Source organism: Callorhinus ursinus, unplaced genomic scaffold (genome assembly GCF_003265705.2).
Source record: "Callorhinus ursinus isolate GAN/ISIS: 27379988/994484 unplaced genomic scaffold, GSC_fseal_2.0 scaffold51, whole genome shotgun sequence".
NCBI classification, from domain to species: domain Eukaryota; kingdom Metazoa; phylum Chordata; class Mammalia; order Carnivora; family Otariidae; genus Callorhinus; species Callorhinus ursinus.
In genome coordinates, this window is record NW_027397113.1 from 9,997,103 (window position 1) to 10,069,191 (window position 72,089).

The window sequence follows — 72,089 nt, forward strand, 5'->3', positions numbered from 1 at the left end:
TAGTGGGGATTGAGAAGGTGAGAGAGAATTGCAGAACAGAAAGAGATGTTCTTCCTTTCTGGAGCTTTCTCTACTTGACCATTTCTGTATCAGAAGTTTCCCAAAGGTACCTCTGGAAACATGTCTTCCTTCTTTAAGGCATAGGTGGCTTCACACATAATCTAGGGCTGAAGCACTACTAGTGAGTGTGTCTTAGCCTCTGAATCTCTGGATTTGTCTCTGACTTCAATATTTATTGTCTTTTTCTCTCTCTTCCTGTCTTTTGGACATCATTTATATGGCTCTCTGCAGCAGATGGGCTCAGAGACTGGACAGGAAGAATGCTCTGAGCCACTCCTGATAGAGTGTGGGAGCTAAGTGTTCACACAAAAGACTCCCTGGACTGCTAAACATTACACAGACTCTCTGCTGCTTTGATTTTTGTGATGGCAAGGATGTGGCCATGAAGCACCGAGGGGCGTGAACTTGATAACAAATCCTATGAGTAGATCTAAGCAGCATTGGACGGAGCCCTGTATCTAAATTAGGGTCAGAGCTTAACTGACGTGTTCATCTTAATAGCATAACTAGCTAAAAAAAAAAAAAAAAAAGAATACATGGCAAAATTAATACACAGGTGAGATTCACAGATTTGGGATTATTTTATTTCAGTTTAATTATAGACATACCCCTGAGTGGCTCTTCCTTCAACTGTAAGATACTCCAAATTGCCCCTCTAGTCACCTGTATTGTCTCTCTGGGATGTGATGAAACTTCTCCTCATTCTCCAGGAAACTAAGGTATGTGTGTGAACAGAGCACATTAAAAGATATATGAGCGTACCTTTCAAGACAAAAATGTATTAAGCCATGTGCCATCTTCCCACTGTGTCTTTGGGAACTTGTGGACTGAACCAATGTGTTATCGAAATTAAGGAATAAAACTTCTTTATGTACACATTCATCCAAAAAGGACTTCGGTCTCTAGGTCAGGCACTTCTCTGTCACTGAGCATGCAGAGGTGGATACCATGGTACCAGCCCTTGTCCTGCTCACTCTCACAAGCTAGAAGACTAGGTCAGAGATAAATGAAGTCACGTTACTAATATTTCAGACGCTCCTGGAACACACAGGAAGATGTAACAATTCTACCTGCTAAAGGGTGTGCAGAATTCAAGGAAGAGATTCCCTGAGAAAGTATCATGTAAGCCAGGACTTAAAATCATGCCGTCAAGGGTTTTCATCTGCAGAATGAGACCACATCTGCTGGCAAAAGTCCTGAGGAAATGCCCGTTGGTGGTGTTTTCTGGGAGCATGTAATAGTGCATTGTGTGTGCAGCAAATTAAGAAATTAAGCTTGAGGTTTAGACAGAAAACAAAGGGAGGATGGTCTTTGGCGTTTGGACATGTTACTGTTTTGTGAGAATTTTCAATAGGAACTTGCAAAATGCAAACCAGAAACTCAGACATACCTTATGGCCCCTAACTTGCTTCATACCCTGGTTTCACCAGCACCTCCTTCTGCCCCTCTTGAGATGCTTACCCAATCCTGTACCCACATTTGAGCCCTTAGAACATGTGGTGTTGTCTTTCACAATTGTGAACATTGAAAGATATGCCAATATGACTTTTTTTTTTTTTGGTGGAGGCAAGATTATCAAGATGAGTTTTAATCATGCTTCTGTCAGAAAGAAAGAGATAATAGAGTGATCATTTCCTGCACCACAGGGCGTGTATATCCATCCAGCAGTGCATTTGCACATGCTTTCCATCAGCACACCTTCGTTCCACAAGCAGTTTCTTCTCTCAGTACACACTGGACTTATTCTTCCAAACTCAGATTTGCTTTCAGATCCCATCTGAACAATTGTTTTCTCCGACTGAATGCTCAATTTGCTTAAAATAAATATGCACCAATTTTCATGTTACAAATGGAAAGATGTTAGCTCTTAGGGGGTATTTTCTGATACTCCCAAAGGAATCATTACACCCTCGTTTTCTCTCTCTGTGTCCCTTTGTCTCTCTCTTTAAGAGGCCCAGAAAGGCTGAAACTGACACCAAACACCAAGGGTTCCATGGGAAGTTGGGTTATAAAAAGGAAGGAAGTAAGAAAATATTGTTCACAAAACCGGACAGGTGGAACTAAAAGCGAAAGCCTCTTTGTCTCTTCATTTAATGACTTCAGAAATGCAAAGAAAAAGATTTACACGGACAACCCAGGGACTTAAAATCGCTTTGAACCCTTCCTGAGATTGAAGCTGATCTGCCATTGCTCCTTCCGGGCCATTCAACTGTGAAGGTCCTGCACGTGTTTGTTATCTATCTGCTTACACTCCTTCTAGTTCCCCAAATGGCACTTTAACAGGGAAAATTATAAGTGTGTATATATATATATTTGTTCTCTTGTGACCAAAAACATCTGCTCAGTGGGGAGAATAAGAGACACCTAGAATCATAGGCAAAGGGCAGACATTAACTCCTATTTCTATTATGAATGATGAGCTTTCCTAAACCCTTCTGCCTTTCCCCCTGCCCTCCTACTATAACCATATTGGAATATTTGGTCAAAATCATTTTTTACTGTTTTCAGTATTATTCCAAAACTTTGCATAATTTCCTATTCTTTATCAGCTTATTTTTGAAAATGTAATTTTATCCTCCAATACCTACTGAGTGTTGTATACATCGCCTGTCAGCCCTCTTTTTCCCATTGCTAACCCTGGAGAATGAGGTAGCACAGATTTTTCCTGGATCACCTGTCTGCCCTTGTTCCAGTCTGAACTGGTTGCCCCTAAGCATGCCACACTGTTGTCATTGTAGGACTTCCCATTATCCTGTCTTATATTGGATTCTTTATTTCCTTGATCCCACTTTTTTCTCTTGCTTCGTGTACTCTTGCACATTGGAAATGTTAACCAGAAAAATAAAATGGCCAGTTATTTTACCAGCAAAATGAGTTCATTCAGGAATAGCAGAAGAATCACAATTTGGAACACGCAAAGTATGGCAAACTGTAGGTGAGTCCGAAAAACAAGGGGAGGTCAGCTTTTAATAGGTTTTAGAAGGAAACTGGGGAGGGTCGTTTTGAACAAAAGTTCATTGGAGAAGAACAAGGATTTGAGGTTGTGGCGATTTTTCACTGGCTGCAAGCTGTGGTTAGTGCGTTGTTGCAGGGGCTGGGAGAGATCTTTATTCTTTTTCTTACAAGCAGGAGATAAAATTCTTATGTGAAAACATCCTCCCTTAATAAACTAATCATCTTCCTTCTTCCCGCGGGCAATGCAGGCTGCGGGGAGTGGTATGTGGGCAAGAGCGCCCCCTTTCGGGCTCCCTAGCTCCATTTCTATTTTCTCGTGGTCCCAGTAGAACACAATCTCCAGTTACATGCTGAGAAAGGGTATCTGGAAGATAAGAGTTTTTGAGGTTTTGCTGGCCTGATATTTCCTTTTTTACACCCCCGTACTTGATTGAAGTCTAGAGAAGTATAGTGTTTGAATGGAAAATATTCTTTTACTCAGAATCATTCACTCCATTTTCTTCTAGCATCTAGAGTTCATTTTGGCAATTCCAATGTGATTTTACAATTATTTACAAAATTACAAATATTTGTATGTGTCATGTAGTTTTTCTCTGGAAAGTTTTATAATTTCTCTTAATCCATAAAGGTAAAAATACATGATTTTTAGATTTAATGTAAATTTTATGCATTAATGCTACTGGATATTCAGTAGCATTTTCAAACTAGAGACCCACCCATGTACTCTGTTCTAAAAAAAAAATGCTACCATTCAAAGTTCCTTTCAGCTGGTCCAAGAATTAAATTGACACGAGACAGATTAACAGGAGAAAATCAAATTTAATTTCATATGTACGAGAGTTCCACATATATGAGAGGTGCAAAGACAAAAAGGTAAAATGAGGTATATAAGCCATCTTGAGCCAAGGAATGGGATAAGGACCTGGGGCTTCAAAGAGGGGGAAGGAAAATCACAGGGCAATAAGAAGGGTAGATGTTTAGTAATTAGATATTTGCCCTGCCATACAGATGGGTCACTCACATAAAATTTATCTTTGGTGGAATGCCTGGGTGGCTCAGTCAGTTGAACATCTGACTCTTGATTTCAGCTCCGGTCCTGATCTCAGGGTCATGAGATCGAGCCCTGTGTCGGGCTTCACACTCAGCGGGGAGTCTGCTTGAGATTCTCTCTCTAGGGGCGCCTGGGTGGCTCAATCAGTTAAGTGGCTGCCTTTGGCTCAGGTCATAATCCCAGAGTCCTGAGATCGAGCCCCATGTCGGGCTCCTTCCTCAGCGGGGAGCCTGCTTCTCCCTCTCCCTCTGCTTGCCCCTCCACCTGCTTGTGCTCTCCCTCTCTCTATCTCTATCAAATAAATAAATAAAATCTTAAAATAAAAAGATATTCTCCTCTCTCCATCTCTTTCTGCCCCTTCCCCTGCTCGCGCATGCTCTCTCTCTCTCAGATAGATAAATCTTTAAAAAATAATTTTATCTCTGTCAATAACCCTTATTCTGGGAAAGATCTCCAATTTAGATCCCTCTAGGTAGTTAAGGGAGAGACAAAAGTTTCTCTTGAGCCCACAGGGTCTTGATTGCCTTCAGCTCAAAACAGTCTACAAGCTAAAGAGGCACATCTTGGGGAGACTTTGTTCCGAACCCCTTCACAGACACCACCTTAACTAAGTAATCATGGTTAATTACATTAATGATGCCATGTTGATATGAATATACTGGGTGTCCTTACATGATGTGATGAGAACGGTACTTCAACTGTATGAAAGTCTTCCCCCAAAACCATAAATCTAGTTGAATCAGGGCATAATATCAGACTGACCCACACTGAGAAGACATTCTACAAAATACCAGAACAGTGTTTTCAAAAATGTCAAAGTTATGAAAAACAAGGGTAGTCTGAGAAAGTGTCTCAGATGAGAAGAGACTAAGGATATATATTGATCTTTTAAAAAGAAAGAAATTTGCCCCCATTTGTAGGTGTAAATATAATAAAAGATGAGCAAGATCCTGAAAGGAAAAATCCCATAATTAAAGAGAATAACTGAAAACCGTAAGACATTAATGTAAGAAATTGAAGATGACACAAATAAATAGAAATATATTCCATGCTCATGGATTGGAAAAATTGATACTGTTAAATGTCCATACTACCAAAAAGTAATTATGTTGTACAACTAAAACAATGTGGTATTTTCACAACAACAAAGTCTCTGAAATAGGAGGCTCTGGGTAGATGCATGCATGTATGTCAACGTCAGTATGGCAAATAAGGAGATATTCAACCGAAAATTTCTAGAATTATTAGCTTTCCAAAAGGAGGATGATGGTGATGATGATGATGATGTTACTCTCTATAGAAAAAGTAAATTACAGATGTATTAAAGATCATAATATAAAAAGAAAATCTCCATGGACTTGAGGTAAGGAAGGGTTTCTTGCACAAAACACAAAATGCATAAATCATGATGAAAAGTGAGTAAATATAACTACAACAACAATTTGGGGTGGAAGCAAAACAAGAGGTAACAAAAACACCAAAATAAAACAAAACACAATCAGAATGGGAGAATATATTTGCAACAAATGTTTAACAATAAAAACAAAATGTGTTCATGAAACTTTAATTCCAGATACAGGTTAAATTTCAGGTGTGGCTAGGTTAGGGTTTGATTTCTATTTTCTGAAATTCTCTTACATTGCCTTCAGGTTAGTTTTTTGCCATGGCCACTAATAGCTACTAGTTCTAGCTGTAGCTTAATTCACAAATATGATGAAAGGGAAGGTTGTATTTTACATTTGTAAAAACCCTCCAACTTAATGTTGATGGTTCCACAACTGAATCAAGCCCTGGTCCAGGGACATTTCATGGGCTGATACAATCAAGAATGGAAGTGTTCTGATGGGTTCAGATTTCCCGTGGTGAGCCCTGCAGCCCAGGGTGAGGTTAACCCTACCAAAATCTTGAGTTTACCATCAAGCTGGGGACAGCTAGAATGGCTGCCAGAAAGACAATCACAATGTCCACTATAGGATGTCAATATGTTTTGATCAAAATTTGTTAGCAGATTATCTGTGCGAAAATACAAAGAAATTACTTATTTAATTATAACATCTTAGAGGAGAAAAGTAGAAAGAATTAAAAATGATAATACAAATGTTACTCTAAATAACTTTTTTCTTCTGCTGACGTCTATATGTACCCATCATTTGCTTTGTGTACTGTATCCGACTCCTAATCAACCTCTTCTCCACTAACTCCTTCCCATACACTCTACATTGCAACTAAAAGGATATCTCTAAATTTCAAGTAAGTGCATGCCCTGTCCATATTTATCCAGTGGTGTGCTGTAAATATTCAACTGGCCTTCCAGAGTTGGAAGATGGGGGTGGGAATGTGATTTGCGGCTTACCAATCTCTGAGGTATAAATACTACCACCACAGCCAACTTCAATCCACCAAAAATATATGAACTTGTGATCCCTGAAAATTTTTTTAAAGATTTTATTTATTTATTTGAGAGAGAGAAAGAGAGAGCACAAGAGGGGGGAGGGTCAGCGGGAGAAGCAGACTCCCCGCCGAGCAGGGAGCCCGATGCGGGACTCGATCCCGGGACTCCAGGATCATGACCTGAGCCGAAGGCAGTTGCTCAACCAACTGAGCCACCCAGGCGCCCTGATCCCTGAAAATTTTAAAACAGCTCTCACAAGTCTACATAAGCCAGCTCAACACCACTACAGACAATTTTCAATTGCTTCTAAAGACTCAAAGAGCTGCTCTGTCTTATGGAAACCTGTGATGTGTGTACTTTTTCCCTCTCCAAAGTTTTATCTTGCCATCTGCCCCTCACACAGCATAGATACACTAAACTCTCTTGTTAGTTCCCTAAAGATCCCCAATTCTCCCCAGGTTAAAGACTTTTGCGTGTATCCCCCTTCATCATGCCAATTCTAGTCATCTTTAAGACCTCAGTTTAGAAGAAAGGTTTTCTAAAAAAAAAAAGTGTTATCTCCTCTAACCTAAGATTGAAACTCTTCCTATATCTTCCCAGATTCCTATACTCTTCCTATCAATGCCCTTATTACTCCATGTTGTAATTACATATTTCCATGGGTCTATATATCCCACTATGAGCAACTTGAGAGCAGAAACTATCCATCATTCTCTATTGTATCCTAAACTTGTAGCACAGAACATGCACATAGTAGACGCTCCCTAGATATTGTTGAATGGATTAAAAAGCAGATAAAAATATATATATATGTATTTATTTATGTGTATGTGTGTGTGTGTGCTCTGAAGAAGAGAGGCAACTAGTTGAGAAGAGGGTGAAAGAATTTTTGCACATATGGTAAACAAGGAGCTAAGAGTAGCCCATGGGTATGAACTTACGGACATTATGAATGACTCATCTTAGTATCAAGAGAAGGGAATTCATTTATAAATGTGAAACATAAGCACTTCAGCAGTAGATAAATCAGGAACCAGATATATCAGAAGGAGCTTTAACATCAAACTGCCACCTTGAAAAGATAGCCATTAATATCACTGGGGGATAGGAGGAGCCACAACAGAAGTGAGGGTTTCTGCCATCTTCCCTGCACATCTGACCACCATCCCACCTCGGCGTTAACAGCAGCAGCGGCAGCACCAATAACAGCATTATTTAGTACTTGTGGGTCTATTTCGCCTTTGCCATACTTTGTTCAACCCTCATAACAACTGACACGGTCGTTGATTTTTTTTAAGATTTTTTGTATGTATGTATGCAGGTATGGATGTATGTATTTAGAGGGAAACACAAGAGGTGGGAGGGGCAAAGGGAGAGGGAGAGAGAGAATCTCAAGCGGACTCTGAACTAAGCATGGAGCCCGATGTGGGGCTTGATCTCAGGACCCTGAGATCTTGACCTGAGCTGAAATCAAGAGTAGGTTACTTAACTGAGTGAGCCACCCAGGTGCCTGGAGGTCACTGATATTATCACACCTATTTCATAGATGAGGGAAAACAGGTCAGGGAGATTAAGTAACTTGCTCAAGTTCACATGGGTAATAAGTGATAGTATCAAAATTTAAAGCCAGATCTGTGAGATTCCAAAGCCTTATTTTTTACTTCTCTGTTTTATAGTTTCTCACCATCCTTTGAAGAACAAATGTTGATATTGCTCTCAAAGTCCCCAGTCTACACCATCATTTCTGTATCAGGGCATGTTGGAATCTCAGAAGCTGACTGAAATAAAATCTCTGAGGCTTGACCCTCCCACATCAAATGTAGTAAAAATATATTTTGATGATAATGATGGATTTTTGAGTTTTTACAATGCTGATGTCAGCTGAAGTCAGGAAGTGTTTTTCTGCAGTGGAAAAAAAAATCTGACTCATTTTCTTTTTCAGTGGATGGTTGGGAGTTAGGTTTAGAGAGAATACATAAAACAGGAATTCTTCTACTTGGCTTCTTTAAACCTTATAAAGCAGTGGAGTAGGTGGGTAAGAAGAAAGAGCACTGATTCTGGGAACAACTTTGGAGTGGTGATCACAGAAGTTATGAAACCAAGAATGTCTAAAGAAGTATTTTTCCTTCCATATCCAAACATACTAATGGAGTTTATAATTAGGACAGAAAAAACTGAGTCAAATATTCAAGTTTCTCATGATTGGTACCCTAAGAGAGTAGGATTACATTTTGCAGGCTCCCATCCTCCTGAGTTCTTGGATGAAGCTCTGACTCACTGGAGATTTAAGCTTGAATTTCCTTGCTCTCAGACTTATTTTCATCAGGAGGCATTCCTGCTTACACAGAATTGGAAGGAAAGGAAATCACCTGGAAAATAAAACATCAATGTCCAAGAATAGGATATCCCCTCCCTCTCCTTCCATCCCTTCCTTAATCATCATGATCATCACCAATAACATGTGATTGCTGATTATTACTGTGCTGAAGTTTTACGTACATGGTCCTCACAACAAACACCAGAAGAGAATGAAAATGTTTTCATCTTACAGTTGAGTTACCTAAAATCTGGAAAGAATTAATAATTTTTTCCTGGCTAGACAACTAGAAACTGACAAGTTACAAGGAAATAATTGAACTTAATTATATCTGTATAAAAATACATTAAATGTTATTATAATATTCATTATATTGTTGTAGTTGTATTATTATTGATATTTTAATTTATTATTATACTAATTATATTACTCTAACATTATACTATGGTGTTATACATGTATTGAATATTACATTAAATACACTGTTTCCTCATATTCCAGCCTTCATTCCATCCCTCACATTCATACCATCTCCAACTCCAGGAACCCCACAAATCATTACTGCATAAATGTGTCTTTCTAATTCTGGGACTCAGAGAGAACCTCAAGCCTTAGCAGACTATGTGAATTATTAGTTATGGAAAAAAACCCAACTTAATCAAATTACGTGAGCTTTCTATGCATCACATGGCTGAGACAGAGATGCTTATGCATAATTCCAGCAAGGTAAGGATCAGCATTAGGGACATCAGGCCCTAGGGGATATGATTCCTCATATCAAACCCAGTACAAACATTCAGAGGGAAAAAAATATCATCAGGAAACCAAATATAATGTCTCCCGCCCTTAAAACAGAACAAAGTGAACCATAGATTAGATTTAAGACATAGACACACACCAACACTCTATAAGAGACACTTTGTCACCCTAAAAACATGGAAATATTTTCCCTGGAGAGAGAGACACATTGCATTTCTTTATCAACCCACGTGAAGTAGTCATGGGTGAAGAAACCATAGAGGTAAAATGCTGATATTCTCACTAACATTTACTAATTTGAGTCATAGCAAACTAGGAAGATGAGTAGGAAGTTCAGGAAAATAGACAAAAATGACCCCTCCACCATTTCATTAATGGAACTTCATTAGAGGGTTTGTGCATTTACATCATTGCTAGAAACTAAACACTAAGCTGAAATATTAAACACAAAATTACTAGATTAGCGATTCTTCTATAATCACTGAGGCACCTTGAAGAAGCAAATACAAAATTGCTCCAGAGGGAAAATACTATGAAACCCACAGGAAAAAAAAAAAATCAGACCCATATAAATATAAACTTAGAAAATTAAAAATACAATTTAGAAAAAAATGAGGCACAAACTTCTATGCCAGCACACAGGAGGACTGGGAGTCAGTCAGTAAAAATAGGTCATCATGGAGAAAATAGGCAAATTTGAAGGAAAACCTTAATTCTAAGTGGACCTCAGAAGAGAGAGATTATCTCACACAAACAACAAAATCATTTGAAAAGGTTCTTAAGGAACTTCCCTTTAAAAATAAAATACCCCCCACAATTCAAAAGTGAGTCATGATTTGAAGATCCCAGACCACAGAGAACACTGTAAATCTTCCAAGTCAGTTTTATTAAGGAAGATGTGAAAGAATTTTTTTTTCAATTTAATCTCTCTGGAGAGTATAATAGTAGTAGTAATAAATATTAATAATATAACACAATGTGCACTGTTTTAACTGTTCATTAAATATTAACTTGTTTAATCCTTACACCAACTCTGTGAGACTGACACTATTATCATCCTCATTTGAAAGGTGAGCAAACTGAAGCACAGAAAGATTGTCTAACTTGACTTTCATTACGGAGCTAATGAGTGGCAAAGCCCAGATTCAAATCAAGGTCGCAGGATAGCTGATATATTATTCTTCCGAACATTTTAGATTGTTTGAAATATTTTCTAATTAAACACAACTTTTGAAAACATACGTTTGAAAAGATGCCCACGAAAATGCCTAAGTCCTGTGACTGTGAAGACTCACAACTCTTGAAAGACTGCTTATTAACTGCCAAATTTACTGAGAGGAAAACAAACCCAACTAGATCCAGAGCAGTGCTGGCAATACTCATTCCAAAAGTGATTTGCACCTAAAAAAAGAATAGGAATTTTCAGTTAATACAGGAAGCACATCCTTCTTTCCTTTGCTGGTGATTCATTTAAATAAATATCGATTTAAGGTTGTTTACACACCCAGCATCATCCTAGATGCTGGGCACACATCAATGAACAAACAAAGTCCACACTCTCATGGAGCTTACATTCTAGCAGCAAAGACAAAGAAAACAATTGAGCCTACAAATAGGTAAATTACATAGTATTTTTAAAAGTGGTTAAGTATTGCAGGCTAATGGAGTGGAGTGAGGAGGACCTGGACATCCAGCGAGGAATGGAGATGGTGGTATTAATGGGAATGTTGCCCAGGAAGAGGCAGTGAGGAGCCGAGCGGGATACACAAGAGGGTAACTGGAGGAGAGTCCTTGCAGGCAAGGAAACAGCTCAGAGCCCTCCGGCCAGAGTGCTGCAGGCATGTTTCGGGGAAGCAAGAGCACAAGGTGGATGGTTAGAGGGGAGTGGCCAAAGTCAACAATATGAGGAACTGAAGATGGAGAAAAAGAGGAGAGCTGGATCACACCGGGCCCTGCAGGTCTCGAAAAGAACTTTGGTTCTTACTCTGAGGAAAACATAGGGCCACTGGATGACTTTGAGCAAAGGGGCAACACGATTAGATGAACATATCAAAGGGAACAATGGTGTCTCAAGCGGCACTGGTTTAGAGAGGGCCGAGGGTAGAAGCAAGGAGCCCAATTAAGAAAGATGGTGGTGGACTGGATGAGAAACAGCCAAACTTGGGTTGAGCTTGAACATAGGGCCAATAGGATTTGCTGACAAATTGGATTCAAGATTGTCAAAGAATGAAAAATCGGGGGTCATTCCCAGGTTTTTGGCCTGGGAATCTGGAAGGAGGGAGTTCTCATCAGTGGACATGGAGAGGACAGTGGAGGGGGAAGATTCGAGGAAGATTAGGAGTAGAATTTTGGGGCTTTTAGAACTCTAAGTGGAAGCCATGAGATCCGCCAGACTGTTGCCCAGGAGGGAGATCGAGGCTGGAAGTATTTTTTCACAGTTGTAGGCATACAGATGTCACTTGAAGCCATGAGCATGGAGGAGGTCACAAAAGGAATGAGTAGGGCAGGTGACAAAGGATTGACCTCTGGGGCACCCCAGCCTTCGAAGGTCAGAGAGAAGCAAAAGAACTAGGAAAGGACATTGAGAAGGAGACACTGAAAAGACAGGAGGAAAACCAGCTAATCAAAGTGTTCGAGAGGCCAAGTGAAGAAATTACTGAAGGAGGAGTGGCCAACTCTGTGCTAAATGCTGCTCATGAGTCAAGTTAGATAAGAACTGGGAGTCGATCTTTGTGTTGTCAGCCTAGAAGTCTTCAGTAATCTTAAGCAGAATGATTATGGAGATGGGATAGGGAAGAAAATAAACCCTTATTGGAATGGGTTTAGTTGAAACTGGGTAGATCTGACCTGGAGACAGTACAGATAATCCATTTAAAGAGTTTAGCTACAGAAGGAAAAGCAAATTGTGCACATAGCTATCAGGAGACAATAAGGTCAAAATATTTTTTTTCTGTTTAGAGCAGTAACTGGATGCTTATAGGCTGATTAAAAAGATCTAGGAGAAAGACATTTGGAGTGGTGCATTTGGGTGGGAAAAAAAAAACAGAAAGGACTCTAGTATTCAAGTTTAGGGACACTGGCTTTGAAGAAAATCATAGCGAGGTCACCTGCTGTAAGAGGTTAGAATGAAAAGAGAAATGGTACAGATCTGGTCCACGAAGTGGATATTAGAGTGGGGGTCTGAACGTTCTTCTCTAATGATTTGAGTTTCTCAGAATAGGAAGCAAGGTCATCAATAGAGAATAAAGGTGAGAGAAAAGGGATTGGTGTTCGAGGTGGCCATCCAGGGAGGGGGCAGAGTGAATGAGCTAGGCAAGTTGCGTGGCTGCGCAGATGATTCAGATAGAACACAGAACAAGGGCGTAGTAAAGTGTTTAATGAATCACTAAAGGAATAGAACTTTGGTCTTAGGTGATCTTAAAATTTATTTATTTAGCTTTGTTATTTGATTATCACCTACCTGATGGTTTACTTTTTAAAAAGGTGACTAGTAGGAAGTGTTTGTTAATTAGGCAGGACTTGTTTTTGGCCAAGTTTCACGACACAAAAAAAAATCAAGAAGCCTTTTTCTGAGCTTCAGATTCATCAAATATTCAAGGTAACCATCCCAATAATCATTCGAATCTCTATGGTTTTCTGATAATTGACCATCTGAATGCCTTAAGAAAAGAGAATTTTCTTATGCATTACATGAAACTCGGTGTCTCAGTTGGATTCACCAGCCTCTATTCTCCTGCTATTAACGAATAACTCATTTCTAGTCCTATGATCAAAGGAAGACAAGAAGAACTGCCACTTACCAACACTCTTGTGGGGTTTCTCCCAGCTGCAACAGATAAGGATCCTGAAACCATGAACTGTTTGAACACAGGAAATGAAACAGATAAGAAAATACTAAGTCTCAACTATTTTTTCTTTGTACTCCTTCAATTAGTAGCTATCTAGCAATGGTTGCACAAAGTTTCTTTTTTAAATTCACATTCTACCACGTGGAATTATACTCGATGTCATTCATCATGTTATAGCAATAAAATTTTAAATTAGTTAAAATTTTGAGCAAATATATAATATTTTCATTATGTTTTATGTCTAGCTTTTTATAGGTTGAGTGTACATACTTTAAAAATATAATAAATACATATATTTAATGTAACATAATTATCTTTATGCTTCAATTTTTAGTAAATGTAAATAATATTTATTGTTTTTAAGATTTTATTTATTTATTTGACAGAGAGGGACACAGCGAGACAGGGAACACAAGCAGGGGGAGAGGGAGAGGGAGAAGCAGGCTTCCTGCGGAGTAGGGAGCCTGATGCGGGGCTCGATCCCAGGACCCTGGGATTATGACCTGAGCTGAAGGCAGATGCTTAACGACTGAGCCACCCAGGCGCCCCAATAATATTTACTCATATACACATGCATATGTAACATTATTCTCATGTTCTTACCCAGGCTTCAGATAAGGGTCTGATTTATTGGATTAGATGTTCTAAAAGAACTTCTGCAAATCTGTCTATACTGATATATCCACTAATTTTTAAATGATTATTTTTGATAAGCTATTGTTTTCATGACTCTAATTTGACATACTGAATTCTCTACAAGTTCATGGTTTTCTTAAAACTTCATTCTGTTTTATACCCCATAAATCTTACAATTTACCAAGCCACTCCTAGGGTTTGAAGACAAAGTTGCCAAAATCGTGGAAAGCAAAAGCTTGCTACATAAATTCAATTCTTGAATTGTTTGAACATGAAGGAACAGGTTTTGAATTCCACTTCAAATAACAAAGTGGTTATCACAAGAAACTCCAGGCTCGCTAGAGCTTCATGGCCAAGAGCCTGCGCTCTGTGTCCTGATGCAGTCTTCAGCTTGTATTCATCCTATAACCTGAGGCAGTGTCATGCCCCTCTTTGCCTGTGTTTCTTTTTCTGTAAAATAGAGATGTGCATATCCCCATGTTAATGTCACTGACCTTATTGCTATATGGTGATAAAATAAAATAATACATGGCAAGGTCCTAGATATGGGCCCAGCATACACAAAGCCCTCATATTATTCATAATAGCTAAGGTTTTCATATATTTTTTTCCTTTTAATTTCATAGTGACCCAAAGATAAGGTCCTCATATTATCTCTACTATCCTAGGAAACTGAAGGGTAAGAGCTTAAATATCTTTTCTAAAGTCACACGGTTTAATAACGATTAGTAAGAGGAAGATTGTTGTATATATAGCAGGGCATGCATACAGAAGGAAGGGGAGGGAGACTACGGTACAGTTGCATGTAAGACCAGATAGCAAAGGCTTTGTTCCATGTCATGGATCTTAGACTTTGCTCCATCGGTTATACAGAGCCAGAGAAAAGCTTCCGGCAATGGGAATTCAACGGTCAGATTTGAATCTTAGTCTTGAGGATGCCTTAAAAGAGTGAGCTCTGGTTCCCTGACCACTTTTTTTCACAAACTGACCTCAGCTTTCTGAGAAAAGAATACTCTTTTCCAATTGAATAACTGAAACCCTTCATGGTTCTCTTTTCTACAACATGGAAATTTCCCATTTAGATAGTCAGGATTCACGATGCAGAGAAAATGTGTATTCCCAGTTTTCTAGAAAAAAATCCAGATTCTAACTAGGTCATCTAAACGGTCATATTAACTACCTAAACATTTCAGATATGTTAAATCTAAATTACATGTGTTAGACTATATCCAGAAACTGAATATAATCTTTTGTCAAAATATGAGATCTGTTTTGGGTCAAGAAATTTTGGCCAGATGAGCCATTTTGTTTTAAAGGACAGCTGAAGGTCAATGATTTTGAAAAAAAATCAAAGCTTGAATAAATCAGAGCCCAAGATTTACTATAAGTTTCTTTCTTCTTCATTTGCCAATTACATGTTCCGTTTACTATTTTCAACTAAACTTTCCCATCTTTGCTATGTCATGGTAGCATCTTTGTTTGAGACCAAACACATATAAATTCTCAAAAGTTCTAACACCAGAATCTACAAACAAAACAAGTCCTGCCTAATTAACAAACACTTCCTACTAGTCACCTTTTTAAAAAGTAAACCATCAGGTAGGTGATAATCAAATAACAAAGCTAAATAAATAAATTTTAAGATCACCTAAGACCAAAGCTTATTTTATTGATTACATTTTGACCCAGATAGGGGAAATCAGTCTTCTGATTTCCAGACTGTAATCAGCAGGCAAATCTCTTATGTCCCAAAGCAGGCTCCTCTTGGCTACACAATACAATTCATCAATACTCAGTTTTCATTTGATTTTCTTAGTATCCATAAACATAATACCTGGGTTTAATACATGAATGCATTAACTCAGTGTTTGGGACTTAAGTTGTACTCAGCAAATACGACTTCTCTTAATCAGAAAGGCACTTAGTTTGTTTGTTTGTTTGTTTTTTACTGTTTTTTATTATGTTAATCACCATACATTACATCATTAGTTTTTGATGTAGTGATCCATGATTCATTGTTTGGTCATAACACCCAGTGCTCCATGCAATACGTGCCCTCTTTAATACCCATCAGTGGGCTAACCCATCCCCCCACCCCCCTCCCCTCTAGAACCCTCAGTTTGTTTTTCAGAGTCCATCGTCTCTCATGGTTCGTCTCCCCCTCCGATTTCCCTCCCTTCATTCTTCCCCTCCTGCTATCTTCTTCTATTTATTTTTTTAACATATATTGTATTACTTGTTTCAGAGGTACAGATCTGTGATTCAACAGTCTTGCACTATTCACAGGCACTTTGTTTTTAAAATATGTGTAAAGAATTACAAATCAAAACCATAGCAGGCAATCTTCAAATCACCTAAGAACGACACTATAGTAATCAAACACACTTCTAGCAGTCTTCTAGCAGTGGTATTTAAGCAGTGAACTCTGGTCAGGGGGAGTATGAATACTCACAAATATAGGACCCCACAGTGGATAGGCTTGTAGAAGATAAAGAAAAACTGACTGGAGAGATGGAATAGGTTTTGTAAAGAACCTAGAAAAACACCCAGGACCAGAATCGTTGCTCCATTCAGGATCTGGATGGCCTGTAAGAAGTGGGGTGTGTGTGTGTGTGTGTGTGTGTGTGTGTGTGTGTGCAAAAAATGGTCATATACTAGTGTAAGTGGAGAAGAGACAATTTTAATTTTCTTCAGAAAGGAGATATCAGTGCTTGAAATGATTATAAAGTCAAGCCTGACTTACCCTGGGAGGTTTTCATCCCGTGCTATCCCCACCGATCCCAGGGGCAGCCCTTCATCTCCCCCTCTCCCCCTGCTCCTGTTCATTCTCACAAACACCTTCCAGAAAGTGGCAGAAGAGTAGAGGCAACATGGCTGGTAACACAGATGGGGTCAGATATCTTCCTAGCATATTTTAGGGCCATAACACAATTTTTAAATTTAAAATACGGAATATGAGTTCATAAGAACTCAGCCTCCTGATGTGGTGGTCAGATTGGAGTCCATTCTCCAATGTTGATAGGTTGTTTCCTACTCCCCAGGCCTAAAATAGGCCCCAGTCTTTTCTTAAAGAAGCACATTATTGACTCAGTGATGAATAACTCAGATTCTTCCTTAAGGGGATAAACAAGGTTTTCTACATACTTATTTTCTTCCAATTAGTAGAAAAAATCCAAAATTTTTCTAATTTTTAAACTAAGGTTGAAATACCCCAAGGGCTTGTAGTTTCTTCTGGTGATTTTGCAATTCATCAGTGGGCTGGTAGACAGTTATCTATCAACACTGATTCCGCCTGGCTTGCTGGGGGACAACCTGCTGAGGCTTTCCCAGGTTCTGCATTACCAACTTCTTCAGAGGCCATCTGGGGTTATTGACGGCTGTCACAGAAAAGAAGTCCAAAGGTCTGGCGTTTTCCCCTTTGCCACTAGCTAATATTTTCTGAGTGCAACAGAAGGGTTCAATTCTGTCCGTACATCAAAATGACTTCACAAACGGAGCAACAGTTTACATGGTTGAATTTCATTTCGTCTTGGAGTCGTAATCATCAGACTATTGTAGTAAGTCTGGGTGCCTCATTTAACTTTGAAACAGTGAAGAGTGATCCCCTTCTCATTTTTATATGCACATATACATTATTACATAGCCCCCCTCTCTCTTCAAATCAATCCTAGACAACGAGACAGATGGTTTCACTGAGCTCTGAACTCAGGTGAGGAAGATGACTTCGGTCATATTCCTATAATAATAATAAGTATAATTTATTGAGTACTTACTTCTACATGCCAAACGCTGTCTGGTTGCTGCGAATGTGTGAACATATTTAATGCTCCCCACGGTCTATGTTGCAATATTATTCCCACTTTAAAGATGAGAAAATTGAGGCCTAGAGAGGTTGAACAACTTACCCAAATTTACACAGCTCATAAGTGAATCAGCTCTACTAGGGACATTCTACTTTAAGGCCCAACATTTTCTTTACATCGTTATGCTGTATAGTACTGTATGGAAGATAACCTTCTGGGCAGCTATATAGCAGTGCGTAGAGTTTACTCACCATGGAAGAGCCAAGTTTAAGTCTGAATTTGGTCACTTACTAGTTGAGTGATCTAGGAATGGGAACCTCAGTGTTCACATATGTAAATGGAAATAATTTTAATTTCATATTAACATTGCAAGGGGCAACTTTGATAAGGTATGAAGTCCCTAACCTAACAAACAGTTGGTAAATGTTGGCTTTAACTAACAGTCTCCCTTGTGTCAAAAAGTACTTAGTGTATCACATACAAGGGTCACCAAACAACCACCTCAATCATTACACCTAAAAAATATGTATTACTAGGGCGCCTGGGTGGCTCAGTGGGTTAAGCGATTGCCTTTGGCTCAGGTCATGATCCCGGGGTCCGGGGATGGAGTCCCTCAGCGGGGAGTCCGCTTCTCCCTCTGACCCTCCCCCCTCTCATGCTCTCACTCTCTTTCTCTCTCTCTCTTTCAAATAAATAAATAAAATCTTTTAAAAAAATACGTATCACTAAAATATACACAGTATGTTCAATCTTGGACAATATAACTTCATAGTATAAAAACTGATAAAGGGAAACCTTACTTCGAATGGAGTCAGGAGGCCAAAATGGGGGGCTCTCATGCCCTACCACTCCTCCTGAGTTCTAGGCCCAACAGGAAGAAAAGCTGCTGGCATCTTCCAAGTCAACCCTACTTTACTACCCCGGCAAGGATCAGTCCAGCCAATGAGAGACTGTTACAACTCACCCATGAAAAACTACCCTACTTCGAACCCCAGTTTGCTGCAATGGACTTTTTGTTTTTAACAGTAACTCCCAATTCCCTTCTTTCCCTCTATATAAAAAGCAGTTCCTCCTTTTTGTTTCTGGACTTGCGTATGAGTTCGTTGTAGCTTGCCTGTCCCAAATTGCAATTCTCTGCTCTTCCTGAATAAACCCATTTTTGCTAGTAAAATAACTGAGTTTGATCTTCAAGGTTAACAATGGTGTCCTCCAACACCAAGTGATTGCAAAATGCTTATCTGCTTTTACAATTGATGAGGTAGAAAGCAGGGGATTAACTACAAATCTATCACATACTGCTGAATTCTGCCAAAACTACTGGCCTTGAGTTTAGAAGAGTATCTTAATTTCTACTTTTTGTCAGAAATTGTATAGCAGATCTATTTTTCCAATAATTTCACTCATGTTTGTCAAAGTAAATCCATACTGCATCCTTCCAGGGTAACGTTTACATTTCTAGTTCTCTATCATAGTGGGTATATGGCACGCTTATTTAATCACTAAGGCACAAAGAAGGTGAAAGTCAGAATACATTCTAACCTTCACTTTATCACATTGGTAATTGCTATTTTACCTCTCATCAGTTTCCTGCCAAGACTGATTTTCATGCTAACATTTAGGTACATGCTCTATTTAAACACTGAAAAATGCGAAATGACAAGGTGCCCTTACTTCCATGTTCAATACTATGCATGGAATCCCAGAATGAGAAAAGATCAAAAAGTTTACAGCAAACTCCATTTTAATGAATGCCTAACGTAATCCTCATCAGGATGAACAATAAGAATGTCTAAATGTAGAATAATCTTCTTCACAACCCTCTTATTTGGAACATCACCTTGCAAAGCTCAAACTTAAAATTTATTGGGGGGCCCCTGGGTGGCTCAGTCGGTTAAGTGTTGCCTTCGGCTCAGGTCATGATCTCAGGGTCCTGGGATTGAGCCCTGCGTGGGGCTCCCTGCTCAGGGGGGAGCATGCTTCTCCCTCTCCCCTCTACCTGCTGCTCCTCCTGCTTGTGCTCTCTCTCTCTAATAAATAAATAAAATCTTTTAAAAATAAAATAAAATGAAATAAAATAAAATTTCTCCATTGGGAAATGTGTGTGTGTGTATATATATATATTTGAAGATTTTATTTTTTTAAGTAATCTCCACACCCAATGTGGGGCTTGAACTCACAACCCAAAGATCAAGAGTCCCATGCTCCACTGAGTGAGCCAACCAAGCCCGCTGGGAAATAAGTACATATTTTAGATAAGATACCTTCTGCACTAAAATGTACGTAACGTGGGGAACGGTGCTCCTTCATGATCTTTCTCCAGCTTCATGCCTCCCCCTCCCTAGCCCATAGCTCCATCCAGCCATGGTTTATTTCTTTTAATCTCCCAAGCATCAAGCTCTCAAAAGTCTCAAACCCTCCTTCTCAGTATTAATCCTGCCTTCCTGAACATGTTGCCCCTCAAGCTCCACCTAGATAATTTCTGCTCTTCTCCCAGACTGACTCTCTGCCCACATCCACACTTCTCGCGAAGGAAGCCCTCTTCAGTCCTGGCCAAGTCTGGAGGAAGCTCCCTGTTATCAAGAATGTCCTCTGCTTCCCTTTTCCTACTGTTTACCCTTCTGAGCCTCAACTGACTGGACGCTCGGCTGTATCTGCTGTCTTCCCAACGTGGTAACTCTAGTGCCTGGGTCCATGTCTGCCACACACTGGACACTCAGTGAATACATGCTTCATAAATAAATAAATTTTTGGTCCAGCCTGTTGGAGACATGCCTTATTGAAAATATGTTTGCAAGGATTGGAGCCTCTCATACAGAGAAACTCCAGAGTACTTCTGGAGTGAGGAAATCTATTCTAACCACATCATTTCGTTTGACTTTTTAAAATCACTATAAATATCAGGGAGAATTTTCAGCCTTCAGGCAAAATAAATTATGTTCAATAATTTGCTCAATTTAGCTTTTTATTTTCTAAATGGGAGAAGTGTAGATTTCCTGAGAACCCCAGTTAAGTTCACCCATCTGGTTTTTACTGTGTGTCAAGCACAGTGTTTTACTCATTTAACCAATTTATCTCTTACGCATCCATATGAATAGGTATTACTCTCACGATCCTTTCCATTTTACAGATAGGAAGGTGGAGCATCAGCAGGTTAAGTCAATTCCCAAAACAACACACAGCCAACAAGTGAGGAGACAGGGATCAGAATCTAGTGATCTGGCTCTAGGGTATCATTACTATCCCTCTGAGCTCATCCAGAAACTCACTCACTAAATCCCACACCTCAGTTGTGCCCAGACCATCCCATTCCCACAGCTGGCAGCCAAATTTGGAGGCAGCCCCTTGGATTTAATATATCTCAGGGGTGTGTGTGCGTGTGCATGTCCACGTCTTCCCAAAGAAATAACTATATAATTATGTCTAACATTTTTTTTACCTAACATATAATGATATAATTATGTCTGACATTTTGGGACCAGGGGAACAATCAAATTCTAAAGGGAAGCCATGCTCTTAGCTAAAGTTCCAAATCTCTACATAGCAACCATACAGAAAACTCTGCAGACATCCTCATGGCCCACTGGGTGGTATGGCTATCAGATAATAAAAAAGGAGGCGTTCTCTGAAGAGGAAATCTAGAGGGTTTACCTTGGAGACTTCAGGCCTTGGAAGACGTCTTACCTCCGAAGCTGAGCAGGAGACACTCGATAATGATTGCTATAATGTCTTTTCTGGAAAACTGCAGCCTCTTCTGACTCGGGCTTCATGTACCTTTGCCTTGTACAACACTTTAGAGGAGTTGGTGAAAATGTGCTGGCTGGAGAGTGTACTAACCACATTTGCCTCTGAGACCACTCTGATTTCACTATGCTTCCCGAAGGCTTTACCGTAGATTAGGAAACCGGCAGCAGGAGTAACTGTCTTTTGGCTTTCAGACATTGCCCAACGCGTTGTTGGAACAAGAAATACAAGCAGGAAATATAGGTAGATGGGTGAGAAAGCATTGCAGGATGGGGATTGAACAGTTATTTCGAAGAACAAAGAACGAAGTCAGTAAGAGCAATGTCTGGACGAGGGAGACGGGTCACATGCATCATCACATTCGATTCTTACAGGCTTAGAAAGGCTAGTTAGGTTGCCAACATTATAGATACAAAAATTATGCAAATTGTTGTTTAAAGGGGCGCCTGGTTGGCTCAGTCAGTTAAGCGTCTGCCTTCAGCTCAGGTCATGATCCCAGGGTCCTGGGATCGAGCCCCGTATCCGGCTCCCTGCTCAGCGGGAAGCCTGCTTCTCCCTCTCCCACTCCCCTTGCTTGTGTTCCCTCTCTCAGTGTGTCTCTCTCTGTCAAATAAATAAATAAAAATCTTTTAAAAAAATTGTTGTTTAAATACATTAAATGATTACCATGTAGCAGTCATCACTCTAAATGCTTTACATGCCTTGCCCCACTTCCTCCTCATGCTAACTCCAGACCTAGGTGCAACTGTTAGCCCAATTTCATAGAAAAGAAGACTATGGCATGGAAATGTTAATGACCAGCTTTCCTAACATTAGCCAGTACCTGGCCAAGCTGTGTGCAAACCTCAGGCTCTGGGTAGGGCGAGGTCAGAATGATGCCTGTTACCCCCAGTGGGATTTTAATAACACCTCCCTCCACTTTCAGAGGTGTCCCAGCTTAGAAGATGAATTATTGTGAAAATGAATAAAAAGAAACCTTGTTTAAAATGGTGTTGGAAAAAGGTGCCTGGGTGGCTCAGTTGGTGAACCATCTGCCTTTGGCTCAGGTCCTGATCTCAGGGTCCTGGGATCCAGCCCCAAGTCAGGCTCCCTGCTCAGTGGGGAGCCTGCTTCTCCCTGTCCCTCTGCCCTTCATCCCTGCTTGTGCTCACTCTCTCTCATGCTCTATCTCTCTGAAATAAATAAACTAACAATTAATCTTTAAAATAAAATGGTGTTGGGAGACCAAAGCGGGGAGCTCTCACACCCTACCACTTCTCAGGGATTGCAGACCCCATAGGAAGAGACCTAGGTTCTCAAGCTACTTTACCTACGTTGCTACCCAGTGCAAGGAAGAAAGGTGCTTCTCTAGCAACAGCCCAGCCAGTGAGAGACAGTCACAACTCAGCCGCTGAGGAGCCCCTATACTTGGAATTCCCTGTTCAGTCCAATGGACTTTGTGTTTATAACAGCCCTCCCCAGCGCCTCCCACCTTCCTCTATAAAAGAGCAGTCCTCGCTCTGTTCTCCTGACTTGGCTGTGGTTTGCTTTAGTTTGCTTTTCTCAAATTGTAATTCTCTACGATTCTCAAATAAACCCATTTCTGCAGTTTCATTCTTAAGCTTAACATGACATAATCATCCGAAATAAGTGTCCTTAAGTAGGTGATGGAACGATCAGAGTCAAGAGACAGTAAGGAAATAAATAACATATGAAGATTCAAACTGCAATTTTTAGGAAGTTCACAGGGCAGGGCTGGTGAGGAAGGCCTGGAAAGGGAAGTCTATGAGAAAGAGGAGAATGTTCCCAACAAATTGTGTGAGCTTCTAGTTCTAGAAACTGGAGCAGAGGTGGGAACTTGGTCACACAAAAGAACGGAAGAGGGCCGGGTGTGATGACCCAAGGAGAGCTCTGGGAGACTGTGAACTTGGGCACTGGATATAGAGTGAGCTGAGGTCCAGCAGTCAGGAAAACGGAACAATATGCAGGAGCTCTGTGACCAGGGCCGGCCCCGGAGCCTGCCGCAGATGCTGCGGAGCTAGGGATGACAGGGAAACTAACTGTAAATCATGAGGAAATAGCTAACAGGGTGGCAGCAAAAGTATGTTCCTCCTGCTTCGCTTTAGCCAGAGCCATTGCAAATGGAATACTGAAGAAGCAGCCAGAAGAGGAGGGGGAGCTGGGGAAGGGAATGGGAGGGAGAGGAGGAGGAGGGAAGGACAAGAAAGTGCCTTCGGGGAAGGAGAGGGAGAAGCATGGGTAAATGAAAAAAAAAAAAAGTAATTCCTTTTAACACACTCGTTTTAAATGTAGAGCTGTAGAGGGGAGGAAGAGCTCTGAAAGGAAGTTACTTAAACTCTAAGATTTCAGTTGTCTCGTTTGTAAATATAAGACCCTAGTGCCCACCTTAGAGAACAGCACATACAAAGATTAAATGACAGAATACACGTAGACATCTTAGCAACTTAGGTCTTTGCAATGCATTCAAAATAAATGAATAAAAATGGGGAGCCTCTTCAATTATTTAGAGAGAGAATGATTATGAGGAACTGCTCTCAAGATTCCCAGAGATGTCTCCCACTGGCGTGCAGTATCCCCTGATTCCAGTGGATGTAGAGTGCTGGTTTCCAGGGCGCCTGGTTTCTGTGGGGGGACTGATGCTCACCTGGCTTTTGCAGCAGACCTTCCTGTCCTTGCCTTTTTTCCTGGGATAAAGCCACTGTATAAAGTGCCTCATCTTCTACCCACGGTATTCTTCAGAGGAGACTATCCCTTCTGTTACAGGACTAGGGGTTCTTGCTCACACGATTTTCTGCTAACCCCCTGGTCTGGGCAAGGATTGCTCTTCCCTCTGCCTTAGGAGGCTCGTAAACCTGCATCTTCTCAATGCCACCCTCATTTGTGTCTCCTGGGGTCCCCTCTCTCATCAACTGGCATGGAAATCAAGACCTTTACTCTTCCTTGGAGCCTGAAATACAGAGATCTGGGCTCCTTCTGACCAGGCTGCTCCCTCTAGTGTCCACCTGGGGGTACAACACTTGAGAGGCTGCCTGAGAAGCTGCCAAGTTCACACCAGGCACCTGCCAAGGCTAATTCAGTGGGACCACTTTGATCCCTCAGTCAGCAGCACACGGTTCTTTAAGGCTGCCCTGGACATTGATCAAGCCAACCCTTTGGCCCTTGAACAAGTTTTTAAATTCATCTCCAGTGTTATTTTTCTACAGTGAAAATGACCTAGAGTAGATAGAGCCTTGGTGAGCATCTTCCTTCCAGAACTTCTCTCCCCTCTATTCTCTACTGCTAGAATACTGCTTTGCCCAGGCTGGATTCCTTGGGACTAAGGTTTCCAGACAAAATTCAGAAGTCCCAGCTAAATTTGAATTTCAGGAAAACAACAATTTAAAAAATAAGTATGCACCATATGATATTTGATCACTTAAATAAAATAAGTCCCAAATATTGCATGGAATATAATTATACTAAAACTAATGCTATGAGAAATCCAAGTTTAACTGAGCATCTTGTATTTTGATCTGCCAAATCTCATAAACCATACTTAGGGCACAAATTCCACTCTATTCCCTTGGATCATTCCTGACCATTGCCAGATACATTGTCAGGCCCTCAGCCCACCATGGTGTTAGACTTCCGGCCACGCGGCTTGTCAGGAAAGAGTGGCAGAGTTTGCAGCAAGCCCCAGGTGAAGTGCATCTACAGGGATCCCACCCTGATGGATCTGCCCCAACTTAGTGGCCAAGTGAGCCTTCCGAGCATCTTCCAGTGGCTTCTTGGTAAGTCACTCTCTGAGTGAGCCACCAAGTCACTCTTGCTTCCTTTTCAGAGTCAGCCTACAGGTTTTTACCAGGTATTTTGGGGGCCTTTTAATGGGCTATTTGGGAGGGAGGGACTCACTACTAGCTGGGCTGTGGTTGAAGTAGAAGATGCCTGGGTGGCTCAGTCCAAATGTCTTTGGATCTTTACTGCCCACCCCCTGCCCCCACCACTTCATGATTCCATCTCCTTTCCATCTCTCCACCAAAATTTCTATTGGCTTCTCAATACTTTGTTTTCTTTTAAGAGCATATATTTCACAGAAGAACTTTCATTTTCTAATAGAACAGATTCCAGTTGAAAAGTCTAACTGATCTACTATTAAACGTATCTCCATGCAGTTAGGTTAATATGGGATAAGCCATTGTGCCTTGTAGCCAGACTAGCATATTTTTTTATGTCAGGTGCATTGAAATAAAATTTATATACAATAAGTTTCCTTTTTCGGGTGTATAGTCCTACACATTTAGCTAACATACATAGAAGTGTAAACACTATCATAATCAAGCTAAAAGAGCTACGCATCTAATTCTCAGCATGTTGAACTTTTTCTCTTTTTATCTATAATTAATCTGGAACTCCATCATGTCACTAAAACCTACTTCTCAGGAAAAGATTCCTACAGTCACTTGCATCCTTGTGCACTTTCCAGGGAAAGCAGTAATGTATTTTCAAAAAGAAAATAGGCAGCGTTTAAGCATATGAACTAATCAATACTAAGTACTTGATGAGCTATAATTATACCAAGTCCAGCTTTGTCTCTGGCAAAACTGAAAAACAAAACATCTATCATTATATTGGCTTTGTAAATGTTCTGGATGAATCCACCCCTCAATCACTTACATAGAATGAAACAGAATGAACATATACACAAAAACTTACAATGCTCTGCAGAATCAGGGCAGACTACCTGCTACAAACTTACAAGAGGAACATTTAACAACAGAGACATCCTTGTGATTTTATTTCCATTTTTTGATTTTCAAAAAGGACTGGCAATTATTTAAGGGACACCTTAACCAAAATAATTCAATATCTTTTCATGTTAAAAAACTGTCAGCCGATTAGGTCCAGATGGAATGCACCTTCACAAATTAAAGACTGCATAAAGCAGGCCCAGAGTGAACACCATACCCAATGGTGAAAAGCTGAAAGCTTTTCCTCTAAGAAAAGGAGATCACCAATTTTAAGAACAGCGGGCCAATGATTTAAACTATGTTTTATCTGTAAAATTGGTGTACTATTCATACATAACTTTGGGGTTATTAGAATTAAGTAAGTTGTCATGACATGCTGGTAACATTACCTGATACATGTGAAGCCTCACAGAAGTGTTACCTCTTAGCTTTATATTAACTGTCGAAGGTAGATGCCCACTGTGACAATGTTTAAATTCTTTGACAGGTAAACAACTATAAGCAACATTTTCTTGAAAATGATATAATAGCAGAATTTAAGGAAAATAGCTTAATGAAAAATACCTTGGCAAAATCAGATTCCAGGCTCACGTGACACCCAAAATATACATTTACAAAGCGATTGAATAACAAATGGCACAGCTCCATTCTCATAATTGATATAAGAAATATCCCAGAAGTCAGGAGTGACTTTTTTGCCTATTACATGGGAAGACTCCCTCTTTAGGGAAAAGATGTCAAGGTAGCTGGTGATAAGTGATTATGTGAAGATGATACTATGATGGGAGGATACTACCCTTGACCACCTCAATCCACCAATTATTTCAAGTGTGGAAAAATCACATCAGGGAGAGAACAGAAAACCTGACATCAAATTTCAGTTAAGAACGTGCTTATTTAAATTCTAGAATATGAATCTAATTTCCTTCTGCAATAAGTAATCATATATGATATACATTGAATTCTTTTTAGGAATTAACTTTACCGATTAATTAGGAAAGCCACAAGAGTTAAAGTGTCTTCACACAAAAGGACTTTGTCCTGAGAGTATGTTAAATTTTAGACTCTGCACAAATTAAGTCTCTGGCACATTTAGATATTTCTCCCTATTCTTTACTTTTACTAAAAAATATTTAGAACATATTTCTCAAAGGTTCATATCAATTGGATCAATATTGTCATTGAGAACATTTTGTTCTACCGTATAAAAGAGAAAATAAAATTTAAATGGGTAGTATAAATTACCTAATAGTTAGCATTAAATTAATAAGCTATATCCCTAATGAATAAAAAAATGAAAAATATACCTTCCCTGAATCAGGACCTTCACTGAATTAGGGATTTTTAGGGATAAGATACCTAAGAAAAGATTTATACCAACCTTTTTTTAATACAAAAAACAGTTTTTCCAACAAAATTCATGACACCAGTTCCAAGTCTCCATTCCTCCTTGAGGAGGAAACCCGTCTGACTTGAACTTAGTAAGCCTAGTTCTTCCGGTGTGGTCTCAAAGTCAGCAATAAAGGGACTGGGGTCCAATTTCGTTTCATTTTCTGTAGAAACTGGTGTAAGCCACACCGATTTCCTAAAAAACAAAAACAAAAAACAAAAACACAGAGGAGCAGATATTGTTGGTATACATGGTACCTGGTCTCTCTGAGTCTATACTTGGGTCTAAGTTATTTTTACCACTGTACCACTGTGGCTCTTTTGAGTACAGTGATTTAGGGATGTGGCACAGTGCCTACACCCTCTGGATAGCAGGGGATTTGAAATGCTTGCTTTAGTAAAGTACCCAAGTGCCCAGTAAAATGGATTCAGACAAGTGAATCCTAAGAACAGTAAGTAAAAGCTGTCAAAAGTTTAATCCAATGTACTGGTGGTAAAGGGTGTGTGTGTGTGTGTGTGTGTGTGTGTGTGTGTGTACAGCAGTAAAACATATGCACCGGTAACTTCATTGTATATATTTGCTGGCCTACTTTTCATTTTTTTCTAAGGAAGATGAGCTGCAAACAACATAGAAATCACTATCAAAGCAGAAATGCCAGGGGGAGTAAGTCAGAGGCGGAGATGAACCATGAGAGACAATGGACTCTGAAAAACAAACTGAGGGTTCTAGAGGGGAGGGGGGTGTGGGGATGGGTTAGCCTGGTGATGGGTATTAAAGAGGGCACATTCTGCGTGGAGCACTGGGTGTTATGCACAAACAATGAATCATGGAACACATCAAAAACTAATGATGTAATGTATGGTGATTAACATAACAATAAAAAATTATTGAAAAAAACTAATGATGTAATATATGGTGATTAACACAACAATAAAAAATTTTAAAAAAGAGTATCAAGAGTATTTAACAATATGAGTGTACATAATGGCACTGAACTTTACACCTAAAAATGGTTAAAATGATAAATTTCATCTTACATGTATTTTACCACAATAAAAAAAAAATACCAGGGGTGCCTGGGTGGCTCAGTCTTTTGAGCATCTGACTCTTGACTTCAGCTCAGGTCTTGATCTCAGGGTCATGAGTTCAAGCCCGGCACTGGGCTCCACACTGGACATGGAGTCTACTTAAAAAAAAAAAAAAAAATTCTCCCCTGCAAAAATACTACACGTTTGCTCTGAGCTGTACCTTCTTTTTTTTATGTCAACTATTTCCATATACGAAACAAGGATAACATTTTTTCCAAGATTTGTAACTAATAACACTCAATGAAAATATTACAGTGACAAGATTTATAACTCATAACACTGAATGTAAATATTAAAGTGTTTCAGGATACATCATTCCACTTGGTCTCAAAGTTCATGTGGGGTCCCTTTAGGATTCAATGTCTCAGTTCCACAAAACTGCAAGCAAAGTGCATTTAATGCTTAGGTTGATAACCCTTTCCTTTCATGCATTTCCATGAGTTAGTATTAAAATGAAGAACTCATGTTCTCTTTTTAATCATTTACTCTATTAACATGGAATTAAACTGTAAGATGTATTAGAGTATTATGAAGGAGGAGACATTGAAAACTAGTATCAGGCTTGATTCTTCCACTTATTAAGGTGACTCAGTATCTAATGATTCTGCTTTGTAATTCAGTTGCTGCAAAATGACCTAGTTACATTAGATTGTATGTTTTGATTCTAAAATGAATATTACATTTAAAAATAAAAGTATTCAGTATTTTTAGAAATGCTAATTTCGTGTTTGGATGTATGCTTATGAGTGAATCAAGTCTAAAGTTCATGTTTCCCCAGAAGCATCTTTAAGTAAAGGTGAAGCAGATACATTCCAAAGAAGTCTGGTCTATTGGACTCACCTAGAGGCAGAACATTCCAAAGGGATCTTCTGATGGTCACAATGTAGATTCCTAGGGTTAAAGTACATCTCTGTTTGAAAAAGGAGAGTATCCTCTGAAACAACCTAGGGGAGAAGAAAGTTTAAATAGAAGGTACTTCTAATAATAGGGGAGGCATACACACATTTCCGTAGGAAGTAGAAAACATTTAAGATCTCAAAGTTGACTACTGTCACTTTTATGTATATACGAAGTTCTGACAATCCACTGGGACAGAACAGGAGTATTATCTGTAAGAGCGTATAAATACCTCTTGTGCCTGGAAAAAAATCTCAGTAGTACATAGGAGCAAACCTAAACTGCCAATGAGAGCCATGTTTATGATTCATTAATGGAAGATTTTTTTTTATTATGTTATGCTAGTCACCATACAGTACATCATCAGTTTGATGTAGTATTCCACGATTCATTGCTTGCATATAACACCAGTGCTCCATGCAGTATGTGCCCTCCTTAGTACCCATCACTGGGCTAACCCATCCCGCCTTCTAGAGCTTCATTCCTTTTCCTCATTTCTAATAAAGCCAACACCTTATTTGTGGGTGACTATTACAATTAGTCATTGGCCCAAAATGTCTTTGTTGTATGAATATAACTTTTAAATATAGGACTCCATGAAAAGAGAATATCCCAGGATAATAATACAGTTGAAGATTTATGCCCAGAAGAATAAGGAACAGATTTTATCCCAGTGAAAATCTACTTGCTTATATGGACACACATCCCTAGTGCACAGGCAGCTCAAATGATCCAATGAATAAGATATATGCCTTTCCAGGAACTGTGACCTTTCCCACTAGGAGTATCAAATGGAACTTAAAATTGTCTGCTAAGCTTTGGTGAAATACAAGCGTAGCCTAAGGACAACTTAAAATCGGTTTCCTAACCAGTCTGGAAATGTGTGTTCTCCGGTCCTGTGCACACAGACGGCCCAATGTCCAGTGAATGATAAGTAAAGGAACTGTGTCGTTGTCTACCCATAAGTTATGATAACTAGAAGCAAAATTTGTTCTTTAAAACAAAACAAAAAAGACAATTTTATTGCCAGGTATAAAGGTCTAAAAAACTATTTAGAAGTCATTTTGATAAATAATCACTATTCTCACCTTTATCCTGATCCCACAGTCATGTACAGGGTATATGAAATCATATGCATATGTTTGTATCCGAGTCACGGGGCAACCCGATCCCAGATGTAATTCATCAGCAAATATATACAGATTGCTGCTGTACCCACACGGGCTAACCGAGATCATCACCCAGTCCACAGAACAACTTACTTTCACTGCAGAAAGAATCATAGGAGAAAGCATCAGACACGTATTTATCTCAGGGAAGAATTCAAAGAATATTCAGCTATGCCCTTTGTGATTAAATAAAAAGTATTCCGTTCTCCGACAAAGATAATCAAGGCTTTACAAACAGCACGTATAAGGTGTTCACATCACCACTAGTTTCCAAAATATCTTCATCATTATATCCTCAAATAACTAGACTTCAATTATTTCACAGGGAAGAAAATCGACACATAAGAATAAGAAAATCACAATCTTCTAGCCCCCTGCCTCCTCTTAAAGAAACTAGACCCCAAAGAGGGTGATGTATCTAGGGCTACACATAAGCGACGGAAGTAAATTGCAATGCATTCGAATAAGAGCGATATATCCCCAGGAATGCTTTTTGGAGAGAAGGAAAAAGAGTGGAAGAGTACGACCCATATCTGCAGCAACCGGAACCAGAGATGATCAGAGCCATAGAGGGAAGAATCTGAAGAGAGAAAATCCACTCAAGTTCTGTGAAAATTTTCTGTAAAACCTATTCTTACCCTCTACATTGAAATCTTCAGTTAGGAATCATTACTATTTCTAATGGATTAATGTATCCTGTAGAAGTAAAAATGTGCTGGATTCTGACCAAGTGCGCCAGACGGACATTAACCAGAGTTTCTTAGGGGATGATCAAAGTTAAGGAGAAAGAAATACCCATCACGGGGCTCACCCATCCCCCCGCCCCCCTCCCCTCTAAAACCCTCAGCTTGTTTCCCCGAAGTCTGGGAAACTATTGTTCAGAAAGAAAATACAGATTTATTAGCTTTAGTGTTTAAAGAGGCATGATTCGTAGTTGGGGAAAAAAACTAATAAGATTACAAAACTTCCAAATTAGAGAACAAAACAGAATGAAGGAGAAAAACAAATTTCAAACAATTTAGGAGAAGGTGAAAAAGCAGGAGGGGAAAGAGACAAAACAACAAAGCAAACAAGGACAAAAAGCAACAAGATGGTTGCAATAAATGAATTGCAAATATATGTCAACAATAAAAATAAATGTAAATGAACAAAAATACTTCAGGCCTAATGACCAACAGCCGAAGGAAGGAACAAATTATAATGTATTTATATAATCAACTTCTATATAACATGGAAAATATATTATACATATAAAGTGATCTGAAAACAACCAAGAAGCGAGTCAAAGACAAGACAAACCTTATATATATCTACCGATACAAAGTTCCAGGGAGAGATAAGCATTTTTTAAAAAGATTTTTTCCAGAGACTATTCTTAGATAGCTAGAACCTGCCCTACAGTTACTAAGGCATGAGAATCAAAACCCAATATATGACTCTACATTTCAACCAATACAGCCTCCTCATGTTCTGCAAAAGTGAAAGTCATTGGGTTTAAATCTTATCTTCCTATTTTGACATTAATAGAAGTAACTCAAACACAACCTGTCATCCAACCTAGGATAAATGTATTAAACATGGATTTCATTTCTTAGTTATCTTTATTTCATAGCTGCAGGGGCACCTGGGTGACTCAGTTGGTTAAGCGTCTCCCTTCAGCTCAGGTCGTGATCCCAGGGTCCTGGGATCGAGTCCCATGGCGGGCTCTTTGCTCCATGGCGAGTCTGCTTCTCCCTCTGCCCCTCCTCCCACTTGTTCTCTCAATCTCTCTCTCTCTCTCTCTAAGAAATAAATAAAATCTTTTTAAAATTATATATTCACAGATGCACAGAACCCAGTAAGTGTTGAATATATATAATTTGAATTGTAGTCCTTGTTGATAGTACCACATGCATGCAGCAGTTCCCCTTTGCCAAGTGAAAGTCTGACTGGCCATCCAACCTTTAGGATGGCAGTCTTCTCACAGCTGGCTGGACAGGGCTTGAATTCTGTAGATACCCAATTATTAGATTTTTTAAAAATGGGTTAAAAAACTGCAATGCAATTTATTCATGAATCAGTGAAGGCCACCGAAACTGGAGACTCACAGTCGGGTTGAACATTAAGTTCTGGCAATTTGACTTGACTGTGCTCAGAGCCTCAGATCACTATGTGGAACTGGGCCAAACAGGTTCAAGTGAACATGCACCCAAGGTGCCAATTCTAGCCAGTTACGGGAAAGTTAAGCTGCAATGGTTTGAGATGACATTTAAGATGAATTTCCTATACTCTCAAAGGTCTCCTAGTTACTGTATGTGTTCCAAATATAGCCACAACCAAAGCACTTACATGTCAATTCTCTCCTTGGAGTCTAACAAAACCTGGAAGTAAATAAAGCAGTATCCATAAATAAGTAATTCAGTCACTGCTGAAGTCTGATCAGTGCCTCCTATCCCCCACCAGCACGTCTTTAAAGACAGAAGGGGAAAAAAAGTGGGGGGCGCAAAGCAACAGAAGTACATTCAGTAGTGCTCAGGTATGATGATGATTGATTAGCCATTGTCTCCTGCAGAAAGGACATAAAGTGATGAGTAAATTGGTCAGGGGCTCCAAGTTGAAAGCCTTGCTTAAAGGCTGCCTTTGGAAGACATATGTGAACAGATCTGTGGTCAGAAAAATTATCAGGAAGCAAGATTTCCTTCCTAAAGCAATTAGGATAATTTGTCATGGATGTTTTCCATTATTCATGCCGATCTCAATAATACACCACATGCCAAACATTATAACTGGAGTTTGCATATCATCTAAAAATTAAATTTCCTGTGCCATTAAGCACAAACCATACACGTGACTGATTTTGACCATCTTCTCTTCACAGATTTACTTAGTAAACTGCCCCTCTGTGGTAGCTGTAGAAATACTAGGAGCTGGAGGAGGATTTTCCCACGGCAAAGCTCAGTAGATTATCTCCCAGTAGATGAATCTTGCATCAGTTTAGGAATTGACAGCAGGTAGTTGCCCTCAATATTTTGTATCTCCTACTTCTCACAAATAAGTCTAACATGACTCTGAGCAAAGCCAGAGGGACTAATTGTCTATTATCTTCTTTCCTATAGGAGTGGCGCTCACTTATACATCCATTACAAATTAATCATAGAAAGTCAGGAACACACAATGAAAAGAGTAGCTAGAGGTTCAAACCTTGACTAGGAAAGCTCCCAAAACAGTAACAGAACCAGGAGATCTTGGCATTCAGGATATTCTTAAATGCTTTGGAGGATCGAAATCTTCCCAGCGTGAAAATATATTCATATGTCACAAGCGAGAGATTCCAACTACTTAAGCCTGTAAGTTTTTGTTCTTTACAAATAAATCATCAAGAGAGTAAGAAAATTCAGGGAGAGGTTTTGGGGGGAAAGTGGCATTGGAGAAGGTAGGTGTTTTACCTCAGTGATAGTAAGCTCCAAATTGCTCCATGTGTTTGAAATATTATCCTAGCATCACCTAGATAAGATTCTCAGGAAGATCCTTCCCAAAGGAAAAAAAGAGAGTTTAAAGATAGTCAAAAGGTAAGTGGACATGGACCTACAGGAAGTCTGGGTTTCTGGTTTCATTTTTTTCATACTACATTAGAGTCATTTCAGTCTGACATTATGAGGCCATGTCTCAAGAAGTTGAGAAATTATTTGAGGGAAAGCCTGAGGAGCACCTGTAGCTGCTACACAAATTGGCTGAAGTAGAATCTTCCTTGGACCCCAGCATCGTGGATCACAGCCAGGCATCAATGCCCTCCTACCCTGACCCCAGATGGCCCTGACACCCTGCGCCCCCCAACCCCAAATGGTCCCAATGCCCTTGAGTCCCCCACCACAGATGGTCCCAGTACCCTGGGCCCCCCACCCCAGATGACCTCAGTATATTGACTCGACTCTTCTTGACCCAAAAGTATTTCTCTTCTACCTAATTGTAAGATCCAATCTCTTCCAGAGGAGAGTCCCTGCATGGAAAGTGATCATAACCCTTCCAAGGAAGTGTTCTCCAGAACTGGCCATTTACCATAGATGCTCTCGGTGCAAGGCCAAATCAAGGCAGCAAGGAGCGTCCAGACCCCTAAAGCCACAGAGACCTTCATCTGAGCAGACCCCCAGCCAGCACTCCTCAGGAAACAGGAAGTGGGGCCGGCCGTAAGTGAATTTATATGGCATCCCACTCTCAGCTGCCTTCATTTTCCTACTGATTTAGAGAGCCCATGGGGCGTTCGCGCAGTGTCAGCCACCTAAAATCTGCAGCTCTCCGGATTCCCCAAACGCTGAATCTCCAAGAAACATATCAGGCAAAGAGTGCTGTTTGATGAGGGTGCCTGCATGAGGCCGGTTGAGATGGCCTGGGAGGCTGGCATGGCCCACAACACTGCCAATAAATGCTCAGTTGTAGGAACCTGTTTCCACTAGGTGATTTTTTTTTCAGGTGTCCTTCTAATAAGCAGAACAGGCTAAATCAAATACATGTGAAATCCAAAGACGTTTATTTATTCATTTCTTTGGGTTTGGCTGAAGAATAGCAGCAGAGATAACTAAAGGGACTTGACCAGAAACAAAAAACCCCAGGAGGAGACAGGGACCTAAAGAAAACCGTCTCTCTTGGCATCAAGTAAATCCACAAATCCATCTTTGCTGATTCTTCCATAAATTAATGTTTTAGTTACTTTAATGAGGTCAAGCCTTAAAAGTATTTGCTTATAACACAAGAGAACAATAATTTTTTCATGCTGGGAAGATTCCTCAGAAGAGAAACATATATATATCATCATATATTTTGTCCCCTTGTGTTTATATGTATATGCATATGTATATATAATTATTCATGCGTAATAGATATTTTCAATCCAGTACTCAGAATAAAAGTTCCAGCTAAGCATTTTTATTGCATTTTCTAAAAATGTCAGTTGTGACAAGAATGTGATGGTGTAATTTTAAAGCGAACTTGGAAATCAAGGTTCACAGTAAAAAAAATTCCAAGCATCTGAATTGAAGGCCTATTATTGGTTTTCATGACAACTAAATTATATTCTCAATGTTACAATCTGCTGTCATATAAGTACATGAACAGGGCTTCCTTATATGTCATGAAAAGGACTTTTGTTCCCAACATCCCATTCTCTCAGGGACAAGGAGATCCCTTAAGTCGTGACCCGCATGGTGTTCGGTCTGCATCTGGAAAGCTGGAGAACCCAGCCACCAGCTACAAAAAGGAAAAGAGTTGAAGAAAGACAAAGACAAGTCCACATGTTATTTTTTTTTTTTTGTCTTTCATTTTCTTTTTTAACCTTTTCATGATGTTAACATTTCTATGATCTAAAATCCATAAGCGGGGCATTTGGGTGGCTCAGTCGTTAAGCGTCTGCCTTCGGCTCAGGTCAAGATACCCGGGGTCCTGGGATCGAGTCCCACATCGGGCTCCTTGCTGGGCGGGGAGCCTGCTTCTCCCTCTCCCACTCCCCCTGCCTGTGTTCCCTCTCTCGCTGTGTCTCTCTCTGTCAAATAAATAAATAAAATCTTTAAAAAATAAATAAAATAAAATTCATAATCTTTACATTTATCTTTTAAATCATTCCAGGGCTGCCTGGGTGGTTCATTCTGTTAAGTGTCTGCCTTCTGCTCAGGTCATGATCTCGGGGTCCTGGGATGGAGCCCTGAATTGGGCTCCCTGCTCAGCAGGGGGTCTGCTTCTCCCTCTGCCCCTCCCCCTGCTTATGCTTTCTCTCTCCCTCTCTCTCTCAAATAAATAAATCTTTAAGAAATATAATTTTAAATCATTCCAATATAAACATCTAGTATTGTTCCAGAAGGCATCAGAGTCCACTGGTAAGGAGCCTAACCTCTGGAATCATAGACCAGTTTCTCCACTCTCAGTTTATGCAAATTTGGGAAAGTTAAACAAGCTAAGGCTCACATTCATACTCTGTAAAAAGGAGGTAATAGTACTATTTCCCTTGTAAGTTTATTGTGAATATTAAAAGGGATAACAAACGTAAGCCGTCTGGCCGGAGCTAACAGTGTACAAGAAATACATATAAAAACGAAGTAGGGGTGCCTGGGTGGCTCAGTCTGTTGAGCATCCTACTCTCAATTTCAGCTCAGGTCATGGGATTGAACCCAGCTCAGTTCTTGAGAACAAAGATTCTCTTTCTCCCTCCCTCTGCCCCTCCCCCCCCAGCTCATGCACTCTCTCTCAAAACACACACACACACACACACACACACTAATGTAAATAGTGTACAAAAGTACATACGATCTCCTCAAACTTAAGCACAGTGAGTTCAGGTTTCATACAGTTTCCCAAGGAAACGTTATAGACCAGAACAGATGATATATTCAAACTGCTGAAAGACAAAAACTGAAGGTTTGCTGCATTTGTTACTCCCAAAGGACTTCTCGAATTATTATGCTGAATTATAATTTTCAAAGATGCTGGATTCAGTACCACAGTGTTTCAATACTATATATTTCTGAATCTGTGCCATAAGCAATATTTTTCTATACACATATATTCATACATGGGACAACAGTTTTGGAATCCGCTATTGTGGCCAGTGACTACAAATTGAAAAGGTATCTGCCACCTGTTTATTTTTTTAAGACTTTAGGATTGCTTATGAAATGTGAGAATTTTCATTTGTTTACACTTAGAAAAACTTGCTTGAATATATCCTATCCCAACACCATTTTACTGGTAAAAATGTGATGACTTCTAAGTTCTCTGTCTCTTTAGACTTTCTGTCTCTTGACTGTACCTGCCAACATTTTACTGAAAAAGTATTCATCGAAACCTCAAAAAAAAGAATTTTTAATTTCCTCTATATTAATTTGTTATTATTTATCATGGTTTCTTTTTCTTTTTAACCTGAGTTCCATTTAATTGATTTATTTCCTTTTATCTATGCAGTTAATTCTCTAGCAAGGTGGAAGCTCCTATATATTTAATTCTTTGGAAGTTTTATTTTATTTTTCTTTTTTCTAAAGTTTACAAGATTACCTCTGTGTCAGGGTCTCCAAAACCATCCCCAGTTTTGATGATTTACTAGGAGGACTCAGCATATAGTCATAGCATAGCATAGGCATATCACACTATGATTTAATATAGCAAAAGGATACAGAGCAAAGGAAAGGTGCATGGGGCAGAGTCCAAAGGAAACTAGGTGCAAGCTTCCAAGGGTTGTCTCCCAGTGGAGGCACACATCAGAGTGGCGGGAACTTTCCCCAAATCAAAATCCCAGATGCCAGCCTTGCAAAGCAGGCCTTTCTTAGTATAGCAGTCTCAAGCCTGCTATTTTTAAAATCTATTCTGGGCATCTGTGAATTGTCAAGATGGGGAGTCCTATGTTTTTCTATCATCGAGTTAACTTGTATCTGTCATAGGCAGAATTCTAAAGATGCTTTCTGTAATTGATTCAATCAAACATTAATCGAGGTACTGCTGTGAGGGATTTACAGATATAATTAAGATGAAGGACTTTAAAATAGGGGGATTAACCTGAATTTTCTGAGTGACCCAATCCAACTACATAAATCCCTAAAGCAGAGAACTTTTTCTGGCTGGAAGCAAAAGAGATATCACCTCAGAAGGGGATGTCAGTAAGATCTGAGGACTGTGAGGAATTCAACCCACCATCATTGTCTTTGGAAAGGGTCCATGAGGGAAGGAATATGGAAGGTCTCTAGTGACTGACCTCCAGCCAGCAGCCAGCAAAGGAGACAGACTTTAGTCCCACAACTACATGAAATCAAATGCTACCAACATCCTAGATTAGCCCGCAGACAGGGCCTCTCCAAGAGCCTCCAGAAGAAACAGCCCCACTGACAACTTGATTTGAACTTGGTGAGACTCCAAGCAGAGAACCCAGGTGAACCATGTGGGGCCTACACTCCAACCATAAAAAGTGTGGGATAATAAATGGGTGTTATCTTCAGGTGCTAAGTTTGTGGTAATTAGTTACAACTGCAGCAAAAAACTAATACACAATCTGTATTCTCTTACAGGGAATTTACTACATTTTTTCAATGTTTTATGATAATTTGGGATTTTATTTCTAGATTTTATATTCCAATATGAAATTTTGGCCAAAGAATAAATTTTGCTGATATATTGACCTTCTAACACTTATTTGCATTTATCCTTTTTGAGCACATATTTTAATAATTCTTTAGAGGGGATCTATATGTTATTTATTGTAATCCTTATTTTGTTTTGTTGTTGATCATTCTCACATGTGTAGAGGATGTCTAAGGTTAAAAGTGTTTAAGATTGTATATTTTTCTTAATCTCCTTTTTGCCCTTCATAGATGAATTCTAGTTAGCCTGAATATAAGAAGGAAATGATTAAAGTAAAATTTTATCAGAATTTTAATACTATTATTCCATACAGCTCTAGCACCCAAGTTTGCAGATAATTCTTATACAACTTAATAACTTTTGTAATGTGTGTTTGCTGCAAATTTGAGAATATTCGGTTTGTCTATAAATGCAAGAAAACCAGAAAGTGGTCAAAATTCATAAGACACGAATTGTGTCTATGATGTTTGTGAAACATAGTGGGAATTAATAGGATGAGTTAACTAACCAGAGGTTGTATGGTATGGTACGTGCTGGAAGGCTGGTTTGTATAAGCACATCCTGAATGCCCCTGTTAATCACTATCTTGAGAATGTAGAGATCGCATCTTCCCTCTGTATTCCATGAAGCAGAATGTGCAGAAAAACATGTTCAGCGTTCAAGGTCAGGGACTCCCAGGGTGGCCAACCCAGAGTGTCTCCCTTGTAAGGAAGTGTCCAGATGGCAGGACTTGACCTCCTTGGAATACAGGCCATGCAGGGAGGGGAAAGCCTACAAAGAGTTGCTAGGCTAAGTTGCTGCCTAGATCCCAACAGCAGATGCTTTATCCAATCCACTGCTCCTGGAACCCTGTATGTAAGTTCTCCCAATAAACCTTTGTCTTCTTGGTCTCTGTCTCCAGATCTTTTCTTCACCCTCACCGGGCCATCACCCACCTTTGACTTAAAGTCTGCCTGGGAAGCAGCACAGAGGCATGACAAGGATGGATAGAATAAACAGAAAATGCAGTGGAATAAAGAAGAATGAACCTGACATTCATTAGCTATTAGCAGGTTATTGATCACCACTGTTAACCTTAAAAATAAAACTGCCAGTTATCTTACCAGCAAAAGATGGGTTTATTCAGGAATAGCAGAGAACTGCAATCCAGGGCGAGAAAGAATGCAAAACCGTAGGCAAGTCTGGAGAACAAAGGAGGGGAACACTCTTTTATAGAGGAAGAGGGGCAGTTGAGAAGGCTGCTATACACAAGTCCATTGGAGTAACCTGGGAGCTCCAAGTACAGTGAGTTTTCACCGGCTGAATTGTGACTGTCTCCTTGGCAGGACTATCGCTGGGGGAGGAGAAATGTCTTTCTGCCCCCTGCTGGGATAGTAATGCTCAGAGTAGCTAAAGTGATTAAGGCAAAGTTGCAAGGTCTCTCTCTTCCTGTTGGATTTGCAATTGACAAGGAGTGGTAGGACATGAGACTTCCCCCCCTGGTGAAGCTCCCAGCTCCATTTTAGTGAGATTTCCCTGCATGGATTTTCAGGTTATTAAAAGACAAATCCCCAAGGTCAACAGCTATATTAGTATGTTAAAAAAAAAAAGCACCCCCTCTGCTTGAAATTATCCCCTTCCAAAATTCCCTGTTTCTCTTACAGTAATCACTAAGACTATTAAGCAACACAAAAAGCATGAGGAGCCCTCCTAATACGTCAGAAATCTTCCTGGCTTCAGATCTCAAACCAAGGTACCACAGGAAAAAGAAATCAAGGGGTGAGCCTCTTCAAGTGTTTTGTAAATCTCTTGCCTCTTCAGCTGTGGGTGGTGATCTAGCATTCTAGAAAGTACCCTCAGCACAGTTTTGGCTTTTCCTTCTTATAGCTGAAGTTTTTATAGTTCTAAGCAAGAAAGAAAATCAGAGGGGAGAATGTGAGAAGTGGTTCTAGACTATACCCCCACACACCAGTTGTGTCTTCCCCAAACACATGGATGTGTCTGAAATTGTGTCTCACCTAATACTTAATACGTGTCGATTGGACTGTTAAAGCAGGACTTTGGCAAGATGCTTTGAGGGATCCTAGTGGGTGATACAGAAAAATCCCTTATGAATTCATTGAAAATATTGCATTTTATATTTACTCTGGATTCTCATGAAAAGAAGCCAGTTTCCCTGATTCAGACCCAGTAAAACTGGGACAAGAAGTGCTCATCTGTACTTGTAACCAGCTCCAGGAGATTCCAGCGAACTCACACCATCATGGTCTAAGTTTGGAAAAACACTGGTTTCTAATTTTGCTCTACCAAAAGTCATCTTATTATGAATGTATATCCTCAGGGGGCTGAAGAAAGGTGCTTAGCGAGCATTTTTGTCCAATTAAACCTAGTGCAAAATCTTGAAACAAAGGGGTGGTGGATAGGGGATAACAATGTGACCTGGTTCCATATTTTGGCAAAAGCCAACCTTTAAAAAGCTCCATTTCAAAAGTAAAAGCTTAATAAATTACCATTAGAAATTATATAGTATGTCACACGGATTGCCTCAGCTTCTAAAGGCAGGATAATTGTTGGTGAGCATTGTCAAATTTAGCTATAGGAATCTCCAGGATTATGAATTAATATAACAAAGGACAAGCAAAACAGTACACTCGTCATCATCAAAAACCTCAAGAATAAGTCCTTTCTACAAAATATTTTTACTGAATTTTAAGTACCTCAAAATCAACAGGAATTTATTTTAGGGTGTCTATTGCTTAAATTATATTTGGGCATGAGAGCCTTACAGCAGATTAAATATGCAGTTCCTATTTGTGAACTATACTTCAATATAGCTGAAAAACTCCTTCACTTTTGAAACTTGGGAAAAAAAAGAATCTGACTTTTTTTTGTCTTTTTATTTTTTTATTTATTTATTTTTAATTTTTTATTGTTATGTTAATCACCATATATTACATCATTTGTTTTGGTGTAGTGTTCCATGATTCATTGTTTGTTCATAACACCCAGTGCTCCATGCAGAATGTGCCCTCTTTAATACCCATCACCAGGCTAACCCATCCCCCTACCCTCCTCCCCTCTAGAACCCTCAGTTTGTTTTTCAGAGTCCATCATCTCTCCTGGTTCGTCTCCCCCTCTGACTTACTCCCCTTCATTCTTCCTCTCCTGCTATCTTCTTCTCACAGCGCTCACCGTAGCACATACCCTACCCAATGTCTATCACCCAGCCACCCCATCCCTCCCACCCCCCACCACTCCAGCAACCCTCAGTTTGTTCCTGAGATTAAGAATTCCTCATATCAGTGAGGTCATATGATACATGTCTTTCTCTGATTGACTTATTTCACTCAGCATAACACCCTCCAGTTCCATCCACGTCGTTGCAAATGGCAAGATCTCATTCCTTTTGATGGCTGCATAATATTCCATTGTGTATATATACCACATCTTCTTTGACTTTTAACAATATCCCCAAGTGATGTGCATGCATTTTAAAGTTTGAGAAGCAACGGCACAGTGAATGGATAAGAGCATCAGACTGGGTTTGAATGCTGAGTGTGCCCCTTACTGGCTCTATATTCTCAGACTCGTTACTTAACTCCAAGCTCTGAGTTCTTCATCCATAACATGGTGACAATGGCAGCTCTGAGGGTGGTGTGAGGATTATGTAAGATTATACTCAATATCTGGCACACTGTATGCACTCAAAAAATGGTGCTAAATGTGTACAACTCTTGTCATTGTCCTAGTTGGAAGCCTTTTTTTCCCCACGCGGACAACTGTGTAACCTCCTGCCTGCTTTTGTAGTCTTGGCGTATCCCCATTCATCCCATCATATACTCCCGTGCCGGTTCTTTCCACTAGCAAAGATCTGATTGCGACCCTGCTCTCCCCAAAAAGCTTCAGGACATCTCATTGCATTTATATGCCCCTCACTGTAATCGTAAGCCAAACTTCTCTGCATGAAATCCACAGCCTCATACTCTCTGAGCCCAGTCCAGACAGAATGATATGGTGGACAGAAGGAACACCTGAGTCAGGAGCTTCAAAATTTTGCTCTTGTTTTAACAATAGTGAGCTGTTTGACTGTTTACTCTCTTCAGGCTCCAATTTCCTAATCCATACAATTAAGTAACTTGGTTAACAGCTTTACCAAGGTCTTTTACACCTAGCAATGGATGAGGCTGGAACTTAAACCTACGCTATGGACACACCAGGAATAATTTAATAAAGTGGCATAATACAAAACCAACATACAAAAATCAGTGGCATTTCTATACACTAACAAACCATCTGGAAAGGAAATCAAGAAAACAATCTCATTTCCAATACCATCTAACAGAATAAAATAGAAATTCATTGTCATATCCAAGGTTATGAAAATTTACCACTATGTTTGAAGAATTTTATATTTTTAGCTCTCACATTTAGGTCTTTGCTACATTTTGAATTAACTTTTGTATATGGTGAGCAGTAGGGTTCTAGCTTCATTCTTATGCATATAGATATCCAGCTGCCCAGCACCATTTGTCAAGAGATTATTCTTTGTCCATTTAGTGATCTTGGCATCCTTGCTGCAAATCAATTGATCATAGATGTAATGGTTTTATTTTTGGATTCTCAATCTTATTCTGTTAGTCTATATGTTTATCCTTATGCCAGTAACAAAGTTTTGATTTGTTTTGAAATTGGGACATGTGAATCATCCAATTTTATCCTTTTTCAGGATCATTTTGGCTATTTTGGATTTCCATATGAGTTTTAGGATCAGTTTTTCCATTTCTGTTAAAAAAAATGCCACTGAGATCTTAATAGGGATTGTATTCAATCTGTAGATTGCTTTATGGGGGAGTACTTTCATCTTAATAATATAAATTTTCCAATCCATGAACACAGGATGTCTTTACATTTATTTGGTCTTTAATTTCTTTCAGCGGTGTTTTATAGTTTTGAGTTGGATTCCTTGCCTATTCCTACACCAATATCACACTATCTTAATGATAATCAATTTATGGTTTATCTTGATATCTGGTATCGTAAATCCTTTTACATATACTCTGAGAGTGCTTTAACTGTATTTGATCAATTGCCAGCCCGTAATTTCTTGAAGTTTGCATTTCTTTATTTTTTCCATCTTTTATTTTCTCCTTTTTTTATTTATTTAAATTCAATTAGCCAAGGTATGGTATATCATTGGTTTTTGATATAATGTTCAATGATTCATCAGTTCAGGTGCTCATCACCTTTCTAACAAATTTTTAAATGTACAGTACAGGATGGTTAACTATAAGCACAATGTTTTACAGTAAATCTCTAGAACTTTTTAAAAAATATTTTATTTATTTGACAGAAAGAGACCCAGCGAGAGAAGGAACACAAGCAGGGGGAGCGGGAGAGGAAGAAGCAGGCCTCCGCTGAGCAGGGAGCCGGATGTGGGGCTCAATCCCAGGACCCTGGGATCATGACCTGAGCCGAAGGCAGACACTTAACGACTGAGCCACCCAGGCGCCCCTCTAGAACTTTTTCATCTGCCATTCCCTAATTTAAAAAAACTGCTTTCCAAGTTTAAGTTTAAAAAAGAAAATCTGATTTGGGGGTGTCAGGGCAGCTCAGTCGGTTAGGTATCTGACTCTTGATCTCCACTCAGGTCTTGATCTTGGGGTTCTGAGTTCAAGCCCCAGGCTGGGCTCCATGCTGGGTGTGGCACCTACTTAAAAAAAAAATCTGATTTGATTAGTATCGGAATGAATCTATAATCCACGAGTCTTCAGTTTGTGAACATAATATCTCTTTTTTAAGGTCTTTTTAGGTCTAAGCAGAAAGTTTTATAATTTTCTCTTTGGAGTCCTTGCATATTTTTTCAGGTTTATTTGCAGGTATTTGATATTTTCATGCTATTGTAATTATATTATTTTTCTTACTGGTGCTGGCATATTAAATTTTAGTTGCTTTTAATATATTAACTGTAATAATTTGTCTATAGAGTCTTGGTATTTTCTACATAAGCAACTCTTCACCTGTGAACAATGGCAATTTTCTTTTTTCTTGAAAGCTGTTATCTTTCACTCCTTAATGCTGCCATGTACTCTCCCCAGAATCTCCAACACAGAGCTGACAAATGTAGTCATAGTGGGTACCTTCACCTGATCCTTGATCTCAGAGGACAAGTTATCACATTACAAAATGTGATATTTGATGTAGGATATTTGAGTTAAATTTTATCAAATTAAAGGTCTTTAATTAAAGGTCTTGAATTTGATAAACTTAATCAAATTTAATCAAATTAATAAATTTAATCAGTTTCTTTATATCAATATTTTGCTCCTTCATCACCTATAGTTGATTAATTTTACCAAATGTTTTTAATACATCTATTGAGATGACTATATCATCCATTAATCTGCCATTGTGGTAAAATACATGGATAATTTTCTCTAATATCAAGTCTAGATTTCATTACTGATGCAAACCCAATTAGCCATTATGTATTATCTTTATTTGTGTGTTTCTGGACTTGGTTTTTCTAACCTTTTTTTATAAGAGTGATGACCTATTATTTTCTCTTTTATTATCCTTGTCAGTTTTTGTTATCAAGATTATTTTAGTTTCATAAAATGAGGTAGAAATTATGACCAGTTTATCAATTCTCTCAAATAATTTATTTAAGATTGAATTATTTTCTTCCTAAATGTTTCATAGAAATATATTAGCCTGTATTAGGGTCTTGGTAGATACCGAGCACATGAACCACGGCTGTAAAATAGTCTTAGGACCAGAAATCCTAATCATGTTGTGGATCTGAACAGAGGCCCCAAGTTACCAGGTTGGTGTGGCTCAGAAATCCTCTATAGTGAAACAGAAATGATACATACAGGAGAAGGTGAAATATGGCCAAGATAGGGACTTGCAACTCCATGAAGATATCTCAGGAGTGCCTATCTCCCAGACGTACCACCCTTGGAGCCATTGACTGTACTGGCCTAATGAGGACCCAGATAGAGAGACCTCCTAGATGATGCACAGGCCTGGTTCACTGATGGCTCCTCCCAGTTACCTTGTACAGGGATGGACTGGGGAGAGGCTACATTCCAACCTGAAAGGGACCTCTCCCTTACCTACTATGGTAAAGAACATGTGGCACAATGGGCAGAAGTTCCTGCAATATGGATGGCTATCAGGGCCACCCTAGCCAATGAGCCATGCTGTATTTTCACTGACTATTGGGTTGTGGCTAAAGGCTTGGTTGTTTGGTCAGGCCAGTCGCAAGACTCAGGCTGGCATATAAAATAAGCCTTCCCATGGGGATAAGGTAGTCGGATAAAAATGGACATTGCTGCTAATAAGTTTTCTGTTTCCCATGTGGATGCTCACCAAAAGGCCTCTACATTAACAAAGGGGAACACAATAAGTAGTCTGTGCTTGTCAGCTAAATACAGAGACTGAATTATTCTCTATCACAGAGGAAGCAGATGTGCAACCAAGTGCCTCCTGGATCCAAAAGAGAATTGCTAATGAAAATTCAGACACCATCTTGGACTGGAACTACATGCATGGACGGCCACTGTCATGAAAGATGCCAAATGGACATGGAAAAGCAGTCTGCCTGCCAGACTCCAACCAAAGCTAAAAATACTGTGCAGGGACAAATGCCTCCAGCCAAAGGCCAGGATGTTCATAACAAATAGATCCTGCTGGGCCTCTAGTCCTGCCCAGAGCATTCAGCTGGATCCTGACTACATTGACATTTTCTCCAGGTTTGGCCTAACCATCCCCATACATTCCACTGAGTTGGGCCACACTATCCAGGCCCTATGAGGCCACATTTGTTTGCTATTTATGTTCCCTAAGCATATTGCTTCTGATAATGGCCCCAAATTTGCAGTCCAAGCTATACAGCAATGGGCCCAGTAATGGATCATCTGATGGACTCTCCAGGTTCCATGTGACTGGAATGGTTGAGCATTTTAATTGACAGTATAAAAATAGGCTTAAGTGGCTAATGGGGAAGAGACAAGATAACCCCAGCCTACACTACACATCTCAGGGGGGTAGTGTGGGGTCTTGGTACAGCGATTCCCAGAAAGGGTAGTATTCATTTGCACTACATGTTTGACCAGGGTATTCATCTCCTTCCTTCGATTATAAACCACTTTTTACAATTATTTACACGTCAGTCTCCAAGGGTGGGGGGAGGTTTGCCCATAAGGCATCTCTTCTCATTCTTTCCTGAAAAATCAAATCAGTGGCAGATCAGGATGCCTATTAAACAGCAGTGGGGAGGGAGACACTACCCTCCTTCTCCATTTACCTCCCTGGTACAGATCATGGGTTTTTGCCTACAAGGACCTCAAAAATAATGGCCATCAGTTGAAGGTCTGAAGTTCAACATTTTCTTAATGTAGCCCTGCCACTTTGTCTTTGTAGTCCCATAATCTGGATATCAGTATATTAAATAGAAATTTTTATTAAACCACAGGAGTATCCAAGCCAGAAAACTCACCACTCTGGGTGTGGGATCAAGGGCACTATCCTTGCCTGTGTTGCAGGAGAAACTACCTGTCTCAGTCAGTGGGGAGGAATTCCCTCAACTGATAGGACATGACCTCCTTTGGGCCTGAGAGCATGGCTACAGGGATGAGAGGGGGAAGGGATCCAACTTGTCTTCTCTCTGTCTTGCAGGGTAGCCCATGTGACTCTTGCCTTGCTGAAGTCACTAGTATGCCAGTCTTGGGAAGTTACCACTGCCCCAGATTTGACAAACTATTAGATATATCCCCTACTGTTCAGTCCCACAAGTATACATCCAATTGCTATGCCACTGAATACCACAAACAGACATTTCTCTAACCATGTATGTTTCTGGTACCAAAAGTATTCCAACCTTACTAATCTGGACCCATCTCTGTAGCTGGACTCTAACAATCCCAGGAGCAAAATGCCTTCCAAAAAGTCAACTCACTCGTGTCAAAGATGGGACATCTTGAGAAAGGAATACGCCCCAGAACACTTGGAGAAAGGAATGCAGGATCCACTATAAGGGCTGTTTTGACCATGACCCTTGCTTTTTGCTGTAAATATTGAGTTGATTATATACACTGTGTGATTTGAACATTGTTCTCTGGGTTTTTTCCATACCCGTAGGAGAGGTTGAGCAATAGGTATTGCATTCCAATATTGCCCCCACACAACAGCTTTCTTTGTAGAAAACCTATTTTATTTCTAAAGCTATTTGTAAGATTTCTCTTTATTCTTGGTTTTCTAAAATTTTACTAATATAAGTCTAATAAAGACCTGGGTTGAAATAATTGAGATAGAGGACACACACCTCACATGTATCAGAGAGTCCCTGACCAGAGGAAGAATTCAAACAGCTAAAACAAATTATCCTGAAATTTAGACAAAATAGCTGATGTTTTCCTTCACTCTCCAAAGATACATAAAAATTATTTATTGAAATAAAAATCATGTTCTTACATTCAAGTATAAGGTTTTTCCATATTGTGTCAGTAAAGTGCCCCAGTGTTTTACTAGGAAGGTAAGACAAGTAGAAAGGAAAGGGAAATGGAGACAGGGTGATAGAGCAGGGTAGTATTGGGGGAGCATATTTACTTACTGCACCATTCAAGAAGCAGCAGCATTTGGGGACATATTTAGGGACTTCATCTTCCTCTTGATTTTTCTTATAAGAGGAGCCACTACACATTTACCTAGATTTTTGCTGGTCTCTTAGCCAAGTCTCTTGCATCATGGAAACTCTATGAAGTGGGAATCTCCTTCCTGAGATTGATTGGTTCTTTGGACTGAATTGTGTCCCTCACCCCACCCAAATTCATATGTTGATGCCCTAACCTTCAATGAGATAGCATTTGGAGATGGGGCCTTTGGGAGTCAGTTAGGTTTAAATGAGGTCAGAGTGGGATCCTCGTGATGGGAGTAGTGGCCTCATAAGAAAAGACACCAGAGAGGCCCTGGGTGGCTCAGTCAGTTAAGCATCTGCCTTAGGCTCAGGTCATGATCCCAGGGTCCTGGGATCGAGTCCCACACTGAGGTCTCTGCTCAGCAGGGAGCCTGCTTCTCCCTCTCCTTCTCCCTGCCTCTCTCCCTGCTTGTGCTGTCAAATAAATAAAATCTTAAAAAAATGAAAAATAAATAAAAAGACATCAGCACACCACTGCCCTGACACCCACCCTCCAATTCCATCTTATTTCATACCTACCACTAGAAGAAGTGGTATGGGGATGAGAACTAGATTAGTTGCATAGTGGTCTGCAATTCCTTGTGACTCTGGACTTATTTTTTTTTAAAGCATAATAATTGTAAGACTTTTTCTTTTTAAAATGCCTTTATCACAGGGGCTCAGTCGGTTAAGCATCTGCCTTTGGCTCAGGTCATGATACCAGAGTCCTGAGATCGAGCCCCACATTGGGCTCCCTGCTCAGTGGGAAGCCTGCTTCTCCCTCTGCCCCTCCCTCTGCTCATGCTCTCTTTCTCTCTCTCAAATAAATAAAATCTTTTTAAAAAATAAAATAAAACGCCTTTATTACAAATTTAAAATCTAGAGAAGCTCCTTTTCCCCCTACCCAAAGAGTCCATTAATATAGACATTGGAGCAAGTTCTTCATTTAAAAATATCATTTATGAATTGGTAAAAGATGATATCCAAAGGCACCAGTCCAGCTTCTAGTAGGCAGTGCACTCCTCAGACAGTCATCATGCCAAGGTCAGCAAGGTTGCCTCACCATCCGGAATTTATAGGTTAATTCCTGCCCTTAAGAGGGAAAGATAAAATTCATGTTGTCGAAAGGGGGAAAACTATACCTGCAATGGAGGGGGAGGGAAAGGAAGAAAGCATAGTAGTATAGTTGCACTGAAGGGAAACTATATATAGCTAAAAAGTCACTGAGGCTCAGCAAGGCAGGAACATGAGGGGGAAAGGTACCAATTTTAAATCACAGAACCCATTACAATATTTTAATGATTAAGTATAGCAGACATATGACATTATATATATAATTGATAAGTGTTTATAAATTTTACAGAACAATCCCTCAAGTTTTGATTTAAATAGGTCCGCTGATATGTAGAAAAAAAAATAAAAGAGCTTTCCCTTCTACAGTGCAGAAGCCCAAAGGCCATATATAGGCCACCTCTGTGGCTTAATTAAGAAGTGTTTCCTCTTATAGGCATTTAGTCCTTCTAAAACAAAAAGCTGATGTGAATTACCACCTTCATGGAAATTTCCAGTCCCATCCATATGTAGGTTATAGTCGAAGATTTTTCTCTGGCTGAACTGAGATCAATAAAATTGATGGAAAAAAATGGTAAAATAGCTCTTGAAGTTACAATTGCAAAAACACTGCTTTACCTGAAAGAATAATGAGAAATGCTCAGACCAGGTATAACTCCTAATCACCATAAGAGTTCATGGCTATGATGATCCTGATCTCAAATTATGTGGCCACATAGGGTACTATGTGTGGTATATGTCAACATTTTACTAAATACTTGCCATTTTTCATGAGGGTATGGGAAAACGTGTGTAGTACAAAGTCAAAATACTTGCCCAAAAGATACTTGTGGATGAGTCCCCACATTTTCCATTTGAGGTGATGTTGACTTTTCCTGACCCACTGGCCCTTGGGCTGTTGCCCTATGTTTACTACCATTATTCTTTTTCCCTTTTTGCACAAAAGTGAATACAGTCTTTCTGAAGTAGAGAAAAGAGAAATACATAGATTTCAGGCTGGCATATATCCGCTTTGGGGGAGTGAAGAAGAGATTGTGATGTAGGGAAAAAAACTAAATTAGACAAACCTAGGTTGTAAAGGACAGAATGCCAAATCAAGTACCTTAGACAAAAATGGAAATTTGTACTTCACAGAAGAAAAACATTCTTAAAAGGAAGATTCAGTAAAACTCATTAGCCCAGAATTTGCTCTTGGGACCCTGAGGTGATTTCATAGAAGTGTCAAATACCAGAAACTCCTAGTTAAGTGGCTGAGGCTCTGTTCTTTCCAGTCCTGCCAACCACACATCTACAGAGGATGACTAGAGACATGCCATTTTGAGTTGTTTGTTTATGATAGAAGGATGAAGTGGGCATGAACATTCTCCTGCCCTTTATGAAGCCAAGTAAGAGTGTTTTAAACCAGGTCTTCAAATGCTGAGGGCGCCTACAGTAGACTGACCTCTTACCCCCAAATGGCTTTGTGCTTATGCGGGACCAGCACAGGAGAGATGCACAAAAGTAGAAAATAGACAAGTGGGATAGGGTGGAAGAGCACCCCCACTTGACCATGCTGGGTTGTTTTCCCACAAGTAGGCTTCTAAATATTTATCCAGGATACCACCCTAGAATACTTATCAACTGGAGAAGTTACCCCCCAAAACAAAGATACTAGAATGAACAATCAAGATGGAGAACAGAAAGGGCAGGGAGCAGGGCTGGGTGACAGTTGTGTGCAATAAGTAAAGCCTCATATAGCGTATTCCATCTGGAATTCTGCAATTGGGATGACCTTCCCTTACAGGGTCCACCCAAAGAATCATTCATTCATAATTTTAAATGTACTTGGATTTCAGAGTATAGGGCATAATCACCTAGCCTGTTACTAAAAATGGACCACAATTATACCATGTAACTCAGACGCATGTGCCTCTCACCCTCCTTCAACCCCCATCATAACTGAACACAGCATCTCAGTAGGAGAATCAGGGGAGGAAGCATCTGTAGATCCTACTGAGCCCTCTCCTACTCCAGATTCACTGTGCACAGGGTTGAAGTACAGATACACTGACTTTCATATAAAATTTAAAATGCCCACTGGACTTAATTATGTTTTCACATAGGAGAAGAGGTTGTTAAGGAATGGAGAAAGGAGATTGTTCATAGCACAGCAGAAAGCAGTGATCAGCAAATAAATACAGCTATTGAATCCCTGTGTCTCCGTAGAGCTCAGAAAGCACCTCTGCTCCATTCTCTCCCTGCATAGAGGAATTCTCACAAATAAGAAGAGAATACAGTCCTCCAGCAAGTCCTGTTTTTTATATCATAGTGCATCACCAGAGACTGACACAGTCCTAGTTTGAAAATTTGGGAGAAATACTCTGATTTTTAATCTCTTGGGTCATCCCTAGCTCTGACCCCATAGTCTGCAGACAAATAGCATGGTTCACATAAGGACCTCACAGCACCTTTAATAGTGTTGTGACAGGGCAGGCTAGGGATGGCAGGTACAGAAAAGGAACACCTAAGTGAAAGAAGGGAAATTTACCAACAAAAATCCTCCTGCATATTCTCTTTCATAACTCTGTTATTCAACTCTTACAGAATCTTGGCTAAAGAGATAAGCAGCAGACAACACTGAACTGTGTGGCATGTAAAACTCAGAACCATTTGTTATCCTGTCAGCTGACTTTGATGAGCAATTATGAATCATGATCCATTCACATTTATATTCGTGGACCCATTCATCTAACAAGTACCAACATCTCTTGATACTTATAGAGGGAACTTCCAACAGGGTTGAGAACACAGGATCTAGAACAAGAAAGCTGACTTCTGGCTCAAAAATACTGTCAGCTACCAACTAAACCTTAAACAAATGAGGCTTGTCTACTCGTTGAGAAAATAATGGAAAGAAAGGACTGCATTTTTTTTTTTGATAGACCTATTCACACGGCTAAACAGAACACTATTGATCAAAGTGGACCCAAAGCTCAACCTCAGCATACTGTCCAATAGCAGAACACCTGGCAGCCAAAGATGTTAGATAACCTTAATCCCAGGGGTCTACTTCACTTACATTTGAATATAGCAGGATATCGGGGGGTAACCAATCATATTTAAATTTGCCGGCACATAAGTGATTTAACTTTCAATGAGAGTACCCCATGGCGCTCCTAATGAGACAGAGTATAAAATGCGTTATTTTTACTATGTCTGAGGGCTACAAATAATTTAGGAATCCAAAAACAAAGGAATCACCATTTTTACATTAATATATAAAGTAGATATAAGTGGAATATATAAAGCAGAACAACAGAGCTAAGTGACAAAATGTCCGTTTTTAGAAAAGACCCCGTGAATGGCTCTTGACATTCTATTGGCTTGGCAGCTGAGTCTGCACAATTTTGAGTCACCACACCTGTTTACAAGTAAGGGTCTGATTTAGGTAGACCTAGATTGTAGGACAATCTATGCAGGTTACTCTGGGTGGGACCTTTAAATATTTGGCACATTCAGAGCAGGGGAAAACATCAAACAGGAGGTGGCAACCTTTCTCTGAAATGGGCTAAAGAATAAATATTTGAATCGTTGAAAACCATAGGGTCTGTTATATAGACTCATCCTGCCACTGGAGCAGGAAAGCAGTCAGAGATGATACCCAATGGAATGTGCTTCTTCTATTAACACCATTTACAAGCATAGAGAAGATGGCTGGATTTGGTCCTAGGGCCATAGGTGCTGAGCCAAAGTTGGCTATTACTTTTTTTTTTTTCCAAAGATTTATTTATTTATTTGAGAGAGAGAGAATGAGAGAGAGAGAGTACATGAGAGGGGGGAGGGTCAGAGGGAGAAGCAGGCTCCCTTACTGAGCAGGGAGCCCGATGTGGGACTCGATCCCGGGACTCCGGGATCATGACCCGAGCCGAAGGCAGTCGCTTAACCAACTGAGCCACCCAGGCGCCCAGTTGGCTATTACTTTAAAACAAGATATAGGACAGCAGCAATTCTATGAACAAAAAAGCAACCACTTTCTGGAAGCTGGGACATGCAGAGAAGTGAATCAGAGGTGATATTTGGGAAGATAGACCACAAGGGGAGGGAGCCTCCATCATCCGGCTACTGGCAAGTGATAGAGCAGCACAGCACAAAATTGGAACTTTTAGAAGTCAGCTCCACTGAGGGACATTGCTCCAGTGGCTAAGCAGGGGGTGGAACACTTGCTGGGACAGTGTGGTCTCAGGACCCTCGGGGTCACAGAAAGACCAGGGGTGCCTGAGTATGGCAGAGCTCCCAGGTATCAGAGCAGGGAAGCCAGCTGCAGAGACAGAGCCGAGGAGTGGGCCCTCAGCTCAGGGTTGCCATAAACTGATCTGAGGGACAGTCTGGCCATGGCTCTTCCAGCAGGGACCCAACAAGTGGCAGATCCAGGGAGACTCCCCTTCCTCCCCCAAGAGGAGTGGAGTGCACCACAAGAATCTGCTGGGTTTGAAGACTCAAACGGGGTCATGTGCCAGAGATAGAAATGCTGGGTCACAGGCTGGGTGAGCACGGAGTGTGGCCGGAGACCAGGGAGACAGGAGTGATTGACTGCTTTTCTCTGGGGGCTCATTGAGGACTGGGGCCCCAAGCTCTCAGCTCCTCCAGGGCAGAGATTGGGAGGCTGCCATTTTCACTCTCATCCTCCAAAGCTGTACGGAAAGCTTGCAGGGAACAAAAGCTCCCGAGAGACTGAGCGTGGACCCTGGCAAGGGCGGTGCAATTCTGCCTCAGGCAAAGACATTTGAGAATCACTGCAACAGGCCCCTCCCCCAGAAGATCAGCAAGAACACTAGGCCAAGACCAAGTTTACCGGTCAATGAGAATTGCAAAACTCCAGTGCTAAGGGAATACAGCACATAGAATTCATGGATTTTTTTCCCATGATTCTTTAGTCTTTCAAAGTTTCTTTAAATTTTATTTTTTTTCTATTTTTTTAGTTGAATTTTTCTTTCCTTTTTCAACCAACATCTTAGCAATTCCTTTTTTAAAATCATTTTTAATTTTCATTTTTACAGTCATATTCTATCTTTCATTGTATTTAACCTTATTTTTTGTATACATATAAGTTTTTCTTTCTTTAAAATTTTGGGATACAGTTTCTTCTAACAGACCAAAATATACCCTAAATCTCTAGTGTATGACTTTGTCCTAGTCTCCCCCCGATCACATTCTTTTTTTTTATTTTTTTTCAAGCAAATTATCTTATTCCTTTTTAAAAATCTTTTTAATTTTCATATTTACAGTCATATTCCATCCCTTCATTGTATTTACTCTTATTTTTGTATATATAAGATTTTCTTTCTTTAAAATTTTGGGAGGAAATTTCTTCTAACAGACCAAAATACACCCAAAAATCTAGTGTGTGACTCTGTTCTATTCACTGGCCTGCTCATTTTTTTTTTTCCTTTCTTTCCCCCCTGGTTTTGGGTCTCCTCTAATTTGTTTAGTGTATATTTTTCTGGGGTCATTGTTACCCTGTTAGCATTTTGTTCTCTCACTCATCTATTCTCTGGACAAAATGACAAGACAGAAAAACTCACTTCAAAGAAAAAAAAAAAGAACAAGAGGCAATACCGACTGCTAGGGACCTAATCAATACAGACATTAGTAAGATGTTGGAACAAGAGTTCAGAATGATGATTTTAAAGATACTAGCTGGGCTTAAAAAAAGCATAGGAAATACTAGGGAATCCCTTTCTGGAGAAATAAAAGAACTAAAATCTAACCAAGTCAAAATCAAAAAGGCTATTAATGAGGTAAAATAAAAAATGGAGGATCTAAATGCTAGGATAAATGAAGCAGAAGAGAGAATTAGTGATACAGAAGACCAAATGATGGAGAATAAAGAAGCTGAGAAAAAAAGAGATAAATAACTACTGGATCACAAGGGGAGAATTCGAGAGATAAGTGATACCATAAAGCAAAGCAACATTACAATAATTGGGATCCCAGAAGAAGAAGAAAGAGAGAGAGGGGCAGAAGGTATATTGGAGCAAATTATAGCAGAGAACTTCCCTAATGTGGGGAAGGAAACAGGCATCAAAATCCAGGAGGCACAGGGAAGCCCCCTCAAAAATCAATAAAAATAGGTCAATACCCCAAGCATCTAATAGTAAAACTCACAAGTCTCAGAGACAAAGAGAAAATCCTAAAAGCAGCTTGGGACAAGAGGTCTGTAACCTACAATGGTAGAAACATTAGATTGGCAGCAGACCTGTCCACAGCAATCTGGCAGGCCAAAAAGGAGTGACATGATATATTCAGAGCACAAAACGAGAAAAATATGCAGCCAAGAATACTATATCAATAGAAGGAGAGATAAAAAGCTTCCAGGATAAACAAAAACTAAAAGAATTTGCAAACACCAAACCAGCCCCACAAGAAATATTGAAAGGAGCCCTCTAAGCAAAGAAAGAGCCTAAAAGTAACATAGACCAGAGAGGAACAGAGACAATATACAGAAACAGTAACTTTACAGGTAATACAATGGCACTAAATTCATATCTTTCAAAAGGTATCCTGAGTGTAAATGGGCTAAATGCCCCAATCAAAAGACACAAGGTAACAGATTGGATAAAAAAACAAGACCCATCAATATGCTGTCTGCAAGAGAATCATTTTAGACCCAAAGACAGCTCCAGATTTAAAGTGAAGGGGTGGAAAACCATTTACCATGGACATCAAAAGAAAGCTGGGGTGGCAATCCTTATATCAGAAAAATTAGATTTTAAACCAAAGACTATAATAAGAGATGAGGAAGGACGCTATATCATACTTAAAGAGTCTATCCAACAAGAAGATCTAGCAATTTTAAATACCTATGCCCCTAACATGGGAGCAGCCAATTACATGCCAGTTAACAAAAAAAAAAATCAAAGAAACACATCAGCAATAATGCAATAATAATAGGGGATTTTAACACTCCCCTCACTGAAATGGACAGATCATATAAGCAAAAGATCAACAGGGAAATAAAGGCTTTAAATGACACACTGGACCAGATGGACTTCACAGAAATATTCAGAGCATTCCATTCCAAAGCAACAGAATACACATTCTTCTCTACTGCACATGGAACATTCTCCAGAATAGGTCACATCCTGGCATAAATCAGGTCTCAACCAGTACCAAAAGACTGAGATCATTCCCTGCATATTTTCAGACCACAATGCTTTGAAACTAGAACTCAATCACAAGAGGAAAGTCGGAAAGAACTCAAATACATGGAGGCTAAAGAGCATCCTACTAAAGAATGAATGGGTCAACCAGGAAATTAAAGAAGAATTTAAAAAATTCATGGAAACCAATGAAAATGAAAACACAACTGTTCAAAATCTTTGGGATGCAGCAAAGGCAGTCCTAAGAGGAAAGTATATAGCAATACAAGCCTTTCTCAAGAAACAAGAAAGGTCTCAAATACACAACCTAACCCTACACCTAAAGGAGCTGGAGAAAGAACAGCAAATAAAGCCTAAACCCAGCAGAAGAGAAATAATAAAGATCGAGCAGAAATCAATGACATAGAAACCAAAATAACAGATCAATGAAACTAGGAGCTGTTTCTTTGAGAGAATTAATAAGATTGATAAACCCCTGGCCAGACTTATCAAAAAGAAAAGAGAAAGGACCCAAATAAATTAAATCATGAATGAAAGAAGAGAGATCACAACCAACACCAAAGAAATACAAACAATTACAAGAACATATTATGAGCAACTATATGCCAGCAAATTAGATAACCTGGAAGAAATAGATGTATTCCTAGAGATGTATCAACTACCAAAACTGAACCAGGAAGAAAGAGAAAACCTGAACAGACCCATAACCACTAAGGAAATTGAAGCAGTCCTCAAAAATCTCCCAACAAACAAGAGCCCAGGACCAGATGGCTTCCCAGGGCAATTCTACCAAACATTTAAAGAAGAATTAATACCTATTCTTCTGAAACTCTTCCAAAAAGTAGAAATGGAAGGAAAACTTCCAAACTCGTTTTATAAGGCCAGCATTACCTTGATCCAAAAACCAAAGACCCCATCAAAAAGGAGAACTACAGACCAATATCACTGATGAACATGAATGCAAAAATTCTGACCAAAATACTAGTACATTAAAAGGATTATTCACCACGACCAAGTGGGATTTATTCCTGGGCTGCAAGGCTGGTTCAACATTCACAAAATCAATGTGATACAATACCTTAATAAAAGAAAGAACAAGAACCATATGTTCCTCTCAATAGATGCAGAAAAAGCATTTGACAAAGTACAGCATTCTTTCCTGATCAAAACTCTTCACAGTGTAGGGATAGAGGGTACATATCTCAATATCATAAAAGCCATCTATGAAAAACCCACAGAGAATATCATACTCAATGGGGAAAAACTGAGAGCTTTTCCCCTAAAGTCAGGAACATGGCAGGGATGTCCACTATCACCACTGCTATGCAACATAGTATTAGAAGTCCTACCCTCAGCAATCAGGCAACAAAAAGAAATAAAAAGCATCTGAATCAGCAAAGAAGAAGTGACACACTCACTTTTTGCAGATGATATGATATTTTATGTGGGAAAACCCAAAAGACTCCACCCCAAAACTGCTAGAACTCATACAGGAATTCAGTAAAGTGGCAGGATATAAAAGCAATGCACAGAAATCAGTGGCATTCCTATACACCAACAAGACAGAAGAAAGGAATTAAGGAGTCGATCCCATTTACAATTGCCCCCAAAACCATAAGATACCTAGGAATAAATCTAACCAAAGAGGCAAAGGATCTGTACTCAGAAAACTATAAAATACTCATGAAAGAAATTGAGGAAGACACAAAGAAATGGAAAAACGTTCCATGCTCATGGATTGGAAGAACCAATATTGTGAAGATGTCAATGCTACCTAGAGCAATCTACACATTTAATGCAATCCCCATCAAAATACCATCCACTATTTTCAAAGAAATGGAACAAATAATCCTAAAATTTGTATGGAACCAGAAAAGACCCCAAATAGCCAAAAGAATGTTGAAAAAGAAAAGCAAAGCTGGTGGCATCACAATCCGGACTTCAAGCTCTACTACAAAAAAATTATAATATTTCTGGAAACTGCTTGATAAACTTGTAATGCATGGAAAATGTTTTTCTCCTCTCAAACCTGTCAACACCCTGACATGCTTTTTCACTGACTTTTATATCTGCAAAGAACACATTAGAGTTTGCACCTACAGCCCAACAAGAGAAATATTTAGCATCTCCTTCCTTAATTTCCTCTATTCTGACTATTAGAGAAATCAATCTAGACATAGCATAATTAGAAACTTAGTGGCCTCTGGTTTGTGGGCCTGTTGAAGGAACCATAAGACACTCATGTTTTAAGTAAAAGCCATTCCTCTTACTTTGGTCATGGTGCCACAGTCATGAGGATGATAGAAAAATTCATAGTAAACATCCTTTGGCCAAGTGTGAGTTACAGGGCAGTCATCTCCCAAAAATGTTTTATCAGGGTTCATATACAAATTGGGACATATCATGGGTTTAATCTTGGCATAGAACCAGAAGTTGGTACAGTATACTACAGGGCTAAGAAGTAGAAAAGAGAAACTTTGTTAGTATTACTATTACATAGATCAGCTCAGAAAATTTTAGCCTAATACAAATGAAGAGATCATCCCTCTACTAAAATAAAACCTATCTTAGAGATGAGCAAGTCTGCAAAAGATGGACTCCATATTTTGCTTCATCCTCTGAAAACACCCAAACATCCTCTTTAGTGAATCCAGATATTAAAAATCAATACAAAATAAGATCTTATGATCCAACTATCTAAAGTCATCTTTTATAGAGCTGGCATCATAAGAATATATCTATGTCAGAGCATTTACGCTAAGAGGTATAGAGCATAGTCAATCTCCCTTGTCCAATCAGAGAATAGAAACAATTTATGATGGATTCATTCAATAGAACATCAGATTAGTTAACATTTTTAAAAAAAAATTTAAGTAATTACTACACCCAACATGGGGTTTGAACCCATGACCCCAAGACCAAGAGTCACATGCTCTACTGACTGAACCAGCCAGGTGTCCTGAACAACAAACAGTTAAAATGAACCAAAGCTACACATATAAATCTCTAAATAATGTTGAACAACAAAAAAACTGTAGAATAAAACATAAAAGCTTAAATGCCTGCAAAACATATTTTTGTATCCATAAATAATTTGATATAAAATTATAAAATGCACAGATAAATCCTCCCTCTCAAACACAATGGGTTTACAAAGACCAAGGTAAAGGACAACTGAGCCCTTGATAAGGCTTCCTTCCTGTATGTCTCACTCCACAGAATCCTGAGGCCCAGCTTCCATTCATGGATGTCTCCTTATAGTCCAAGCCACACTCTTTACATTTAATCCACTCCAAATATTTGAGCCCTCAAGAACATGACATGGTCTGAAAGGAATCTGAAGAGGAGGGGAGCTGGGGAAAGAAAGAAACTAAGTTTGGGCACATTCTCCAATCCCAGGACTAGATGTTGTACTAGACCAAGATCAAGCATCTAAAAGAAACTCCCACTGTATGTATCCTTAATTTTTCTAGGATTCAACGGATTATTCAAAAAACTTTGAATAATCCAAAAGCCACACTGAAAGCCCCATCTGTCAACATTTGTTAAGAAACTCTTATTCTCCAAATCATATGTTATACCTGACCAATCCCCAGCACGAGTCCCTATCATACAAAAAGAGAGAGAGAGAAAGAAAGAACCCTCTCCACCCCAGGAAAGTCTTCATTCCCCAAATTGGAAACCCAATCCCACTCAGGACACAGGAAACTGGGGAGAGAGGCAGCCTTATATGCCAAAATAGCTGGAGTACACTACCAATTTTGAACAGCACACACATACCATAAATACACTATTGTCTAAGACTTAATGCTTTTTATTCAAATATCAAAGAACATGAGCAACAGTAAAGCAACATGTGCTATTTGAGTCTTCCCCTGAAACAGTGAATTTTGTGAGCCTACAAAAGTGCCCATGAAACTCACACACAAATTATTATGTAACCAACTATTGGAGTATATCATACACTGGAGGAGGCAGGCCTTTTAGATACGATTCAGAGGTCAAGAGAAGGCTCTAGTTCACTTGCTTTGGAGTCTCAATTTTATGTGGAGTTATTTTTATGCACTAAGGTTTATTTTAGAATCTGCATTTCTTTTTTTTTAAGGTTTTATTTATTTATTTGAGAGAAAGAGCACAAGCAGGGGGAGAGGCAGAGGGAGAGGGAGAAGCAGGCTCCCCACTGAGCAGGGTGCCCGCCGCAGAGGGGCTCAATCCCAGGCCTGGGATCATGACCTGAGCCAAAGGCAGATGTTTAACAGATTGAGCCACCCAGGTGCCCCTAGAATCCGCATTTCTAACAAGCTCCCAAGTGATGCTAATACTAACTGTCCACGGACCACCCTTTGAGAATCAAGGCCCTAAACTGTTTGCCTTCAGAGCACGTGCAGAGCTTCCCAGACTTTAAGGAGCATACACATCACCTGGGGATCTTGTTACAGTATATACTATTCTGATGCAGGAGGGCTGGGGTGGGGGCTGAAATTCTGCATTTCTAACCAGCTCTCATGTAATACCAGTGATGCTGGTCTGTAAATAATTTTTAGCAAGGCCTAAAAATACATTAAACAGAATTTAGATTCCTTTCTTTAAAACAAAAGATGCAATGAAAAAAAAAATAGAAATTCAGAATCTCACTAGGAAAAGGAGCCTGAATGAATATTTGGTTCCAAAGCATTCTGCTTTTTTGTCTCTAGATCACCAGCTCTAGAGTTCAGAGGGTTTGTGCTGTTTTAATAGTACAGGCAGAGCAGAAGCTTACAGATATTAGAAATGAGTGGAGAAATGCATTTAGCTTACATCTAATTCCATTCCTTGATATTTCCTGGGTTTTACTGTTACATTCAGTCTTTTCTAAAAGTAAAGGCCACTAAATGATGAGATCTTCAAGGGCAGGGACCATTTCCATGTATTTGTGCCTCTCCAGAACTTGGCCAACCTGGTACCTAAGGTTGGCACCAGGTACCATCGATTATGGGGGTGTGGGTGGGGGTGGAGAGCAAGCAGTAAAAAAGAAAGAAATATAACTAACACTTTTTCTGCTTAAGAGTTTACCAAATATTTATGTTCCAATTGAATGTAGACACAAATATATCCCAGTTTTAACACTGTGCTTTTAAATGTTTATGTGTATTAGAAAAAAACATCAAAACATCATTTCATAGATATTGCCATCTAAGGGGGCAATACTAATGGAGAGTCCAAATGAAGGTCAAGGCTTGTGCACAGATAGGCACATCAGGGTCTCCAATTAAATAATCTCTATGCCCAATATGGGGCTCAAACTCACAACCCTGAGATCAGGAGTTGCATGCTCTTCCAGCTGAGTCAGCCAGGCGCCCCTCAGTAACAAAATCTTAGCTCCCATATCTGCCAATGTACAAAACTACAACCTTTAGCAACTTGTTAGCAAACTGATAAAGAAATAAGTGGTTTAAATCTTTAAATGACCTGGTTAAATCTCTAGAAGAGCAGTACTTTCAGGGTGAGGATGAAGGCATTGAAGAAAAGATGGTCCCTATCTCTGGATTATTTGTCTTACTTCTACTCATGAGCATCTATCTTCAGGATTTTATGATCCTTTTTTTTTTTTTGCAATAAACCCCCAATTGCTGAAAAATCTCCTTTCTCTATTTTAAGTACTTTAAAAAAAAAAAAACACTGTAAACTGTATTTTAAGTACTTACAAAAAGTAAGTGCATTAATAATATATGTCTTAATGAAAATGCATTTCAATTTTTGGCAGTATGGGAAATATTAGGAAGGCAAGATAGGACCTTCTCCTCTTTACCTGCTGCATTTGAGGTTCTAGAAACCTCCAGACATATTGAGAGTGATCATCTAATATACAGGCCAAATTTGAGGTTTCCAATTGTCCTCCATATGTCTTCTTACGACTATTTATTGCTATTTACTTTTTTCTGAATACAATAAAAGATTGATGCATGGGCTTTGGTTATTATATCTCTTTAATCTTTTATCATATACTAAAACCTCACCCTCAACTTTCTTTTTCAGTTTAAATTTTATTACTTTTTTCTTTTTTAAAAATTAAGGCAAACTTTACACACAATGAAATCCACTCTTTAAGTTAGAGTTCCATAAGTCTTGATAAATGTGTGCAGTCAGGTAACCACCACAACAATCAAGATACAGAATTATTTCCATCACCCCAAAATGTTCCATATACATCTGTGCAGTCAGCTGATCTCCAAGCTCAGCCCCAGGCAACCGCGTATCTGTTTTCACTCCTTATAGTTTCGTCCTCTCCAGAATGTCATTTAAATGGACTCATTCAGTATACAGCCTTTGTGCCTGTTTTATTTCACTTAGCTTAAGGCCTTTGAGATTCATTGAAGTTGTTAATAGTGACAGTACTTTGTTCCTCATTACAGCTGGCAACATGTGGCTGTTCCGCTAGTTATTTAATCATTTATGAACTCAGAGACATTGAAGCTATTTCCAGTTTGGGCTTATTATGAATAAAGCTACCGTAGATATTTGTGTATAGGTCCTTGTATAGACATATATAATAATTTTTCTCAGGTAAATACTCGGAACTGGAATTGCTGGGTTGTATGGAAAGTGTATGTTTCATTTTTTAAGAAATGGAGAATCTATTTTCCAAAATGATTGTGTCATTTTGAAATCTCACCAGAAATTTAGAGTGTAATTGCTTACCAGTACTTGGCGTTAACGGGTCATTTAAATTTTTGCCCTTCTAGTAGGTGAGTCCCTCGCTGTCCTTAAAATTTGCATTTTCCTAGTAATTAATGATGTTGCACAACTTTCCATGTGCTGATTTGCTCTCAGTATGTCTCTGTTGAAGAAGTGTCTATTCAAAGATTCTGCTCATTCTTACTGAGTTTTCGTCTTACTGAGTTAAGCTTCCTGAATTTTTCCTGGTTTTTAGGAAGATATCTTTTTAGAAGAGTCATGGCTACCTGTCTTAATACTTCAGAATATTCATTCAGAGTATATCTGATTATTTTCTCGTAATTAGACTCAAGATAAACTTTTTTTTTAAAGATTTTATTTATTTATTTGACAGAGAGAGAGAGAGACTGCGAGAGAGGGAACACAAGCAGGGGGAGTGAGAGAGGGAGAAGCAGGCTTCCCGCTGAGCAGGGAGCCCGATGCGGGGCTTGATCCCAGGACTCTGGGATCATGACCTGAGCCGAAGGCAGACGCTTAATGACTGAGCCACCGGGGTGCCCCAGAATAAAACTTTTTGGCAAGAATAAATCATAGGTGATGTTGTATCCTTGTAGTAAAGATCATATAAGTTTAGTAACCTTTATATATCTTTTTCATTGCTCATTTTTCTAATTTTTTTCTTTATTGTGTTACAGAGTTCTTTATACATTAGGGAGATTATGCCTTGATCTGTAAGATGAAAATATTTTCCTCCCAGGCAGTCATTTGTCTTTTGACTTTATTTTTGCCATCAAAATTTGTTTAATTTTTTTTCAAATTTTATTTGGTTGCATTTTACTTCTTGCTTCTGGGATAGGAGTCATAATTAGAACAAATTCCCCCACACTGTTTAAGAAAATAATTAACACAGGAGCACGTGGGTGGCTCAGTCATTAAGAGTCTGCCTTCCGCTCTGGTCATGATCCCAGGGTCGTGGGATTGAGCCCCGCATCGGGCTCCCTGCTCAGTGGGAAACCTGCTTCTCCCTCTCCCACTCCCCCTGCTTGTGTTCCCTCTCTCGCTCTCCCTCTGTCAAATAAATAAATAAAATCTTTAAAAAAAGGGGGGGGAGAGAGAGAAAACAATTAACACAAGCAGGCTAAGTACACTGTGGGCTTTTTACATGGACCAGGGTAAAATCAATCCAGGGCCAATAAATCACTTTCCTTTGTCATTTGAAATTCATGGCCATTTGTGTTTTTGCATCCAATGTGATCCCCAAACACCTAACTGATTTACATTTGCTCTCTGCTAAGGAGCTAGTAACGCTAAAACCTTTCAGCTATGTCCCATTAAGACTTGCATGCCCAGAAGGAAGGAAGGGAGGGACGGAGGAACGGAAGAAGGCAGGAGAGAGAGAAAGAAGAAAAGAAGAACTCTGGCCAGCTAAGGTGTCCAGGGGTCCCACCTACAGGTCTGGTTTCCGAATAAGGGAAACAGGACACCTCGGCCTCACCCTCAGTAAGCCCTGGACCAGCACAGCCAGCCTTTCATTCAGAGCCTCTGAGAGAGATACTCTCGTATGTGTCTCCTATTCATGCATGTCAAGATCTTCCTTTATGTGTCTATAGCTTTTCCTTCTTACTGCTTTGGGCTTAGAGTTCCAATTATATTTCCCAGATTTTTTCTTTCACAAAAAGAATTACTTCCCTTGTAAAATTTATAGGATAGGGACTAGTCACAGCAGAGAGTCCCCAATGGTCACATAGTTCTCTTAATGGCTCAGTAATTTTTTTATAGCATCTGTAAGTCTAAAGAAATGCCTCATGGCTTCATGTATTAAGTGGTTATAGCAAAAATAATTTAGTGTCTGATATGAAGAATTCTTAATCTCAGGAAACAAACTGAGTGTTGCTGGAGTGGTGGGGGGTGGGAGGGATGGGGTGGCTGGGTGATAGACATTGGGGAGGGTATGTGCTACGGTGAGCGCTGTGAAGTGTGCAAGACTGTTGAATCACAGATCTGTACTTCTGAAACAAATAACGCAACATATGTTAAAAAAAAAAAAAAAGAAGATAGTAGGAAGGGAAGGATGAAGGGGAGTAAATGGGAGGGGGAGACGAACCATGAGAGATGATGGACTCTGAAAAACAAACTGAGGGTTCTAGAGGGGAGAGGGTGGGGAGATGGGTTAGTCTGGTGATGGGTATTAAAGAGGGCATGTTCTGCATGGAGCACTGGGTGTTATGAACAAACAATGAATCATGGAACACTACATCAAAAACTAATGATGTAATGTATGGTGATTAACATAACAATAAAAAATTTAAAGAAAAAAATAATAATTTAGTGTCGGGTCGCCTGGGTGGCTCAGTCGGTTAAGCATCTGCCTTTGGCTCAGGTCATGATCCCAGGGTCATGGGATCAAGTCCCACATCAGGCTCTTTGCTCAGCTGGGTGCCTGCTTTTCACTCTGCCTCTTCCGCCAGGTAGTGCCCACGCTCGCTCGCTCTCTCTCTGACAAATAAAAAATAATAATTTAGTGTCTATTTATGCCCTAACAACTTCATAGCCATTTGAAAACATGAGAACACATGCAATGAAAGAAAACTTAATATCTATCTTATTGATTAAATAACCACAATTACTTACTAACAGAATGTGTATGCCTGTTTGACAACACACAGCTTCTCAATTTTGGAATCAGATTGGACATCAACATTCTTGATTTTGTTCCACACTGATTTTTCCCGTGGTAACTGCTTTTGCTCTTTATTGCGGCAAACACAACACCCCAGCTTTTCAAAGGTACGGCCTCACTGAGAGGAATGTAGTGCCATCAAACAAGGGTAACCTTGAGCTAGTCATTTGCCCAGTGCCTGCCAGCTTTCAAGTATCACTGTGTCCCTTGAATTGTAAAGCATCCTCTAGTACCCCTGGGACTTCACTGCAGAGCCTCTGGGCTCCTCGGGACGCCATATAAAAACCACAGAGTTAAGGACAAGATTTGTATGTCTGTAGAGAAGTCTGACTATTAACAACCCCTTTAATGGAAGAGTAAATTCTCACATATAGGATTTTTTGGTAAATGAATGAAGATAACCACATGTGGTACACTTGGTTATATATATATATTTTTTTTTTCACTAATCCATTCATTCAATTCTTCAGTAGGTGTCTATTGAGCACCTTATATGCCCAGGGACATGTCTCAGAGAAATGAAAACTGGTTTTCACACAAAAACCTATATAAAGTTGTTCCTAGCTGACTTATTCAATACAGCATAATACAGAATACTGTGTCCTTCAGTAAGTGAACAGTTAAACGAACCATGGTCATTGAGGTCATGGATTATCACTTGGCTATAAAAAGAAACACGTTCTTGATTCACTGCAACATCCTCCTCTTACAGCTGGATGTCTGTACCTTCTGACCCCCTTCACCCATTTCCCCCCCTCCCCAGCTCCCTCAAAATAACTTTGTTAATAAAATAACTTTTTTAACAAAAGACATCTTCTCCCTTGTTTCAAGACACTTTGAGAAGTATCAGGTGAGTAGATTCTGAAATGTCATTATTTTTAGAAAATGACTTCAAAGGCACACCAGGTGAGCAAGCCCAGCAATTAAGGTTTTTTTTTTTTTTTAAGATTTTATTTATTTGACAGAGCAAGAGAGGGAGAGAGAGAGAGAGTACAAGAAGAAGGAGCAGCAGAGGGAGAGGGAGAAGCAGACTCCCCACTGAGCAGGGAGCCCTATATGGGGCTCGATCCCAGGACCCTGAGATCATGATCTGAGCCGAAGGCAGATGGTTAACCAACTGAGCCACCCAGGCGCCCCTGTTAAGCACACTTTATGTGACACTGTGGTTTTCCATATCCAAGTGATCAAGAGAGGCTCCGACTTCAGGAGCTAGAGCTAACAATGTGTTGTTGAAGGCCTTCTCCCTCTTCTCTGAACTGGGTTAATTGAACACATCTGAGTGTGGCATTGGGTATAAAACCACTTTAGGTTCCCCAGCTCCTCTCAATTTCCTGTGGTCCAAGGAGCCCTGAGCCTGGCACCTAGCATAATGAAAGCCAGTGTGGATTTACGGCTGCTCCTACTTGTTTCCTCGATTTGGATGTACGTGTTCTGGGCAAGAGCCAGGTATCAGAGGTGACCCCGAGGGATAGTGCCTTGAAGGGGGGAGTTTCTCAATGACCCTGAGCCATGGGGCTTCTGGTGGCTTGGACCTGATTGCCCCCCTCAGTGACTCTCCTAGTCAGTGCTTTGTCTTCCCCCGGGGTCCAGCCAGTACTGTTGAATGAGTATTGCCCTCAAGGGGTTGTTTTCTCTGCTGATTCTTAGAATTAGCCTCTCCTCTTCTCTCCCACTTCTTCCATGCGTCCGCTACTGGAAATTCCCACCAAGTCGTCCTTGGACCCTCTGCTCTTTCATGTGACTTTCTCTTCCCATTGCTGACACCTCATCTGTTCTTTGACTTTGCACCTGAGTTCCTTAAACAGACATTAACTGGCCTCCCTTGTCTAACTGTCTCTCTTCCCCTCTAGAACATCTCTGCACAAGATGTGAGGCAAGGACACATTTCTTAAGATGAGACTCTGACCTCCTTAAAAACTCTAGTTCTTCTCTGCAGCCACGTAGATAAAGCATAGACTGGTCTTCAGCATGCCATAAAGACTGACCTCAGGCTACCCTCACATCCCATGTGTCTGTTTGCTCCCCAAACAGGGACTTCCAGACTGCTGGCTTTCCCACTGGTACTGCATGGCCTCACTCGGGCACCTGGAGAGAATCTGGTACAGAACCCTTTAGAACATATTCAGGCCATGTGGATCACAGACACTTGGTTATATCAAAGGAAGCAGATGTTAATTGAAAAATCTTACAGACCCATAAATTGCTCTAAATACTTAGAAGGAAAAGTTGCGTGGATTATGATTGCATGTCACAGGCAAAACTGATGTGGTTCTAGGGGGATAGGAGAGCCTTCCTGAAGTTCTATGGAAGGTAGGACCTTGGGGATGACATGTCCTTAATTAGGGTAGGATTGGGGTATTGGGGAACAGGGAACAACTCACTGCTTTTCGCCTTAAGTTAAAAAAAAGGTTGTGCAAAATGCCTCTATTTCAGAAGTGGTGCTCTGTGTCTGGGCTGCTGAAAGGTGACCAATGGGAATGAAATGCAGAGAAGTTGAAAACTGTGATTTGAGTAGATGAGGGAGGGTAGAAAGGGTAGCAGGGGATTTTGAGATGAGGGGGGATCTTAAGGAAGAAGACAATTCCCTCTGCATTGGGCATTCTCTAAAAACAAGCCTTCCCCAGACTTGGGGTGATGTGGGGTCCCAGCCATTATTAGAGAGCTGATGGAGAATGTCTAAGTTGTGGGAAAGCTAGGGATGGAAGATTTGTGATGGAAACATCAGGACTCGAATGAGGCAGGTAGGAAAAGAAATCAAACAGACCATCCCCTCCTGTGTGTGGGCACCCCACAAGGAGCAGCACAGGCATTTCCCCCACCCCATCTGACCCTATAACCTGAAAAACAGGGCCTGGCTTACTTCTGGGGCAAGTGCCAGATGAAGCAGTGCCTTGCAGCTCATGTTAAGGACTTTGGTCTTTTTCCTACTCCCCGTGGGAACCCCAACCAGGAAACCACAGTAGTGGTAATAAAGGTGAGAATAGTGTGCTGAGTGTCCGTTGCATTCAGTTGACTTAGGGTTTCAACCTGCCCTTCTCCCAGCCTTGCCTGATGTCCTCTCCAACGCTGCCATCAGCATTCACAAAACCACATGGAATAGATGAAGGATTGTGGAAGGTAGAATGAATCCTCAACAAGTAACCCCTTGTAAACAAGTTGTCTGAGGTGGTGGAGTCCTGGCCTTGACCAGGCTACTAGCCTGTCAAGATGACCCCTGACCAGATCATAAACTTGGTCACTCAGGCTCTTGGGTCCCTATTTTCCATATTTGCCAAATGCAGAGATGCTTATTCAATTTCTCAACGATATTAAGAAGTTCAAACTTAAAATTATACTAAAAATGGGATGGTCCAAGGAAAAAATATGCAGGTGCTTTGTAATTATAAATCACTCCCAAAGTTTTAGACAATGAAATTGAAAATGTACGTGAGCACTCGCATGCACGTGTGTGTGTGTGTGTGAGTGTGTGTGTGTGTGTGTGTGTGTGTGTGTGTATTTCCCAGTGGTAGGAAATGCCTGGTGGCAAAAAAGGCAGATGAGGCTATTAGGGCGTATTGTCATTGTCAAGTGTCCCTTGTACTTCAGAGCTGACAATGAGTAACTTTGTGCAATTTCTATAGAGTCATCCATCCCCTCTTCTCTCCAAGGAATACATTCCAAGACCCACAGCCTATGCCTGAAACCATGGGTACTATGGAACCCTACATATACCATGTTTTTCCCATATACATAGGCCTATGATAAAGTTTTATTTACAAATTAAGCACAGTAAGAGATTAACAACAATAACCAGTAACAAAAAAAGAACAATTATAACAATATACCATAATGAAAGTTATGTGAATGTGGTGTCTCTCTTTCTCTCTCTTTCAAAATATCTGATTGTACTGTCCTTAGCTTTCTTCTCGCAATGATGTGAGAAGATAAAATGCCCGTGTGCTGAGATGAAGTGAGGGGAATGACATAGGCAGTGTGACAGAGCATTAGGCTACTTCTGACATAGGGTCAGAAGGAGGATCATCTGCTTCCTGGCCATGGCTGACTTCGGGGAACTGAAAGGGGAGCTGTGGACAAGTGGGGACCACCGTACCCTAAGTTCACCTGTAATACTGAATCTCGCCCTCGTGCCCTCAGGCTCAGGCAGCTTTATTTGGGCTCCTTCTGTTACTATAGTAACATCAGGATACTTCAGGCCCCTCACAAGGGTCTAGAATCCGATCTAGATCTTGTCTCCTTTCCTGAAAGCAAGGTCCATGTTATATTTCTGTTTCTGTCCTAGCATTTACAGGTGGCATCAGAAGGCTCAATTTCCATCTAATGTTTTCTTCCCTTGCCTACTTACCTACTGTGTGCCTGACTGTTTCCGGCAGTAAAGAGCTTCCATCTTTCTGGATCCTGCCTTGTAGTTTGGGACAAAGACACTATAACCAGGTAGCTAACTGATAATCCCAGATTATGATAAGGGTGACAGTGGACATAAATAGGGTGGTGTGCAATGGCAACAAGGATACTCATATAAGGCCTTCTGAGAAGGGGACATTGAACTAAGACATCAAAGAGGAGCCATCGAGGTGAAAATCCAGTGGATTTTCCATAAGGAGCCAGAAAGAAGGTGGCACCCTCAGTGAACCACAGTTAGCTTGTGGCTCGAGAGTGGCCATCAGAACAAGAAAGCGCTGCTCCCTGGAGCATTTTAGAAACATGCTGCTTTGATCTGAACAACACTGGGGGGAAAGTAGGTACCATCCCACACAGCAAAGAATTGTCCCATATGAATTTCCAATATTTCTTAGGTGCAAAACTGTTTATAATGATCTGAACCTAGAATTTACCCTTCACTTACATATAAGCAAAGAATCTTTTTTTATGGATTAGATATACATAAAACCGAGGGGAAAATGCACATTTTTTTTTTGCTTGGAACTTTACTGAATTGTTCATCATTCTGGAAATATCTCACTGCTGAGAGAATGGAAGGCTAGTCTGGTCCTTGAAATCTGTATCTGTCTATTCGCAACAACATCGCACACGAGGACTCTGATGTGTGTGTCACAGTATTCCACTCGTCTGAGCAGCTACAGGTGAATCTAAAATAGACATTTTACTTTATCATATATTGCTTTCCTTTTATTTTACATTATAGTTAGTTAATTATAGTGACATTTTAAAGAAATGTTCATAGATAATCTGTGAATTTTATTTAGGGAAAATATGGAGGCACTAAAATTCCTTATTGTAAAATTGTAGCATTGGGTCTGACAGGTTGAGGCTTATTGGGCTTGAGCTTGGTGAATCCCGAGAGGTTAGATGGTGAGACATTCAGGGACCCTGGGCGATGAAGGTGTTGTAGGCCATTGGCATTTCTGATTTTATACTAAATGCAGGGGGAAGCACTGAGAGATTTGTACACAAGCTGGTAAAATCATCTTATCTGTATTCCTCTGGGCAGCTGCTCTACAAGGAGAACAGGACCAGAAGCAGGTGCTTCCCCGGGTAATTGCCCCCCAAATGTGCCACTTTGCATAACTGATTATTTAAAATAAAATTTACTTAAGAGCCAGCCCGCCCAAGAAGGATACTCAGGCCCTCCTCCGTCCCCCTGAAGGCAGGAAATGAATCTCCCATGTGAAAGGTACCCTCTCATACCAGGAGGGACAGAGACAACCTTATCATTGGTGATAGGAAATTTAGAGCCAAGAAGGCTATATAACGTCTTGTTCCTTTTTACTAGTTTGCTACCCCGGCCCAAGTTCTGTTTAGAATTTCTTACTAATTGAAGATTGCAAAGTAAAGTTTCCTTTGTCCTGTCAAATCCCTCACAGACTTTTTATCTGTTCGTCTGAAAAGTATAAAAACTGCCTGCCTTGGTCATTTCTTTAGGTTTCAATTTCATTACCTAGGCCTCTGCATTAATGTAGTAAAACTTCAGGTTTTATTCTCCTGTGAATCTGTCTCATGTCAATTGA

The 72,089-nt window shown here is 39.9% G+C and overlaps 3 protein-coding genes across 3 annotated transcripts in view; all 3 read right to left on the minus strand.

The window, feature by feature from the left end:
- Window positions 1-46, minus strand: part of MS4A2 (membrane spanning 4-domains A2) — a 10,343-nt gene extending 10,297 nt beyond the window's left edge. The window contains exon 1 of the mRNA XM_025879364.2: window positions 1-46. This exon is cut by the window's left edge and continues 385 nt beyond it. The gene's annotated coding sequence lies outside the window, so the exon portion shown is untranslated.
- A 9,412-nt stretch (window positions 47-9,458) lies between these two features.
- Window positions 9,459-13,387, minus strand: MS4A3 (membrane spanning 4-domains A3). The gene is made up of 3 exons (XM_025878760.2): window positions 13,335-13,387; window positions 10,777-10,935; window positions 9,459-9,530 (listed from the first exon to the last, which is right to left on the minus strand). The coding sequence occupies exons 2-3, from the start codon at window positions 10,915-10,917 to the stop codon at window positions 9,459-9,461; spliced, it is 213 nt and encodes a 70-aa protein (XP_025734545.2). The 5' UTR covers window positions 10,918-10,935; window positions 13,335-13,387.
- Window positions 13,388-17,294: 3,907 nt separating this feature from the next.
- LOC112829281 (oocyte-secreted protein 2-like) lies at window positions 17,295-34,944 on the minus strand. Its single transcript, XM_025878764.2, has 5 exons — window positions 34,869-34,944; window positions 30,753-30,931; window positions 29,608-29,711; window positions 27,671-27,874; window positions 17,295-17,481 (listed from the first exon to the last, which is right to left on the minus strand). The coding sequence occupies exons 1-5, from the start codon at window positions 34,942-34,944 to the stop codon at window positions 17,295-17,297; spliced, it is 750 nt and encodes a 249-aa protein (XP_025734549.2).
- Between the last annotated feature and the right edge of the window lie 37,145 nt (window positions 34,945-72,089).

Coding starts and splice junctions, on each gene's coding strand:
- MS4A3 (XM_025878760.2), bottom strand. CDS start 10,917: ATGAGTATTGCCAGCACTGCTCTGGATCTAGTTGGGTTTGTTTTCCTC. Junction 9,531..10,776: donor TCGTGGGCATCTTTTCAAAC/GTATGTTTTCAA, acceptor CATATCCCCTAG/GGCCTGATGTCCCTAATGCT.
- LOC112829281 (XM_025878764.2), bottom strand. CDS start 34,944: ATGAAGGTCTCTGTGGCTTTAGGGGTCTGGACGCTCCTTGCTGCCTTG. Junction 27,875..29,607: donor TTGGAATGTTCTGCCTCTAG/GTGAGTCCAATA, acceptor TTTGTTTTTTAG/GAAATCGGTGTGGCTTACAC. Junction 17,482..27,670: donor GTTTTTTGTATTAAAAAAAG/GTTGGTATAAAT, acceptor ATGTACGGACAG/AATTGAACCCTTCTGTTGCA.